Genomic DNA, 72,089 nt, shown 5'->3' with positions numbered 1-72,089 from the left:
AGGCTGCCCTTGTTGTTGTGGACTCTGTCCTTCAGGATCCAGGTGAGAAAAGGCTAGTTCCGCATGAAGTGTCTGCTTTCAGAAAGATCAGAGACGGTAATCTAGGAGAGAGGGGGAATCCATTCCATTGATATGCCAAGCAGCTTTCAAATAATGATAGGACATGGAGATGCTCTTTTGAGGAACACCTATATAGGTCTGTTCCTTGACCATCCCTCTTGTAAGAGAGAAGATTTTTAATCTAAATGAGGTAGTTGTTCTGCTGTCTTCTTTGTATGACACTTAGGTCTTGTCTTCTTCTGTTGCCCAGGGAATGTACTTGGCTCTAGTTTTGTCCTTGTCCCACAGAGAAACAAACAGACCCTGAGAGGTGGATGGCACTTGCTCTTCTCAAGATGGCCTGAGCTTTGCATCTCTACTCCCTGGGATGCTTTAGAAGATCTGATCCAGGCCTCCAGGATCCCACAAGAGAGAGGCACCTCAGGAACACAATGGAGAAAACTCACAGGACTTGCTGCGAGGGTTTGACCACAGTGTATTCGGCAAGAGTCCCAGCTAATCCTGGCTCTTGTCTCTGATTTGGGCTGGTAAAAGAGGTTTAGCAAAGTGATATGAAAACAGTGCATGTGTGAAGGGACACTTCCTGAGCCAGAGATAATACCAAGACTCCTTAGCAGCCTTGGATGGGCTTTCTCCCCACTAACTTATCTAATCATTTTCTGAATCAATCTGAACTTCAGGCAACCACATGATTGTGTGATGATTAATCTATGGATTAATAATTCACTTTACAACCCCCACCACCATCTCCTTTAAAGTTTATAATGTGCTACCTGAGAATTAATTGGTTGACCTTTACATATTTTGTTGTGAGAAATAAGGAATGCAAGGTCCTATTCCTACATGCTATTCATGACTGTGTACACATGAATGTACAGAGGCTCCTCTCTGAGCCTTTTCTTTCAAACATGAAAACATTTTGAGCTCTTTAACCTTTCCTCATATAAAAGTTATTCCATATCTTTGACTGCTCCTGCCTTTCTGTGTTTTCTCTTTCTGTCCTCTTGGAGGAAGAAAGAATCAGTACAACACATAACATTCACAATAAAATCATGCTTTACGTATGTACAGTGGCAGAGGATTATTATTAGGTTTGCTCTCTGTTCCTTTCTTCAGTATTCTTAATGTTTTATTTACCTTTTTGATGGATCTTGAGCATGACATTGAGATTTTAATGGAATTATCAACAGTAACTCAAAGATTCTTTTTTTCCTGTGTGCTGATAGCTAATTTAGAGCCCATCAGTGTTATGCATGCTTCAGAATGGTTTTATCTGTGTGCAGTTCTTTGTATTTATCAGCATCTCATCTGCCATTTTTTTGCCCAGTCACTTGGTATTGTCAGCCATCTGCAACTCTTCACAGTTGAATTCCACTTTATTGCCTTAAATAATAGAGTATCATCAGAAAATTTCATTACCTCATTTTTCCAGATGACAAATGAACACGTGGGCTAATGAGTTTCAGCACTGATCTTTTCAAAGAGTCACATAGCACAGAGGCTGTCTGTTAACTTAGTGATTTAAGGACATGCAATGAGAAAAAAGAAATTTCTTAATAGATGAGCAGGAGATGGTCTCTCTGCCTTTCCCTGTGATATTTTTCTTTGCCATTAGTTGTTCTCTGGGGACTCAGATAGGAAAACATCTACAGAGGATATCACTGAATGTTTCTAAAGATTCTACCTTTTACTTCTTTGACTATTGCATTGATGCTACTTATGCATAACAATCTGCTTTGTTTCAGGGTAAGATCTTGTTTACCACTCAATGGGTGCTACTGCTCCTTCATGCCATATTGTACTTATGTTTCTCATCATCTCAGAGATACATTTTTCATTTTCATCTGATACTTTCCACCTGCAATATCACAGAATAATAGGTCTCTAAGTCTTGCCTTCCCGTAGTATTTTCAAACAAGTGTTGCAAAATCTGTTCTATTTTCACGTTGTGTCTTTTGTTTGCTCTACCAGCTCCATAGCACAGATGAGAATTTCTCTATCCCCATCTCTGCCCTTTCTCCCAAATACAGTAAATGGCTGGATAACCAAGGACTTTTCAGAAAGGACCTGTTGATGGCCTCTTAAACAGCTAAATAATAGTCAGCAGCTTTTCCCCTTTCTTGAAGCCTGTTACATTGTATACAGCAGCTTTGTAATTAATCAGGGGGACTGGTGTACTGTTAACCATATCCCAGTTTTAGTGTCTGCTTTGAGACATATACACATATGCCGTTCCTTTCTCTTCATCAGCATTTTAGGCCAGGCTTCAGTAATTACATTTTTTCCCAGGCAAGTTGCATGGTAGTATACAGTCCCAGTTGCAGCATCAAGAAGTGACAGGCTTCATTAGGCCTCTGAGACCCTTCCAGCACAGTGGGAGTACCTAGCCACAAGAGCATTAATTTCTCACTCTCCTTGGGGCAGCTGGAGGAAGATGATATTCATGGTTTTATTCCTCCTCTCTCTTCTTACTGGTCTGTGGTATTTACAGATCAGGAGTGACTGTACCTTTATGAAGATGCTTGCCTGCAGAAACTTCACCCACCCCATTAGATGGTTCAGGAAAAAGAGGTCACATTGGAGCCAGGAATCAGGGTACCAGAAACCACACAGTTCTGTACCCTGTCCCCATCACTGCTCTCCAGCTATTGCTGGTGCCTTGGCACACACAGGGGCGACCAGGATGCAACAGGGGGTTGCTTCCTTGTGTCAGGTGCACTCGTTTCCCCCCACCACCCACAGCCAAACCAGCAGCAGTTTGGTCCAGGCTCTAGAGGAGGGAAAGGCCTGAGCCACAGCCAGACCAAGAACTCCTTCCAGGAGACCCACAGGAAAGCAGAATGACACACTGAACGCCAGTGACTTGGGGGCGCATGGAGTCTTGTGCAGACTTTTCCTACTATATGCAAATTGACTATGAGTCAACCACTTCATTCTATAAATACAACAGCCTGGATGAGCCCACTTTTAGCTGTCCCTGCTAAATAAGTGAGCTGTATGGCAATGGCTTTACTACTCACAGGTTAGTGGATGAGCCCAACTCAAGTTCAATATTGATCATTTAGCTTAAGTAGATGCACACTAAATGTAATGGATTGTTTAGAGATACAAGGTTGTATGATTTTTAGTGTACTCTCTGATTCATGCTACTTGGTAGACTAGATTTGCTAAAATTTTAAACTGTAAGGTCCTACTTGTATTTACCAAAAGTAACTGCAGACTACCCTAAACACCTGCAAGAGAAAGTCTAGATTGCATTTTGCTGGGAAAAGTGGGACTGACTGGGAAAACAACGATCCAAGGCTAACACAGAGACATCACAAACATCTGGAAAGCAGGCCATATTTTTGCACTCCACTGAGAAGAAAGGATTTATCCAGACAAAATGGCACCTTCAAGGATATGGACCAAAACCAATGTCTACAACTGAACAGAACAGAGGCCCACGTGGAGTCAGGGAAAAGGGGACCTCTGCGCAGGTACCCAACTTGAGCCAACCCTTCTGCTATTCTACTTCATATTTTTTTTTATTTTCTGAGAATCTTGTCTCCTGAAAGTCTGCTCTGCATATGGTCATAAGGCCTTGCCTGAAAGTTTGCCTTTGGAGCTCTAAGTACAGACTCTGGAGCAAATGGTTATCAGGGAAAGAGGAATCCTGACAGTTTGCACCGTGATGGATACAGCCTCACCTGAAAGTTTGTCTCAGGAGCTCCAAGACACAGCCCCTGGAGTGAACGGTTATCAGGGAGGGAAGACGCCTGAAAGTTTGCTTGGTGAATGGGTACAGGCACCTGGAAAAAGATAAGCAGCATTTGGCTTGGCATATTTCCCCCGTGCAGTAAGTGACAGAGTGAACCTGCCATCGAACTCTTTTAAGTCGTGCTTCTCTTTAAGAAATCTAAACGTTGTTCTGCAGCAAGCAGAACCCTAAATTTCTCCCCTGTGACATCCCTCCTGGGGATAAAAAGGGAATGGCAGCCACTGGAGACAATGAGAATCACTGGGTGATCTCCAAGGTCTGCCTGCTACTGATGGAGCTCTGCCACAGACACTGCTCTGTGTTGAGCCTGTGCTGCTTCTAACTCTCTCTGTGAAACTTTGAGAATTCACTTTATCTGTCAATTGCCTTTATTTAGTCACCAAAATCTTCATATTGATCATGTGCATTGCTCAGGGAAGATGGAATAGGCATCTCTTTCCACAGAGCAGATGTACTTGGGCTCATGTCAGAAGCAAGGTATTAAACTAAGTGACAGCTGGGATGGAAAAGAAAGAGGAAGGCAACTAAGTTAATGTTTGGTGTTTCCTTAGGATAAAAAAAATCTGCTGAAGACACTCATAGTGGATGGATCTCTCTTCCTTGACAAACCAGAGCCAACATGAGGCTGCCAAAGGGATTTAGGGAGTGGACTGGTGTTCCTCATGTTTGGTGCAGTGAGATAAGCCCTGTCTCTCAGCACACAGACATCTGCCTCTTTTCCAGTAGAGGAGTGGAATGGTGTTGTAAAGTGAAGTGGGATGAAGTGTGGATCAAACACAAACCCTTCGCTGAGTGAAGCTATCCAAGGAGTAAATCACAATGAGAGATTTACTGCTGGATACAGAAAGGAACAGTTCAGAAAGGGGTCTGGCAAAATTGCTGTATTTAGCCACCCAAGGCAGCACTGGCATTCACTTCATATCTGTCATAATTTAATTGGTTCAGACATCATCTATAAACAGCTGGAGTAATCAGATAACCAAAGTGCTACATAGCAGCTTTATATATCTTTAATGTACACGAGACAACTGAGTAATATGCATATTTACAGTAAACTATGTACAACTATTGTATAAGTTGGATACAGATCACCAGATACTTAATACACACACGCAATATTATTTCCTTGAAACCCTGACTGAAGAAGAAGAGAAAAAGAACAAATTCCCAGGGCAGCAAGAAGGAACAGCAGGTACATGCTGATGGTGCCTGTGGTCATGGCAGTCTGACACATTCTGCTCCTTTTGAGGATTCGACTCTGGGAGCTCTGCCCATGTTTCCCAGGTGCAGCATTCATGTCCCTCCCTGGTAATGGAGATGTCAGAACAATTCAAGTCCCTTCTCAGCCAGCTCAGTGCAGTGGGAACTGCAGGGAAGAAGCCCTTTTCATTTACTGCCCATTCACCTCTCCTTCTGTCACAGCTCTCTAAGCATCTCGTTTCCTAAGTCGTTTGACCTGGTGAACCAGAGTAATGGAATTTTCGTGAAAGGTTCACTTAGCTCTGAGAACACTGCTTGCTGCACATCACTGTGTGAGGTAGCAAAATTTATTACTAGACTTTCAAACAATCAGGGCATGAACTACAGGTCACCAAGACACAGGAGTATTTTTTCATTAGCTGCAAAAGCCTTTGGATTCAATTGTCACAGCCCTTTGAAGGGGGAGCAGCACGAATGGGGTGTACACAGCTACAGAAACTGATGTCACACATTGCAATCTGGGTGTTTTTTTTCTGGGAACAAGAGAGAGGTAATATTAGATGTTTGATAGGCTGTCCAAAAGGATATAATCCAAAATATATTATAAAAAGTAAACTAAAGAACATTTTTTTATTCTTGCTTCTGGCTTCTACTGAAGAGGGGGAAGTTATACCTCTGGAGTTAAGAGAGCACTAGAGACCATTTTACATTATCTGTTCTATCTGGCCCAGCTAAAAAAACAATGATTTATTTAGCTCCACTTCACCCCCTCTTATTCCACAAACACAAGCATCCACTAGGGGGACAAATGCAATATATATATATTTTTGTCTTGGTAATGTGTCACAAGAGTGGGAAGTTGAATGTAGTCTTCCATCTGTTGCAGATCACTTTGATTGACAGGAAGATCTGGCAGACAAAACTATAGCACAACAGATTTTTCTCTCACTTCTTCCTAGCACCTCCAGAGATATCAATATAGCAAATAATCAAGATAACAAGCAATAAACAACCCAAATATTTATCTTACAGTTCTACAAAGGATTCTAGCTCACTGCTGTTTTTCATGTCCTAGTTTCCTGCATATTATACTGGATAATACCCTAATTTCCTGGTGATAATAATAATTCACCATTAAAGTGCAGACTAAAAATTATATTTAAATAAGATTTCTGCTATCTACAACACTAAAATAATCCTTCAGGAATGCAGAGAGGGTTGCATAGTTACTGAAAAATCCAAAAGATTAACAAGTTTCAAAAGGCAATTTAGAAGTAGTAATAGAATTTGTGCCTAGAGAGATTCAAGAAAAGATTCTACAAAGACAGGAAGGACAGATGTAGAATATCTAATAAGCATTTTACTCAAGGCCCATGAGTCATAAGATACCCTGAAAGACTGGGGCATTTTGGAAGGTGGTACCAGAGCAGGTGTCATGATGAAATTTATTTCTCATCTTGGGCTCTCACAAAGTGTCTTAGAAGCATGCCTTCAAAGCATTAATTAATTGATGTAACGGGAATTTCAGGCTTTGTGATCTACTTCAAGAGATATAATAAGGCATCTCCTAACAAGGTTTAAAGAAGATTAGTTTATCATGGGAATCGAAATTTCCATGGCATAAGCAATAAATCATTATTTTATGCATGGTGCTATAAATCTTAAATACAAGCATGTCCCCACTGGAAAATGTCCTTGAATCCCTCAGCACGACTGTTGTTTAGTGTTTTCTGTACAAAAACTGCCATACAAGCAGGTTAGTAGAAGGAAATGTGGAGTGTGAGTTTGCAATGATCTCATACAGTAGAGCATTCACCTACTGTGTCTCCACGGTTAGGTGTGATTTTGCTGATCCCAGGGTGAGCAGAGCAGGTACCTTGGACAGAGGGCTTGCACAAGGGCTGGTGTCATGATGTCCACACTTGACTGCTGCTACTTTTGCAGCTCCCCATGCATCAGCTGTAGGAAGACTAGAGGCATTGTAAGACAAAACAAATTACCACGGCTATATGAAAGTGTTCTAAAAATCCCAGCTTTCTGCAAAATACAATATTGGCATGAGATACCAGAAAAGGCTAGGGACATAGAGCTGTAAGAAACTGGTGACAGCTGATAGACATGTATCCCATCAAGTGTGAATGCTGTTCACCTTTCCTTTAATCATTATCAGAGATATGTATTTGCCAAAGTATTGTTGAAAAGAAGTTTGGATCTACGATCCAAGTCTTCAGCCTTGATGACATCAACACCAAAGATTAAATTGGACTTCAGTGATACAAATGGGAGCTGCCACAGGGTGCCTCAAGATGGTCTGTTACCAATATTTGTGTCTAGAATATATGCTTTAAGTTGAGAACTTACTGTTAACAAACACTCATCACAGGATTGACTCATAATATAGGTACATGGCTCAAATAACACTTAAAACTGCAGTCTGAGAACCATTTGTTTGTTCGGTTGTTTTCACTTTTCTACATCCACACCACCATGACCAGCTTCCACTTCGGCCTTTTACCTTTTGTGGAAAAGTGTCCTGACAAGACCCTGTACAGCCAACTTAGAAAGTAAAAGGATTTGAGAGTGTCAAACACCAACAGACCTGCTGATGTGCAGTACTGGATCTCTGCCCTTCAAACACTGTCAGAGAAACACAAGAGCAACGATCGGTAGACAAGGACCATTCAGGGACATCAGGGGAAGGCCCCCACTCACACGCCTCTCTTCAGTATTTAAGATAGAGTCATGTTTCTTGACTTTGAAAGGTGTTGAAGGCTATATTCAATCCAAAACAACACCCAAGTCCCTGTGTCTGTGTGTAAGAAGAGTCTAACAGGTTCTTATGGTCCTTGAAGCTGACAGACCATCCATCCCCAAAATGAGTTAGGGGTGGTGCTGTGCTCTGCCATGCGTCCAGCTCATAATCATTGCAGCACCCAGGGAGAAGATGAACTGTGTTTGTCATTGGGACTATGGTTTAAACTGATTAACATGACTGTTAAGTGCTTAATCAAAAAGAATACTTTACAAAGAGATTGTCAAGGTTTTCTACAACTTATCATTTAGAAGAATTAAAATTAACATTAGCTTTTTAATTTTTTTCTTCATGTTGATATAAAGCCAAATCCTTCCCTGATATCTGTGGAGATGCATCTCTTGTGATAATGGCAGTTTTGAAAGCATAGAACCAGTATTTTTCTGGTATTTTAATTTTATTTATACTGCACCAATTTTAATCACAAAATTCACTTCAGTGAGAAGCAAAATCTAAAACAAAAGAATAATGTTTTTTTGTTTAGCTATGTGCCTTTTTCTTTTTTTGGAGATTTTGTTTAGAACCACCTTAACGACCTCCATATGCTGCCAACAGCTATGTCCAGATGAGAAACTGATCCTGCGCACACAGAAGAAGTCAGCATAACAATTATGCCCATTCAAATAATGTAATGAAAAAGATTCATTAAATGTTTAGCAGAATTGAAATTGGTTTGACTCCCTCTTTTCACTGAACAAGGTTCAGCCAAGGCTGGGTAAGGCACAACTCTAGCTCACTGCAGTGCCCATGATGGAGGTCATGGCAGGGGCTGGGATGTTCTCAGAAGTGTCTTGATATTTTGACTCTGAAAAGGACAGTAGGGTAACCCTGTTTTTCTCACTAAAGGAAATGCTGGCGTGTGTGACCTGTCACTTTTGCAAACTTCAGACTTTGTCTTGGATTTCTCCATCCCCCCCCTTTTTTTTTTTTTTTTTTTTCAGCTATCTCCCTGCCCATTTCCTCAGGCATAGCAACTTTATCTGCTTTTTCAGGGAACTACAGACTTGTCAGTCTAACCTCAGTGCTGGGCAAGGTCATGGAGCAGATGATTTTGAGTAACATCACATGGCACTTACAAGAGAACCATAGGATCAGGCCCTGTCAACATGGGTTTATGAAAGGCAGGTCCTGTTTGACCAACCTGATCTCCTTCTATGACAAGGTGACCCACCTAGTCGATGAGGGAAAGGCTGTGGATATTGTGTACTTAGACTTCAGTAAGACCTTTGATACCATGTTCCACAGCATTCTCCCGGAGAAACTGGCAGCTCATGACCTGGATGGATGTACTCTGTGATGGATAAAGAACTGGCTGAAGGATCGGGCCCAGAGACTTGTGATGAATGGAATCAAATCCAGTTGGCGGCCGGTCACAAGTGGTGTTCCCCAGGGCTCAATATTGGGGCCAGTTCTGTTTAATCTCTTTATCAATTATCTGGATGAGGGGATTGAGTGCACCCTTAGTAAGTTTGCAGATGACAACAAATTGAGTGGGAGTGTTGATCTGCTGAAGAGTAGGAAGGCCATACAGAGGGATCTGGACCAGCTGTATCGTTGGGCTGAGGCCGTTTGTATGAGGTTTAACAAGGCCAAGTCCTGGTTCCTGCACTTGGGTCACAACAACCCCAGGCAGGGCTACAGGCTTGAGGAAGAGTGTCCGGAAAGCTGCCTGGCAGAGAGGGATCTGGGGGTGTTGATTGACAGCAGGCTGCCCAGGTGGCTGAAAAGGCCAACAGCATCCTGTCTTGTATCAGGAATACTGTGGCCAGCAAGACTAGAGAAGTGATTGTGCCACTGTACTTGGCATTGGTGAGGCCGTACCTTGAATCCTGTGTTCAGTTTTGGGCCCCTCACTACAGGAAAGACACTGAGGTGCTGGAGAGAGTTCAGAGAAGGGCAACGAAGCTGGTGAGGGGCCTGGAGCACAAGTCTGATGAGGAGCAGCTGAGGGAACTGGGGCTGTTCAGCCTGGAGAAAAGGAGGCTGAGGGGAGACCTTATTGGTCTCTACAACTACCTGAAAGGAGGTTGTAGCATGGAGGGTGTTGGTCTTTTCTCCCAAGTAGCAAGTGATAGGACAAGAGGAAATGGCTTCAAGTTGTGCCAGGGGAGGTTTAGATTGGATACTAGGAAAAATTTATTCATGGAAAGGATGGTCAGGCATTGGAACAGGCTGCTCAGGGAAATGGTGGAGTCACCATCCTTGGAGGCATTTAAAAGGCCTTTAGATGAGGTTCTTAGGGACATGGTTTAGTGCTAGAGTTAGGTTAGGTTATAGTTGTACTCAGTGATCCTGAGGGTCTCTTCCAACCAAAGTGATTTCTTTTCTGTTCTATTCTATTCTATTCTATTCTATTCTATTCTATTCTATTCTATTCTATTCTATTCTATTCTATTCCTAAAAACCACCTTGCCTTGCTTGAGAAGACTCTACTCATCCTTCTCAACAGTTTTTTTTTAAGCCTTGTTTGACATGGCATCTAGAAGACATCTGCTTACATGTCAGTGCTGCCAGAAAGAGATGACTGGGCCTGTTTTACAGGGACTTTCTGTCACCTCTGTACTTGCACACTCCATGATCTTTCTTCCCAATCATTGATTGGTGGCTCTCCGGTTTTTATGCTCATGATCCATACCTGCTTATATGCATAGACATACAAGCATCAAGGTCCTGCTACAGAAAGCAAAGAGAAGATAACACAATTAATAAGGGCAGAGTATAGGGTCTACAACAGTAGAGAGCTGGTTCACCTCCTGTTGTTTGCAGTAAAGAAATCTTGCTGTGTGAGCAGCAGTGGCACAGGTTTATGCAGGTGGACATATGATTTTATAGACCTGCTCTTGTGCTCTCTCACACAGACCTGAAAAAGACTTAGGTGCTTTGGAAGGGTTCAGGATATTCTTTAAGACTGATCTACCTCTACAGCCTTGGACTCAGAGTCTTGTTAACCAGCTACTTTAAATGAGATTTTATTGAATGAATAGAAAGCTTTTCCTTTCCATAGGGAACATTTTATCTCCGACATTGGAAATGTTTCAGCTCAAACTTCTCAGTTGCTGACACAGCACAACTGTTTGTAGCAATGTTTCTGTTGGTCCTTCCTGCATAAATTAGTGTTCCTGGAAAAGTTTTGTGTGTCAGGCAGATTTTGGAGAACATCATTGCAGAAAGTTATCCTGGGCTGACAAGACAGCAGGACAAGCATATTTTTCTGTCAGCAAACATTTGCTTGTTACCCCCAACACCATATGCTATATTTCCTTTTTAAGTGCAAGATAATTTGCTGCTTTAATTTGAATTTTATAGTACTTTCTAAGATCTGTTTACATTTGTATGACTGCATAGTGATCTCTTATCAGATCTGTTCCCTTCTTACATGAAATCTGCAGTCCCAAGTTTACTGGAGTCTCTCATGTAGTTAAAAAAAAATCAGGAACAGTTACTACTAACAAATTCAAACTGATAATAATGAAAATAATAATCTATCTCTCTCAAATGCCAATATTCTCTGCTCCAGAAGGGCTAGCAGGCAATTGAGTTTATACAATACTTTGCAGGACTGTGCCTTTCATTAAAAGGGGGTGGGGAAAGCATAAGGATCAGTTCTAAAACATTTAATTAGACAGAATTGATTAAGTGGCCTGAAGGACTCTAGAGTAACTCCCAGTGAAAATATCCTTAGCCACATTTGACCAGATCTGAATGAGAGTGCAGCTAATCCTCCTAATACCAATATAATATGGGAAAAGAACCTTCATTAGCTCAATTGCCTGATAAGGGTCTTCTTTAAATCTGTGTTAGAAAACTTAATAAAGCCCAATAATCTGAGGAGTTACTAGGCAAAGATTCGAAGTATTTTCTTAATGAATATCTTAATAAACCCCTATTTCTGTGACAGGAAACGTCGCAGAAGCATATTTTCCCAGAAGAGAGTCTGCAAGATCTCCCATGCAAATGGAAATACGTGTGAAGTGGTAATAAATGTTAACATCCAACACTGTGCAGCAGAAATTAAGATAAGCACAGAAAAGTGGGCAGAGATATAAGTTCTACTCTGTAACATTTCTACTAGCTGCAAGTAATTTAAGGCAGCAGACACAATTTCTGTGATGTATTTTATGACAAAGCTGTTAAAGAATTGCTAATGCATGCTACCATACAAAGGTACAAAACTTTCCTAGGTTTATTAATAGCTGCTTTAGTATCTTTTTAGAGAATACAACCTGGCATTAATATCAAATTCCCCATTTAAATTTTAAAGCTATTCAGATAATTTCTCATACTCCAGATTTTTTTTTTTTTTTATTTCAATAGGCATTCGGATTTAATCAAAAATTCCAGTCTTAAAAGCTATATAAACATACTAAATTATTTCTTTATTCTTTCATGTGCATAATTCATGAGATTGCTGATGTGCCAGCACAACTCGTACTAGCCTTGTTCGCCTGAGCAGAGAGAAACCAGAATGCAGACGTAGAATTCTCAGTCTCCAGGGACTTCAACACGTGCAGCGCTATAAGAAATCTTGCAACACTTTCTCCATGCTTCAAGTTTTCCAAGGAGTACCAGAGACTTTCCAATTTGTGCACAATGTGCTACACTGAAAACAACAAAAAAATTGAATGGGAGAGTATTGGACTCCATACCTTTTCACGTCAAATTCACAGTGAAAGGTCTGAGTTTTGATACCCGTATGGTGTGAAAATACCTACTCAAATGCAGTATTTTGCTTATTTCATGGTGTTTATTATTGTAATACACTGATCACTTGCACAAAAATGCAATATCAGAAACGGTGTTATGTAATAATATATAGCAGAACTGTAACCAACAGGATGAAAAAAGAAATTCAAGCTTTAAATGGTGGATAGAGCAAATGTGTTAAGAGAATTCCCTCAATAAACAGTCTTTTGTCAGTTACCTATACTGTTTAAGCTTTAAATAACATTATTAATAGTAAGTCAAACATGAAGCAAATTGTGAGCAGCAATATAAATCTGAATTAAACAATACCAAGCAGAAGAAACCGAGGTATGAAAGACTCAGAAAAACTCCATCTGTTAGTTTGACTTTCTGCCCCCTGCAGCACTCTTACCCATGGTGTTGTTTGTAATGGGGATGGAAAATATGTTTAAAAGCTTGGTGGAATGGATTGATGACCTCAAGTGCAATAACGTTCAACAAAAGCACTGTCTCCTTCAAGCTGCAATTGGTTCTTGGAGAGACAAAACTGTTATGTCACAGATGTTCAAAGTAATGTGGATGTTAAAGCAAAGGCCACTCACAGTTTCTTTCTGGTGAGATGCAAACCTCACTGATGCCAATGTAGCACAGGAGAGCTTCCATAGCATGCCATTGTATTTTTCCTTTAATTAATCAAACTAATGCAGCTGAGTTTCACAGCCAGTAATTGTTAGGCACATTCAATTATTCTAACACAATTGCTCTGAGACTTTTGTTTTTATGGGAGACACCGACTGCAGCTTTTCATGGCTGTTTATTGCTGTGGCCTCCTCTGTCCTCTGCTCCATCTCCAGCCCCCTCATGCTGCATCTGCATCTCTGTTGCTGCTGGTGGCAGAAATGGGAGTACCAAAAATTTATAAAAACCTCTGTCAAGTCCTTAGGGTCTGTAAATCTGTTGTCAGTCCAATGTTGATCATGAGAGCAAAATGAATCTGGGATAAGGATACTCACCAGGAAAAGAGAAATCCTGGTTTTTTTTGTGTGTAGTGGTTTATGTTTTGTTTTGTTTTGTGGGGTTTTTTTGTTTGTTTTGTTTTATGTGTTGGTGGTTTTTTGTTTTGTTTGTTTGTTTGTTTGTTTGTTTTGTCTAATGCTTGAAAATTGACAAAAAAGCAAGTGAATAAAAACGCTTATGAAATTAGATTTTTTTTCTAACTGGAAAGCAACAAAAGCCTTCTTATTTTGTCTATCATGCTTTATTAGCTGTCAGCTTTGTGTATTTCAGCATTTAACTTTTGACAGACTGCTCAGTTTGAGTCCATGTTTCTATAGAGGCGATTTATGAGCATTTTTAAAAGCATGGTATATAAAATTAGAAAATATATCCAAAGGCAAAGAAAAAACATCAAATTAGAATGCATTCTTTCACTTTTTGACTTTTTTTTTTTTTTTTTTTCTCCTATATTTCCTTCTAAATGTTATTTCAAGGAAGTGGAAACATTTATGCAGATTTTCATTTGATGAGGGAATTAGTTTTCAGTGCTTTTCATACCAGACTACACAGCCTCTGGAAAAGAAGAAGAACTGCATGTTTCAAGTAAAATAAACTGCCTTGCCTTTGTACACAGCATTCGAAGGCATTTGCATTCTATACAGATGGCTGAATGCATACATACATTACTTTACAAAGCAATAAATAATATTCATAGAAGATACTAAATTTACACACATTATATGAAATATGTACAGCCTTGTAGTTCATAACAAAGCTTTTTGCACACATGCACTTGGAAACTGATATGAAGCAGATCGTGTCTTCAGCTGTCTTCAGAGTGCACTGCTGGTAAAACCAGTCTATGACATGTAACTAACTGCTTTTCCCTGTCATAATTTTTATAAAAAACAAATACTGTGTGGTCTTGTCAAGATATTTCTAAAGTGCACGTCATAGTAATGGATTGCTAAGCTTCCTGAATCAAGTCCTGGCTGTTCTAGATGGCCAGCAACTGGGCCTGAGTGCACATTCAGAACAATCAGAAATGTACAATGATTTTTCTTCCAGGAGCAACCAACAGAACTGGAAATGCCCATCTGGAGTTCAGTGCTCACCTGCCATTCATAGGGCTCTGCTTCTTGGAAGCGAATGGGTTCCTCTTGAAGACTCGTAACCACTGAGTGAGGGAAGTGTTTTTAAAGTTTTTTTCAACCTAGACTCAGTCCCTCAGATTGTAGAGCACAGCTTACCTATTCCCTGAAATGCAACACAACACTTACAGTAAGAAATGCACCTATCCTGCCCAAAGACCACCACTTCTGGACATCAGTCAGAGTAATCTCAAGGGATGACTGTGGTCATTGGGAGTGTATTCACAGCAAGTTCCCTCTGTCATGCCAGTAGGGAGATATACAGCCCAGGGAGTCAGCCAAGTCCTGAACCACCATCTGAAGAGGTCTCCTATGTGCCTCATTTAGATGACTTGGGAATAAAAGTCCCTTTCTCCTTGTTAAACCACCTTAACAGCCTGCCCAATGTGTCCTCAGATGGTGGTGACAGGGCTTTAGGCAGCAATTAATGTGAAAAGGAGAATGGGGCATCATGTGTGACCTTCTGCTGGCCAGCATGGAGGCATGACAGGACAGTGAGGGGCCCTGGGATGAGACTTAGGAGAGGTGTGGTGGGACTTGGATGGACAGACATTAGCCATTTAAAAGTTAGACATCTCTCCTACACTTGTCATCTAGAGTTGGTCTGAGTGCTGAGAGAAGGGGTACTGTGTTTTGTGCAAAGGGAGGTGTCCAAAACAGGAGGTATGATGTGCACTGGATGTGCCTGTCCGTCTCCATGGACAGTGGAGAAAAGATGGCAACTCATTGAGGTTGGGTGTCTGATTTTTCAGGGCAACAGGTAGGAGAGAGGCACCTAACTCCTGGGGACTGTGGTTAACTTTGTTGCTGACTTCTGGGGACAGTAGGCTGTCCACTTATACATGCTTTGGCTTGGTATTAGGTGAGTCATAAAACACGGATGGAAACATCCCTATTTTTTCAAAAAATTCATTGAACTCTTTGGATGAGAAGACTTGTTCGAGAGGCAGGTGTTACAATCATTCTCTACCTCATGGTGCAGAGATTAGTGTCAAGCCCAGCTCCCACTAAGAAATAACTGCAGGGCCATAGGGAGATGGTGGTGTGAACAGCTGTAATACACTGTCTGACTCCAGAGCTGGAAGTGCTGACACAAATGCAACGTCCATCTACTACAAAGCAACATACTGAATGCACCTGAGGGACTGGCTTGCCTTGAAAACACACTTACAAAGAGATGTTCAGCGTAAGTCAGGCTTTTTACCATTCAGTATAATTAATTTTCATTAAGATAGATTAGATCCTTTATTTCAAAAGAATTCTATGTTCAATTCTCTTTAATTCATATCCACTTATGGTAAAATAATCAAACTAGTCACAGAAATAGTTTCAAGTAGCTATTTCGATAAACAGGCAATGAGGCACTTTTAAAATGAGTTTTGGATGTGATTTTAATATAAAATTAGATATAGCCTTCTTTGATAATCTTAGCATTAAGCAGAGTGCTATTCAGTCTCTGTTCTTAAAAGATTTTACAATTGCAGTGATCAATTATTATGAAGTGCAAGGTAGTCACATAAATACCCATCCATTCACCTAGCAATTATAGATTTTCCCATGGGGAATTCTTTCCAAAGAGGACTTTTTCATCCCTTTTGTGGCATGACCTGCATGGACACCGTATCTGGGTTAGGACTCATGGGTTAAGTGTGGATCAACATCCAGCTCCACCAGTTTCAAGGTGTTGAGCCCTGCAAGGTGGCCTTTGCAGTTAAACTTTGAGATTCCCAGGGAAACTGTTACAGAGGACAAATAAGTTACAGGAGATCTGTAACATGGACCCAAGTTAACCGCACAGCGGGTACCTGGAGTGTGGTTTGGAGATGAGTAGCACCTCTCCATTCAGCTGAAGTCAGGATGAGTAGGGACAAAACCCTGCTTGTGGAGGGGTTTTGATAGATAAAGATCTGTTGCTGAATTAGTCAAGCTCAAAGGAATCTCAAGGCCGCTTCGAGAAGCTGAGAACAGAATCTACTGTGAGAAAGAGGGGCGTTCCACAATCACCGGGGTCCTGGCGTGGCGTGAATCATTGGACATATCATCAGTGAGACTCCAGCGCATGGACAGCCCATGAGACTCATTTAGCGAATCCATGCTTGGAGCGTGGACGTGTGATTAGAATATAGTTACATATATAAGGAGACCTGTTTCTGTAATAAATGGCTTAGCGTGATTCACATTGAATCGACTTGTTTTGCTGAGTCCTTATTTCGCTCCAACACCTGCTGGGTCTTTTGGGAAGAGAGAGAGGCTGGGGACAAGGTGATCTTCTCAGAAGAGGTGTGTGGGCAGGCAGCTGGCGCAGGGCTGCTGGCTTTGGGGGAGCAGCCTGGCTGCGGCCTGTGCGTGTGAGTTGTATAGCCCATGGGCACGAGACATCGTGTGCAAGGGAAGGCTGCAGCAAGAGCAGCTCGTCCACCTCACCATCCACCACAGAGACCCAGTTGCAGGCTGGCTGGACTCTCTTGTGGGGGGTGTCTGTAGCTACCCAAGATGGAATTAATTTTATAGCCCAATGACAACTTTTCTGTTCCTAAAATTTCAACTTACAGAAGATCCAAATCAACTATCTCTTTACATGCACCTTTTCTCAGGTTTAAAATTTAGTATATCATGTGTAAAGACGGTGTCATAAAAATAAAACAAAAAAAAATGGAGTAAGAATAGCACAAATATTTAAGTAAAGACAGAGAAAACTTTCAGTTTTAAATAATGCCATCTAAATATTTCCTCATCTCCTTGTACTGCTGCTCTATTCCTCTTGGAAAGGGCAATATAATAAATCTCTAATGATTTATTGTGAATGATACAGGTCTATCACCTGCTGTGATTTCCCAGGACAGAGAGGATGAACTACCCTGTTATCATCATGGTGCCTAGCACTAATGATGAGCCATGCAGTTAACATTCAGGGGATTGCTTACTGCTCAGATAAGCAGCACTGAGCTTCCCTTTAAAGAAGGCTGAAAGACAGGTTTTTTTCCCAACTGAATACACACAGATGGTTTTCTGCGGTAAAAAAAATTGTATTTTGTCAGAATAATGAGGAAGCAGGTATATTATTTCAGCCAAACCATGCATAAAACTGTAATCTTTCAGTTTTTTAACATTCATTCCATATAAATCAAGCTAATTGGGGAATCAGGATTACATGTATCAATAGCAAATTTCCTGGTGTTTTTTGTTAGGTAAACAGAAGCTCTTCGATATTTTTTTTTTTTTTTTGTTAAAACAAAGAAAAATTAATTTTCTTATATTTTTTTTCCCAATAAAATAAATGTTTGTGTTCAACAAATATTTCCATAAATAAATATTTGTGTTCAACAATACAACCCTTCCTGTCCACCAGGAGGCTTTTTTTTCTTGGTTACAACTATTGTTGCCATGCAGCAGAATCATGCATCTTTGATTTTTCATACTTAAACACTTCCTACAAGGCAATATTTGGAAACACTGCTACACAAATGTTCCTTGTAGGCAGCACTGAGGAACTTCTAATCCTTTACCTCGTGTCAGTATTCAGAAATTTCTATGCTTTTTGATACTTTGTAGTAATTTTCCAAACTTATAAGAAATCATTTTAGAGCCGAACTGGGCTGAATAATTCTAAACTAAAGCAAGAACAGCTGAAAGCTGTGGTTTACTCAGCATCATCTCCTAGTACATTCAACGAGAGCAAAGGGAAATCAGGAGTCTCAGGAAATTCAAATACATAATGAAGAACACTGTTTCATCTTATTTAGATTCTCCTGAGAAATCATGGACATAATTCAGTATGTCCCTGTTAAATATTAGTTTCATATTTCACACCGATTCATATAATGACAGCTACATATTTTTAATAACCCTCTGACCTGTAGTAGTTCTGACCAGGGGTGAGAGCATGGCTGCGCTGCAGTAAAAAGCAATACTCCCCTGGTGTGAAACATACAGCATCCTGACCCAGAGACCATTTTTCCCCCACCCACACCCTGCAGCTGGTTGAACATGACACAACTGCCACGTGTCAGATGGAAGGACAGAGAGAGCAAACCCAAAAGGCTATTTGGCTCCAGGAGAATTTCACATATTTCCAGTTTTGGGGGTGTCTGGATCACAACCAGAGAATTCCTCAGCCTCTCAGGAGCCAGGGATGCAGCGTGCAGCTCTGTAGCTGCCTGCCCAAGCAGAGGTTTTATCTTGGGCACTTTGAAAATATGTCAAACACACAAAATGCTTCAGACTATGCTCCAGGTTGAAAGAATCAGTGTGGCAGGTGTGCCAGCAAACACTGAGACAGATCTAGATAAGGGATTAGGCTCTTGCAGCAGTGTGAAGTACATGATGTTTTTGAAACCAAGGTAATGAGACAAGGAGTGGGAACAAAAAAACAAAACAAAACAAAAACCCAACAAACCGAAACCGACAAAAACAACAAAACCAATTACAGCTACAAGTATTTCAATTGTGTGCTGGGAAATTTCAGAAAACTTTCTTGAATCATCCTTTCATGACCTCAACTGCTGTATTGACATTTTTCATTATTTTAATACAAGGATGAAATAGAAATCATTCCAACCTCAGATTTGCAATTTCTATGGTATTAAAAAATTACTGTAGTTTTGTGAAATACATGCCAAAATATTTTTTTTTCAAGGAACCATTTTCAATGGATTTTTTTTTTTCACAGAACCACCTAATTTTCTTAGAGATATTAGATGGGGGAACAGGAGTCTAAATAAAATGAAGAGCATTACTGAAAATTTACATCTCATCTGAAAAGGCTTGGTTTAAATTGCTAAAAATTAAAATAAGTTGTAAGTATCTTAGATTCTGATGAAGGGATTACATTTTGCATGGAACTCTCCTAAATTTTTGCCTGTCACCTCTGAAGAGAAAACAATACTAAGCAAATTAAGCAATGGTGAAGCTGTGACACATGTGAACATCTGCAGCTGCAGTTCTGGAAAGCACTTTCCAGATCAGAGCCAAACCCATCTTTTCTTTTCCTCCAAGGAGTCACTAGCTCTGTTAGGAAGAAAAGGGTAACATCAACAGCAGTTACTTAATTCCATGGTGCTGAATTTTCATAACTTTCTTGTGTTCAAAACAACATGTTTATCAGCGAGGCGGGGTGTGTATTCAGCTTAACCCTGAGGAAGCTATAGCAATGCTCTTTTCCCCATAGTTGTGATCTTCTCACATTGCAGCTGTGCTCTCTATTTCAGAAACAAAAATTCAGAAACTATCGGAGCCTCTTGTTCGTTACCAAACAGGAGGACACATCATGTAGCACAGATGGTGTGGCTGCTGTTGAAGTATGTCATTCCTGCTTGCCTTTGATTAAAATCTTTCAAGGCTGAAGAAAATATTCAGTAAAAATTGCTCAGGCCAGATAAAATTTTCTCATTTTGGAATGAGAAAGTAGCTCAAAACTCGACAAAACTTTACGAAATGGCTGCAGACTGGGCTTCTGGTACTGTATGTAGCTTCATGTTAAAGCTCAGGGGAAGGGCCATCCTGCTGAAACTTTCGGGAAATGAGGAACTCACATAGCCCAGTAAATTTAAATTTACATCATAGCTACCCAGACAGCTCAGCAAGGGAATTGCATCAGCTGTGAAATAAGCCCATCACATCAGTGTTTAGGCAGATTGGGGTATGGGGGCACTCATGCCTGCAGGAGGGGGTGACACGGGTGGTGGTGCCCACAGATGGTGGGGGGATAGGGCAAGACAGCCCTTATCATCCCATCAGCATGGTGGTGTGGTCACAAGCTGAGCTCATGTACCTGCGTGTTGAACCTCATACAGAGGTACCTCTCCCAAAGGCAAAATCAGAGTTTTCAGAGCTCTGCCTTTGGCATCACAGCCCTTTTGTGGACCCCGGAGACATTAGCTCCCACCAGCATCCCTGGACAGCTGCAGATGCAGGGCTGAGTTTTTCTACACTGCACACAAGACTTCATCTATGTTCACAGAGCAAGTGCAACACGAAGTTTTACTAGTTTTCATTTTTCTTTTGCTGTGGTAAGGAAAAGGATTATCATCAGAGAGGCTGAGGGCCATTAAAAACTCAATATTCTGCTACATTGATTGCTTTATGGCCTCATTTTGCAGCAGCTTCCTTTATCAGGTGTGCAGCTTCATTGCCTGTCCTATAGCCCATGCACTTCAAGAGTTTTTATCTGTGGGACACTGTGCTATTGTTCCTGAATAGCTGATACCTGGCACAGGAACCGCTCTGGAGTGAACATTACAGAAGACCTGCTTCTCCAGTCTGTTGTCCCATTTTAGCACTCTGTCTCCACAGATTTCTGTGAAGATAGAAGGGAAAAAACTGTGGGTTGTAAATCCAGGGTGTTTTACAAAGCACTACTGCATAAAAATAGCTGTGCTTAATTTTCTGTTAATTACCTGCCATTAACCAAAACGATCTGAAGTTCTGTGCTGCACTGTAGGTGTTAAACTTTTGCTATATCACACCTTGAAGACAGGAAGGGCAAACCAGTAAGGAAAATGCTCTGCTGTCTCCTCTACAACATGGCAAAAGCTCACACATTTGAAAACTGTAAACACATTCCAACTCACATTTATTCATGTTACTGCTTTCACATTGATGTGGCACAAGATACTGCTCATTTCAAATGGGGCTACTGACTTACCCCAGTAAACTCTTGATATCTTTTATACCATTAATTAATACTGTACTCAGAACAATAATAAATACTTTTAAAGTCCATAAATGACCTACACTGAACTCTTTTGTAAAAGTATTTACCTTATTTAAATGTATTTATTTTGGTGTCAAAATATATTACACCACAAACTGCTGGATGCAACTGTTCTGACAAATTTTGTGCACCCGGTATGGAATTTGTCACTGCTGTAAGTCTGCCCAAGTTCAGATTTGAGCAGAAAGTGACAAAAAATCTGCAGAGCCAAGCTAGATTTGATCTTAAGATGCTCAGTGTGCTCTCAATAAAAGCAGCAGGTTTTGAAGCAACACAGCGCTTCCCGGGGAGTTCTTGTGGGCTGGTGCTCAATGATTCGCTGCTTTGGCAATGTCTTGGTCCAGGATGAGATGTTGGATGCTTCAGCTTCAGCCCAGGATGAAATGTTGGATGCTTTAAGCTCCTCTGAGTTCTCTGAGCGCATCAGACTTCCTTGCACACATGTGTGCATGTGTGTGTGTGTGTGTGTGTTTGCTACTCACCATCCCCATGGAGCAAAACCAAGCAGCCACACTAGGTACGTGATGTGGTTGTTGCTGACTGTGCCCTTTAGACATAGCCTTCGTGGCAGACATGGTTGCCATTGATAAGACTGAAGGTGGCCAGGGAATGGTTGGTGCTCTTGAGGGAGGTCATTCGTGTGGTGCTCCTGGCCATGCTCTGGGACCGGATGAGGAGACGAGCTCTGCAGCAGAACAGCTGGTTGTTGAACTGTTTCCGAAAGCTCTTGCTGAGCAAGTAGAGGGCAAATGGGTTGACACACGAGTTAGTGAATGCCAGGATCCGAGCGCAGATGCTGGCAATGAAATGCAGCACTGAGGTGTCCACCTCTGAATAGTGGTAGGATCGGTATAAATAGATGATGTGAGTGGGGAGCCAGCAGAAGGCAAAGAGGCACACAAAGACCAGTACTGTCCTGGCCAGACGCTTACGTGATTCAATCTGTGAGAAGAAAGAGAAATGCAGATTAGCAGCTATTCCTAGTTCACATCAGTAGCTGTTTTTCCCAGTACTGCAGCTTTGGGGCAAGTGCATGGCAGGCGTACAGACAGAGCAGGGCAGCCTGAACCACAGGTTAACATAAACAGGGTCAAGAACCCTCCTTGTCTTTTCTCAGTCCCCTTCCCCTAAAAACAAGTAATTCTGAAAATTTATTACACAAGGAAGTAGTCGTTCCTTTCCTGTTTAGATATAAAGCTCCAATGGTTTGTCACTTTGTAAAATCCAAGCTCAGGCAAAAAAAGTGCAGATATCTACATTAGTTATCCCCATATAATACACACGTTCTTATGTTATTTATATATATTAACTTATTACTCTTCCTGTTGTTATTATTATTAATTATGGAGTAGAGGCCTGGCATATTTCACAGAACCTAGAGGCAGGACTTTCTGCCTTGGGGCCATATGGTATATGTACACACAAGTGCTACCAACAGCTCACGGCCCTTAGAGACCAACTGCACTCAGAGGCCAAAAGAGCTGAAGAAACCAAGAGAGGAAAATCTGTACTTGGAGAAAGATGGAGGCAGAGGCAAGCTGGACCCTTCAGCTGAAAGAACTGGGGACACGAGGAGAAGGCAGATATAGGTGGATGACAACCTCAGCATAATTTGAGCTCTGTCAGGGAAAGGTGCTTTTACAGTGTCAGCTACCACACAGCATAACCTTCATGCAGACTAGCCACACTTTTGTTTTACTTAAGTATACAAGCTTGGAGTCAATCCAAAAGTATTGCTCAACTGAGGGGAGCTGAGGTAAACTGTACCTTGTCTTTTGTCCACCAGCTCTGCACACTAAGATAACAATGACACTGAAAAACACATCTTTCTTCCTAATGAAGACAAGAATCCTGACAAAGGTCACTTGAAAGGAGAGGACAGACAGAGTTGCCCAGAAAGATGTGCTGAAATACACTGGTCCCTGGAAGAGGTTGCGCAGATAGATGTTTGTAGGCACAGAAAGTGTAACCACTAAATTTTCAGAGTTTCATAATATTCTCTTCTCTGGTAGTCCCTGCACATTTTCGCAGTCACTCCTAGGGAATTTGTTGCAGTTTGCTGCCTATATTTGAGGAAGACCTGAATCGCCTGAAACTGCCCTTAGCCCCAGCCCTCTGCCCTTGTTCCTGCCCTGGTGCAGCTGTGGTGCCCCTCCTGGGACACTTCCCCACCCTCACTCCCCTTCCAAGCTGCACAGGCACATCAGAAACTCAACAGCTCACACAGGCTGATCTTTCCTCAGGGCAGCTGCAAGCAGAAAGTAGGCAGAAGAGACCTCACAAGACCGTTTTGACTTTATTTTGTGCCCCGTTAATGGCACCGACCAAAAATCAGCCATTGAGCTTGGGAAGGATTGATATGTACCAGATGATAATGCCTCCAGAGAGCAGGCTAAAAATTAAATCCTTTGAGGAAGGGTTCTCCTTGGCTAAACCATATATTCTTTTTAAATGTATCCTTAATTCGATATAGGGCTGTTGAGGCCACATCTGCACTATGAAGAAAGGAAGCAACGCAATAAAGAAATCGATACCAGTTATCTCAGATGGAGACCTATAGCTCCTGAATGCACTGCAGGACAGGAATGATGGACCGACGGTGCTAGACTGCAGCCTGGCCTTTTGCTTTCTTTAGAGTCTCCCCAAAACCAAAGTGGAAAATGGCTTCTTTTACTACTTACTTTGTTGTTACTAATCTAAACAGTCACCAAATCAGCAGAAAAATGGCCTGCAGGGGGGAAAGATTTACACACATTCAGAAGTGGAAAAGGATAAGGATTTCATGGATCACACATCGTTTAACAGGCAGAAAACACAGCTTTCCAGGCCTGCTGTTTCACTTTAGCAGCTGAAGGCTACATGAGATGATTACATTAGGTCAGCCCAAGGTGGAGATGTCAGTTGGGTGCAATTATGTGGACCTTTGTTCAGCTGAAGAATGCCTTGTGTCAGTTTAGCTTAGGTTGAAGCACAGCTCAGTTGAAAGAAAGAGGTAAGGTAAATAAAGTAAATAAGTCAAGGTAAATAAGTTTTTTTAAGAAATTAGTTACTTTGCTGTTACTTTCTTGCTTGGACAACCTAAGTCTCAGATGTACTCAAACTTGAGCACTCACCTGAAACACCCAGTTGCTCATGCAGGATTTGGATTTCCCCCCTGAAGAGGACTCTTTCTTTCTTTTCTGCAAAGATCACACCAACCACAAGGGACACAACTTCAGTGCGTCTGTGAGGACCCCACACTGTCTTGCTCCTTCCTCCCTCTTGGGTACTCTGCACCTGCTACTGTCCTCCTCTGGTCTCCAGTCCTCGGGTCTCTGTCTAGATTGTACTGGTTTCTCAACATGGCACAGCACCAGTAGGTGAAAGCTGGAGTCGTGGTGAGCACAGGAGGCATTGTCACTCTCCAGGCATGGCTGTGTACCTCCCTGACTGACTAGTTCTCCTGGCCCTGAGGTTCCCTTGCAGAAGGAACTTCCTCCACCTCCAGTCTTCTGCTACTGGGTCCCATTTAGAATCATAGAATCATTTTGGCTGGAATCAGGATCATTGAGTACAACCATCAACCCAGCACTGTCACTAAAACATATCTCTAAGAACATAATCTACATGTCTTTTAAACACCTCCAGGGAGGGTGACTCAATCTCTTTCCCAGGCAGCCTGTTCCAACACCTGACAACCCTTTCTATGAAGAAATGTTTCCTAATATCCAATCTGAACCTCCTCTAGCACAACCTGAGACCATTTCCTCTTGTCCAATTGCTTGTTACCTGAGAGAAGAGACCAACCCCTCCCAGAGAGGGATAAGGTCTCCCCTTGACCTCCTTTTCTTTGTTTTTCAGTCCAGAGGAGTGAATTACAGAGCCAGAATTTCCGACTGTGTGAAGAGGGACTGCTTCATGGAGCAAGATTTCATCCAAGGTCCTCTCTCTGACAAAGTAACTTTGATGAATTTTGCTTTCCTACTGTGTGAGCCCTCAGCTTCAGTCTCCAAACACCATCCCCAGCTCTGCCTCTTTCCCTGCATACCAGTCAATACCTTCTCAGGCTTTGGCATGGGTCTCCTGCTGTGTTTGCCATGGTAAACACCCTGCCAAACCCTTTGAACTTAGAAACTGGATAAGATGCTTTGCCCGTTAAGAGTTGTGACATGGCTTGTGACAACCATTCTTTTAGCCCACCTGATCTATTAACATTAGCACAACAGATGCAGTCTGTCCCAGTGCAAATTTCCCTGTATGCACATTCTTTACTCCCAGATTCATGGGGAATGTAGATCTTTGAAGAAAGTTAAATCTCTACCTGTTTCCTCACATGCACGTTTCCTTCCACAGGGATGTTGTATGCACTCCGGATCAAATTCTTAGCAATGAAATAATAATATACTGAAATGACAGATAGAGGAATGATATAAAAGATCAAAAATGATGCCATTGAGTGAATTTTAGGATGCAGCCCATCAGAATGTGGGTAAGGAGCACAGCTGACAAAGGTTCTGTTAGTCCCTTTTTCATGGAAAGGGTGCAGATCTGAAAACACTGCTTCAGGTATAGCAAGCAACATGGATACAATCCATATTATAGCAGCTCTCACACAAATCTTCATCAGTGCATGGGATGCTTGGATCTCCATTGGCCTTACTATAGCTTTATACCTAAAAAAAAAAAAAAAAGAAAAAAAAATTATTTATTGACCTCAAATCTCAGGCATTCCATTCTTCCTTGTCCGTTCCATTTATAAAACAAACAAAGAAACAAATAAAATCCTTCTTTATTCAAGAACCTGAATTTTTTTCTGGCATTTTAAATTTCAATGTTTTCAATAGATTTCTCATTTTAAGCCAGAGACACCTGTCATGGGTCAATTCAGTTTCATGTGTATCGATTCTGAGTTCGTCAAATTTGTAATCAACCCAACAACGCACGGTGCTGCTTGACATTAATATGTATGTACAAATAACATTGAAAGGAAGTGCAATCATAAACTTCTCTTCAAAAACATACAGCAGTTTACACCCATTCAAAGAACAGTGTTCAAAGAAATTGGTCAGAGGTTTTGCCACACATTTTATTTTGAGCTGTGAGTATGCTGGCATCCTGCAAACTGAATGCTATATTTTCTTAAGCTGCAAAGAGTATGTTGCCCATTTTAGTTGCTGTTTGGTGGTGTAGCTGGCAATTAAGAGTTGTTCATAACTCAATCGACCCAGGCTAAGTAGCCAGAGCTGCTAAGTGACCTTCCTGAAGAAAAAAAATATTCTTACTTACTATGCTAGATATGTAGATGACGTTTTTGGTTTTTTTATTTGCAATTTCATTTTTCACTCTTTCAGCCTTTCAGAAAATCAAACTTTAGAATCCAAGAAAATGAAAGAAGCAAACTTATTTGAACCTGATGTGTGTCATGAAAGGACCTGAAAACAGAAGAGCTTCTTGTTTGCTGGAGCCCTGCTCTGGCAGGAATATACACTCCAACTAAATCATTATTCACCTACATATTAAAGGAACATGGCAGAAGGAAAAATATATAATTAGAAAGAAATATCTACAGGTCTCACAAGTTATTATTTGGGGTCATTATTATAACAATTTTGATCTGTTGGTTGTTTTTTCCAGGATCTACCTCACACTGCCTACAGTCCATTTGGTACCTGTCAGCTCTCTGGGAACTGATGGGTGCCTCAATCCTAGGCTGTCCCAGCTCACTTTTGGCATGGCAGGGTACGTCCCCCATTCCCATGGGGCTGCTCCAGAGTCCCTTTCTAATCTCCTACCAGGATCCTTCAGACAGACAAACTGGACACTGGGGTGGGAGCAGAGGTAACAAGAATACTGAACTGCCAGAAACCAGGGGGTGTGAAGCAGGGTCCATCTGCCTGGCAGCCCAAACCAGGGACACTTTGTGTACCTGATTGATTCCCTACATACTGTAGACCACAGCATTCTAAAGCTCAGCATTTCAGAGAATACTTTGTCAGTCCTGCACTGTTTTAACCAGGTAATTGCCTTATTTGCAGGATAATCACGTATTAGACTTCTAGTTGTAAGCAATACTCTGTTCACCATACCTACCCTTTCCTTCCATGCATATGTATACACATATACACATGTGTATGTGTGTATATTTGTGTGTGTCTTTTATATACATACACATTTATGTACATATATTTTATACATATGCATGTATATACAGGTATAAATACGTACATACATACTTACATTTGCATATATTTGTATTTATCTGGACACCTCATTCATGTATTTATGTATCTGGACATCTCATAATTTGCAGGTGTTTTTACAATCCCACAGGTGGTTTTTTTGTGGGTGATCTTTCCTTTAATGAACTGCAAACCCCTTGCTCATTAGTCTTCTGTTTAACCAGTTATACTCTGAGCTCTCCAGCTCCCTTTTATTCCAGCTATACAGCTGCAGCAGCCAGACACAGGATTTTTCTGGCTTGCCTAACACCTCCTTAACTTGCACTCTGAAGCTGGGGATTAAGTGGCGTCACACTGCAATGCACAGTCTTCCAGTGCAAGATCATCATCTCAGGTGAAGAAAATCATAGTATGTAAACAATGATGATGTTATGACTATTGCAGTAATAAAAGGGAAGAGCTAAGCAGATTACTGAAACAATGTAGCTGAAATAGCTCAATGTATAGTCTGATTCACCAGTTATAGATTATTGACAGAGATACTAGCTAACTGAGCATCTTCAGTAAGCCCTAATGAAGATAAATGCAAAAGGAAATTAATTGCATATCACTTAGTTAATTCAAATGTATTTCTGCAGGGGTTTATTATATGCTTATCAACATGATATGTTAGCATAATATTTTCTGATATAATATAGCCAGCTAAGAGAATATTTATTTTCCAATATTAATTTCCAGTAATATGAATGATTTGAAGAATACAGAGAGAGATTCTGTTTTGTTTTTATTAACAGAGTAGGGAGAGTCAGAAAATGAATCCACTTCAAGTTATTAGTACATTTTAATTAGATGTGGCATTTCTAAACAATATAATTTTGAAACAAGATAATTAGAAATTGCTAGGAATGCTGGCATTGATTGATAGACATTTAGTTTATTTTTAAAGCCTCCTACAGCAGACATAAAAGAAGATCTGAGACTTGTTTTGCTTGTAAGAGGCTCAGTGTAGGCTCAAAACATAAGGCTGAAAGCACCAAAAGAGATAACAGAAAAAAAAAAACCAAACCCAAAGTGAGAAAATAGGTTTTGAAAATACAAATTCTCATGCTCTGCATGCCAGATCAGTTGCAATCAGCTTCACAGCAGCTAACCCAGTCTTGAACACTTCCAGTTTTCTAAGGTAGGCCACCCCTTTGGGATATGAGTGACATTCAGTCCATGTCATTTGCTTCTCCAGTAAACATCTTTAAACTCTTTCAACATCTGTTTATGTTATAGCACCTCATTTTGTATCCTGTGAAAAGCACAGTCTGAGGGTAAATAGCTGAGGTGGGAAAAGCCACCTGAAAGCCAGCTGAAGCTGGATGAATTGAATCCAATTCTCCGTGTCTACATTAGGCCATGGAGGTGCCATGCACCTCATCTACTACAGCCTCCCAAGCACAGGACACCAGCCTAGGCAGCTGCTGTGGTCAGTGGAGAGAAACAGGCAACACTGGGGATGATTTCTTCAGGCCAGAAATAGGTGCCTGAGAGGAGTGAGGAGGTAAGTCCTCTGGAGCTGCTCCTCTGTCTGCTTTCTGTAGACAGACCCTGGGCAATGAGGCGACTTGTTTCATAGCTAATTTTAGATGGCTAAACTTAGGCATGAGCCCGAGGTACATAACTTTCCCATACTTAATATCCAGCACTTGAAAAATCTGTTCCACTTTGAAGAGGACATTGATGAATATGCATATAGAGCTCAGTGGAGGCATGGACCTACCTAGGTGGCCAGCTGAGTGAGTCCTCATGCAAAAGTCTTACAACACTGTTATTTCCCACTCATGCAGTACCATGGGCTTTGAGAGTATATGTCACATCACACCCACAGCATGTCTGCAGTAGATCCAGACATGGCCCTAGACCTCTGCTTGCTCTCACATTCAGTCTTTCTAATTATTGTTTTATGTCGCGCTTTTTTTTCCAGCTAAATTCCTTTCCCAACCTGCTTTTAAAGAAATTTTTGAAAAAGATTCAAAGCCAGAGGTATGATTCATGCCCTACAACAAAAGCCAAAACTTAAAAAGAAAACTCTGCCTTTTGAAGATCCTGTTGAATGAAAAATGATACAGTTGAGAACTACTTTCAGCTCTAGTTGCTCTCCAGTTGTCAAACGGCAGCGATGAAAATGACTGGGTTGCTGATCTGATAGGAAAGATGAAAGAGACGCTGACCTTTACTACTGCTCAGTCTTTGAACTTCTCTGTTCCCACTGTGCTTGGAAAGCACCAAACTGCCTTGTGCACAGCAGTTGCCAATGACCTTCTGGCCAGGATGGATGCCACTGATCTCTGCGTCCCGCAGTCTCATTCAAAGAAGCACACAGAAAGAAATTATACATGGAGCAGTATCTTAAATGCAATTAATATAATCATAATTCATGAGTCACTGTGAAGATTCACCCCACAGGACAATTCTCCCCTCCACCAGCCACGGTGACTCCAGTGCTGTCCTTCTTCTCCAGGCCAGTCTCCAGGCCTCCAAGAGGAGTCTGGTGAGAGGGTGGCTTCAACCCAGAATGCCAGAATTCAATAACATAGAATATGTGATCACTTCTTAACCTAATTCCCAAAATTAATTTGGGATGGGTAGGAGCCCACAGAATGCACGTCTTCATTGAATTCTGTAATATGTCTAACAAATGTCTCTTAAGGTCTCCATTGTGCTTGTGCAATAATGGTTTCTCACAACTGAAACTACTGAAATGACCATAAACTGCTAAAATGTGACATGCATATGGTAAAAGCTGCGGAAAATGTTTTTCCCACTGTGTTTAATATGCCAGGGAAACTGGAAAATTGTGTCATTATCCTTGTGTTAAGAACAAACTAATGACACCACCACCTAATGTACTCTACAACTTTGACTATACAAACACTAGTTAATATTGTACACATAGCTCCAAAGCCACAACTTCGACTATAAACACAGAAGTAGCTTTATCATGAAAAAGACAGTTACAGATATACTCTCCAAAGACACAGATCAAAATAAAGCCCCAAATAGATGTCAGAGTTTCCTACATGCAGTTTCTCTCCTGGTGCGAAGTATTTTAGCGATCTTTGTGCTCCCCAGCTGAGCCACGAAAATACACACCAGCTGAAGTATAAACAGGCTTTGCCTTCAAAGCCATATTGCCTATACGTTCCTAAGCATAGAGATATGAAGGGTTGCAATTTTATTGTCATACTGGGGGAGAAAGGACCTTATCCCTAAGACAGCAGCTTCAGTGCATCTCTCATATGTTTTTCCTGTCACTTTCATCCACTTACTTGTGCCTGCTACAACAGTCACAAAAATTAAATTTAAACAAATAAGGAGGTCTTTTCCAGCCCAATTGATTCTGTGATTCTGTGGTTCTGTAAAGCATGTGAGGAAAATAAAATGTTTCCCTTGGATTTTAAATTAATTTATCTGCATATGTCTCACTGTCTGTTTTTTTTGTTTGGTTTGGTTGGTTGTGGTGGTTGTTGTTGTTGTTGTTTTAGGGAGGTAACTTTACGCAGTGTGGAGAAGTTGATGTTGTAAACAGTCTGAGCTTGCTTTCCTTTTTTATGTTTGCTTTGTATTAATGCCTTTCCCCCATCCCCCATATCAGCAGTTAAAGATAGTATACGTTGCCAATACATCAGCCATCATTGTATATATTGTAGGTTTGGGCTGCAAAAAAAGAGACAGGCTTTTTTAAGCTTGGAGATACCACCTTCTGTAATATCTTTACAAGAGGCACGACAATAGATCTTAATTTCAGCCAAAATCATTAGTGTCCTCTGTAAGAGTAGCACCTTGTGGCCAGTAGCTGAGGGTCTTATAGTACAATGTACCAGTGTGTGGCTGCAGGTGCTGCCAGTGGCAATGGGACAGAAACATCCATCCCCCATGGCAGTGAAGGTGACTGATCACAAAGGTAGGTGCCTGCCCGAGATGATCCTGGTGACTGAATATGACATCAGGAATTGTACATCAGCTATGTTCCAGCCACTACATCCCTCTCATCTATTGAATCTGACTTAAAAAGAGGCACTAAGTTGCTTTCATAACCCTTTCTTCCTTACTTTTTCAGCAGTAGGTGTGTAGCAAGAGAAAATGGCTGAAGGAGGCTCTGCCACAGAGTGCTGCCCTGTTTTGTCACAACCCTTCCAAGCATGCCTATCTTTCTGCAGCTGAATCTCATGCTTGCAAGAAGTATAAGAGGAGAAAATAATCCTCCCCATCCTTCCTACAGGGAAATGGGACACTGCCCCTCCAAAATGAATTTACAGAAGTACTTAAGTTTCAAGGAAAGTTTCCTCCAAATAGTATCGCCCATTAATATGTCGTACACTGTTTACATAAAGAGATCCCAGGCCTCAATCCTGAATTTGTATAATAGTTTAAAAAAACATGTACTAAAACCTGTTCAAACAAAATTTCAGAAGCCTTGTCTACCCCTTCTTCATTACCAGCTCCACTGTTTAGATTGCATCAGGCTGGTGGAAAGATTTATCATATTACCTCTTTCTGCTTTTTTATCTGAAGTTAGAAATCCATTTACAAACTTTCAAATCTGTTTAAACTGAGCTCTATTTTGAGATGTTGAGCTAATGTGAACCTGAAATTTCAATAAAAATCAGGGATTAGTTGGAATGGACTGATGTTTTACAAAAATAGTAATGTAAATTGCTGTGAAGTGAAGAAGCTGACTTCTTTCCGGCTCTAGAAAATGAACTCCTGAAATTGCCACCCCTTCCTATTGTCATGGTGAAAGAACTGCTTCTCAGTCACCACGTTCCCATATTTCTTCTGTTCCCACCTGCAACCAAAAAATGGAGAAAAGATGTGCAATTTACAGCTTCTCTGATCCCCATTTGTCTGTTCCAGTTTGTAAGCTTGATGCACGCACATTGATCTGGACTTGGCCCATGAACAGTCTGAACAAAAAAATCTTCTCATTAAGATTTTGTAATTATGTTCTACTGGTATCACATTATTGTTTTGCTCCCATAACATGAAGGATGTGCTCAATTACCATGCAAAAAAGCCTCAAGGAACAGAGAAAAAGTTGATGTGACACAAAGACTGCATAAATGAAGTATGTGGAGACTTGTTGAGTGTGAAGCCCCGCTTGGAAAGCAAAGAAAAATTCTTACTAAATATCTGAGGAAATACAATGCCTCAAACTTTCTTTGTTGTTTCCACTACACATTATGAATATTTATAGCTCTCAAGACAAAAAATTCAATAAATCCCCAAAATTGCTAGACTGTCTAACACATCAACACACTCCAACAATCTATTCTGGGTCTATCTGCTTTCTGCATACTTAGTTAAGATTATCATTATTATGCATGATTCTTCGATGAACATCTGTTATTAAAATCTTTACTTTAATAAATTGCATATGGGCACAAAGACTTCTCTAATGGCCTAGTTTTAAACACATTGTCAGGTACTGCCTACTTTCTTTTTTCAATTAATTAACATTTAAATGGAAAGAAAAAGCATGCATTGATGGAAGTGACACAGTTCTGATTTTTTGAAGTGTGTGTTCAAATTTCAGTCTGTATACCTGCATACTACTACATCATCCTGTAATTTGGATGAACAGGAATTTCAGCCCAGAAGTGACTAAGGTCAAAACTGAGACAAAATGTTTTAGAGGTGGTTGAACTGCACTACACATTGGGGAAGGAGAGCTTAAACAGTAACCATTTGACAGTGACTATGCTGCTCCAAATCATGACCAGTCAGAGTATAAACTATTTCAGAAATTAACTATGCATGTGGAAAACAATGGATGTAGAGGCTACTGCAGGAAATACTGTGCTTCTCATGGGCAATGCTTTCCTTAAAAGAAAGACCCACTTTGCACCCAGGGTATTTACTTCCTGTAGAGGAACTTCAGCCAAGTCTCTGAATGAAATAAGAAAGATGGGGACAGATTCTTTAGTAGGGCCTATTGTGATAGGACAAGGGGCAATGGTCTTAAAGTAAAAAGGGAAGATTCAGGCCAGACATGAGGAAGAAATTTTTTACAATGAAGGTGGTGATACACTGGCCCAGGCTGCCCAGAGGGGTGGTAGATGCCCCATACCTGGAGACATTCCAGGCCAGGCTGGACAGCATTCTATGATTTCAATGAGGCCAGCCTCACAGCTTGTCACAGTCCTTGCAATTGGATGTGACACCTGCTCTCTGCAGGAGGGGTGGGACCCATTCGTTTAAAAATATCCTTCGACTTCAAAGCCAACGAGTTCCCCCCGCCAGCCAATGTCCCAGTTCCTCAGCACCAACTAACCTCTGTGCATGTTTCTACATCCCTAGTGCCCAGAACAGACAGAGGCAGATGCCCCTGCTCACACTCATATCTTGGTGGAGTAGCTTGTTGGTGCCAGGTTTGCAATGCAGTGTACATCCAGAGCTGAGTTGGGAGGGATGATGTTGGCACCTGTACTACCAGGCATGGGAAAGAGCAAGTCCTGGTGATGCTTTCCATCCAAGGCTTTGCTGTCTCAGGTCAGATCCCCAGGACTGTCAACTGGCATGGGACTGTGGGCTCAGTGTGCCTGCAGATTGAATTCTTACCACGCCAACTAAAGCTGGGGCCTCAGACATGGACCCTTCATCTCACTAGAGAATCAGCCTTATTTCTCCTGAAAGCACCACCTTCAGTGCATAAAACCAGCATCAATGGGTAACCTAAATCCATGGTGTGATTGTTCGATATGTCACAGAACCTGCTATGGAAATTTATTGGAGTTTCTAAAAATGGCAGTTTCTCAACCCCAAAAGTGTTGCCTGTGATATGCAAGAAATCAACATTGTACCACGTTCTGACAGGGAAAGAAAAGTTCACTACTGACCTAAAAATTAGCAGTTCCTTAAGCAATAGCAGCTGTGGTGTGTTTATCTTAGTTTTGTGGAAAGCGAATTAAAATATTTATATATATATATATAAAAATATAAATACATATATATATATATGGAACTTTAGAGAAACGTTTTCTAAACACAGCTATCAGATAACTGACTGGGAACAGAAATCTAAAGGGGACAATGCTAACAAAACATTAGGAGCTGACCTCTGGCCTTCTCCTTTGTCTCCCCCACCTTGACCTGAAACAACTATGCAGGGCAAAAAGCTGCCCTGAATAAAAGAAAATGAGGAGTCATGCTAAAATCTCAAAGAAGTAATTACAAAAAAAAAAAAAAAAATCAATGTACAACAGATGGGAAAAAAAGCAAAAGTAAATGACAGCAAATATCGGAGTCTAAAAATGTCGGTGACTGATAAGGAAAGGTGGAGGAGCCAAGAAAATATCAAAGGTCACTGTGTAACAGACAAACATGAATTTTTAAACACATCAGGAACAAAAAAAATCAGTACGCCAGGCATACACGTAAATGGTGGAGACATGAACAATGATGAGACAAGGCAAAAAGCAATGATCAGATATTTGCCTTTAAGACCAAATATGGAGGAAGTATCCATATCATGTGTGCAGTGCTATAGACGTAGGAGAAAACACATCAGCCATATTAGAGAAGATGTGAGCTAACACCTGCTAACACAAAACACTTTCACAGCAGCAGACCTGAGTAATTTACACCTAAAAATGTTAAAGGAACCAGCTGGGGAACAATGGTGGTTTTTTTACAAATCTCGAAAAACTCTTAAGTGGCTCCAAAGTTGTGAAGTTCAGAAAGGTGGAAGCTGTGACTGAGAAAACTGCAATTACTTGGATTGCCCAGGGCCAGCTGTAGATAGAACAATTGAGAGGTTTATCCTACTCACAGATGATAATTAGTATAAGTCTGTCTTGTTTAATGCATGGCAGATTTAGGGTTTTTTTGTGTGTGTTTTTTTGTTTGTTTGTTTGGGTTTTTTGGGTTTTTTTGTTTGTTTGAGGTTGTGTTTTGTTGGTTTTTTTTTTTTTTTTGTCACAACAGTGTAGGTGAAGTAAAAAGGGTGTGGGCCATGCTGGTGTGCAAGGGAGGTGCAACCTGCATGGGCACATTGGCATGGGTGACCATGCATGTAGATGTGCGTGTGACAGGGCACACACGGTCCTTCCTCTCCTATCCATGCTCGTGCAATCCCAGCTTCTCTCCCATGGGACAGGGGTTAAAATTAGCAGTCCTGACAGAGCAGGTGGGGACCTCAAGCCCCATGGCCTCCCCAGCAGGTTCTCAAACACGCTGGTAAAAAGGTAGCAATGTGTGAAGCCATTTCCAGCCTAGGTTCTGGGAATCTGCTCTAGTTGCAAAGCTATTTATTGTGTATATCAGCTGCCTTGAGCAGGCTATAAAACCTTTGCTGGGAAAGTTTGCAGATGACACAGGGGCCGACCAGACTGTAAAAATGTTGTAGAGTCATTGAGATAAATGACCACAGTCTAACAGAAGCCATTTTAACTCAGCCGGGTGTAAAATAGTTTATCTAGCACTCAAGTGAGCAGATTATGCCAAAATATTGTGGATCTTTCAAGGAAAGAGGAGACAAAGAGAAGGCATTGGAGCATCTCTTTGGCATCTGACAAAATGAAATATCCTGTGCCGTTCTCAACATGCCGTGGTTTTAGTGTAATCAGTACCTGAGCTAGATTGTATAAAACTAAATCAGTTATACGATGCTTAAGTCCCTTTTGTGGCTTCAAAAAATGTGAGAGACCATCACCTCCATATGAACTTGCATCTGCATGTTGAGGCTGAATGATGTAATGTCATCCCTGACTGCTCTATCATAGAATCACAGTGTGGTTTGGTTTGGACAGAATCTTTAAAGATCACCTAGTCCAACCTCCCTGCTGCGGACAGGGACATCTTTCACTAGATCAGGCTGCTCAGAGCCCTGTCCAGCCTTGCCATGAACATTCCAAGGATGGAGCATCCACAGCATCTCTGGGCAATCTCTTCCAGTGTCTCACTACCCTCATCATAAAAGGTTTAGGTCCAGCCTAAACCTACCTTCTTTCAGCCTAAAACTGTTGTGCTTTGTTGTGTCGTTACAGGCCTTCATAAAAAGTCCCTTTCTTAAAAGCACACTTTATATACTGAAAGTCTGCAATAAGGTCTCCCTGCAGCCTTCTCTTCTCCAGGCTGAAAAACTTCAATTCTCTCAGACTTTCTGTTGTGCTATTAGTTAGATAATTATGCAGTGGTTAGAGGTCAGAAAATTTTCAATTTGAAATATGACATAATTTCTAAGCAGTGAGGATAACAGGATGCCAGAGACACATCAGGGAAACAGAGTAATATGTGCACCCTTGGTCTGAATACTCACAAAATTGCCTAGTGTCACTGAAAAGATCTGTTTTAATCCAAATTATAAGATATTCATCAATCTTTGTAGACAAATGTGGGCAAGAAATGCTGCTGGAATGGATGGCTAGTGCAGTTTGTGCTAGTCCAGCATCTGCATCTTTGTTTCTCCCAGGTAATTCAACCATCCATGTCTAAATATCATGTTTCAGGGCTCTCTGCAGGTATGAAGAAACATTTTTTTCCTCTCAGGCTGTTGTGGTAGTTTTCTCTCCCACCTTCCCATGATGCTGCAGAGACTAGCCGTCTCTGCTGGAAGGTAGACAAGGGCAGGATGGCCAGAGCTCTGACAACATCTCTCTCCTTGATGTTTCACAGTCTTCTGCACTCTGGTCAAACTAGTCACTAGCCTGGCATCAGGAGGGGAGTTTCCTGCAAGGAACTCCAGCTTTCTGCCTTTCTCTACAGTTTAGCAATTGGCTTGCCACCTTTTGGTGCCTCAGCAACATGAGGTGTCCAGGCACCCTCCTTAGTTTCTACCCGAGGGTACAGGGTGGTCTTCTGGATGCTGAAATCCTCTGCTCCACCTGAGGTCATATGCAGTAAGTGTGTGTGTGTGGGGAACACACACATCAAAGAGCCCCTAGCAAGTAGGATCTCAGACAGGGTCTCACAGCTCCTGGTGTCTTACCTGGTATGGGGTGAGGTGGGCACGTGGGTGCAGAACTGGTGAGAAACAAGGCAAGGGGACTTGGCAGGGCTAGCACTGGAGTCTTTTTTCAAAATAAAAGGAAAATAACTTATTGCAAAGGCTATCTGTGAGCAAAGCAACTACTGGATGTTTCACTATGTATACAAGGCAGACTAGGTCTGCTTCTGCTTTTTCAGCTCAAGTCCCATCTACTCTTTTCGGCTAGGCTCTTGTCTGTATCTGGGCACCAAGTACTAACACCTGAGGCGATGTGACCACTGTAGGCTTGCTGCAGTGATGCTGATGTCCCAACCCACCACATTCAGTCTGACACACAGCTGGCAAATTCTTCGTGGCCAGTCCTTCTCCTTATTAACGGTGCATACACCTCCTTGTACCATGAGACCATGACAACTGATTGGGGTTTTTAGGTTTTACTGAAATGTAAACAATAGGTAATCCGACTTCTCTTCCTTTTGATTGCTTAAATATTGACAGTTTCCAGCACATTAGCACTAACTCTAACCTCGGATTTGCGCAGCACTCCCACTGATATAGATGGGAGCTCTAATGTTCCTGGTTATAGAAATGCATCTATTGTGTTTTGGCCATCTGCTCTGGTTAATCAAGATACTCAGAAAGTTTGCGCTGTTTGATCTGTTTCTCTTGGTGCAGACGGACGCAGAGCTGAGGAAATGGGAGCAAAAACCAAGGGTGTTAAGAGTGTTGACATTGTATTGACATGGTGGCCAGCAACGCAGGATCCGAGACTGTACTGAGATATGTGTATCTCTCGCTGTACCTACCCCATGCCGTCAGCACAGGAACAGCAGGAGCACAGACACCCTGCCAGCGTCAAGGGTCAAGGAGGGGCCACCTGGTGCTTCAGCAGGAAGGACAGCTTTGAGCTGGGGTCAGAAACCCCTCTGTTTTTCCTCCCTGGACTGATGTTCTGGCTGAGATGGCATTAGCGGATCCAAAATGTACTTGTGGGAGTACCATTCTGCTGACTTGCATCATTTAGATTAGGGAATGTTATGCTAGTTCAGAGTTGCTTTCTCTGCCATGCTCTCAAAAACCTTCCTGGGGCTGCACAATGAATTACAGGACAAGTAAGTTACCCCAAAATAGTGCATTAGTGGGCTAAAAGGATTTAATGAATGAAGACATTATACTACCCAGAATAAATTCGTAACTGTGGACCTGCCACTTTATAACTGATGGTATTAAAAAAAAAGGTATCACTCTGTAAATCATCTCAGTGGAAACCTAGTTTGACTCTCCATAGCTTTATTTTAGGGTAGTACACTTCCCTTAATCATCTAGTGAAGACATAATCCAGTGACTGTAAAATAAAAGAACTGATATGCAAATATTGCTCCTCCTTTGGTATTTTGCATTATGATATCAGAGGCCAGAGACATCCAAATCACAGAAAAGATGAGTCTACTAAAAAATGATTTTTGCATATTTAAAAACTTCTTTCTAAAATTTCTAGATATGTTTCTTTCCACTACTGTTCCTTTGGGAGAGAGAGTTGTCTGAAATTTTTTTATTTCTTAGAAAAATAAACTTTCACATGAGTTCAGAGGAACACTGAAAGTTGGGGGTGTGACCTGCCCCAAGGTACCAAATGCAGCTGGAAGCTCTGCAGCATCCCTGCATCCAGTCACTGAGGTCAATGTTTCCAATACTCTCATTTCAGGTCTCAGATCTCCCACACAACTGCAGTTCCTGATGTCTGCAGCTGGTCTTACCAAGGTAAGCCACCTAACCTCACCTGTAATGTCACCCCATGTGTCTCACTATGCCATCACTCCCACCACAGGACAGCAGGCAGCTCTGGCTGGCAGCAATTGCTGCAGTTTTCCAGCACTAAAATCCAGATAATCCAAGGTGCTTAAAGTAAAGATGCTGCCTGCAAACTCAAACCACGCTTTACACTTGTTCTGCTTTGTGCTTGTAAAAACAGCATTGTTTCAGGAAGGTTTCACTTCATGAGCACCAGGACATTTCGATTTTTTCCTCTCTCAGCAAAACAGCGGGGAAGTATGATCGGTGCTTGACAGTTTGGGTAATTCAGATGCAAATGTATAAACCTTGTCACTCATGGGAGAAACAGTCAATTAAATAAAGACATCTCCCATGACAAGGGCAATTAAATGGGTTGCTTTTTGTCTTACTGTGCAAAGATGTTGCTTAATTTCCTGGCATTTGCTGAGCCAGCCTTGGCTTTTCTGCCTGGGCTGGCGGCCCAGGTGTGACCACTCTCACAGGCGCCTCTATACCCCGTCCCCTTGCCCTGAGGAGGAGGGCAAGCAGACAAACTCTCTTTTTATGGGGACAAAAGGGGTAGCTGAAGATATCTGCTGCCTCAGCAGAGCAGCGGGACAGACAGATGTCTTTCCACTGCCAACCTCATTTACAGCCCTTCTAAAACACACAAACATGCATGCACACGCATTGGCTGCATGTTTTCTTGCTCTTGTATACTCAGCCCTGGCACCTTATCACTCATGGAGGGTGGCTGTAAGCACACCATAGTCCTTAACCCTCTCCTGGCTGCTCTGCAAATTTGCCAGGCTTGCGGGGAAAAAAGGTCTCGCTGACAGCTCCCACTGCTCCTGCGAACGCAGCAAGATAGATCATAGAATCATAGAACAGTTTGAGTTGGAAAGGACCTGCAAAGGCCATCTAGTCCAACCCCCTGCAATGGGCAGGGACGTCTTCTACTAGATCAGGTTGCTCAGAGCCCTGTCCAGCCTGGCCTGGAATGTCTCCAGGGATGGGGCATCTACCACCTCTCTGGGCAACCTGGGCCAGTGTCTCACCACCCTCACTGTAAAAATTTTAATCCTTGTGTCTAGCCTAAATCTTCCCTGCTTTAGTTTAAAACTATTACCCCTTGTCTTATCACAACAGGCCCTGCTAAAAAGTCTGTCCCCATCTTTCTTATGGGCCCCTTTGAAGTATTAAATGTTCCCTGCAGCCAGCGGGGTAGTCCTACAGAAAATCCATTTCAAATATTGTTAATGCTTTTTAGCCCTTTCCTCACTCTCTCTCTCAAATAATTTAACTTTATCCTGATGATTCCTCAAGATTGTACACAGAGGGACCTTTTGGTGATACCTTGCCTAACCAAACTTATGTCTGTGCCCCTATAGATGCAAAGCACTTTGCGGACTGGGAGGCTCCCACTGCAGGAAAAGCTGAGATCAGCAGTTTGTCCCAAAGTTTCTACTTGAGAAAAGTTTACACATGAGCGGTCAGTCCCCTGGATGCCCACCATTTTCCTGGTGGGTCAAATCACCAAGCAGCTTTGGGTGTTCTGTGGTGGAGTTTTGTGCCTAGTTGAGCATTCCATTCCCCAGCAGGTGATAGATCCAGTATTATTAACCCCGCCTAACACCTGGGAAAGTCGAAATTGGAGGTATAAAAATGTACCCTAGTAAGGTACACTCTTAAACTCATTATGTGGGCTGTGCAAAAATCTATTAAAACTGTGCCACTCCTTTTCAGAAGCTGATCCAAAGCAACTGAAACGATTTGTACAATTATTGTAACATGTAGCATATGTATCTCATTGCTCTCTCACGTATTATATCTACCTATCACACCTACCCACTGCATCTCACCCTGTGTTTTGATGGTCACCTCTTTAGAAATGAGCCTGTAGCGTCACATTGTAAATGCTTTTCTTTACACAGCAGATTTCTGATCCCAGAGATGCCAGGTACCTCTAAGCATCACCACAATATCTTCAGTAATGTTGTCAGTCATCCACACTTGCTTTTGTTAATGCAAGAAAACTGGAACTGAGGTTTTTGTACTATTGTTTTTTGTAGAAGATGAATTGTAGACAAAAAATCTGTGGTGCCCTGACAAGTCTCCCTTTCCTTGAAGACAGGGGCATAGGATGTTGTTCACAGCACATGGTTTATGGTTTTCCTCTCCCATGGTCCATGGCTTTGATTCACGAGAACAGGGACATTTACATTCCTCATGTGAGCATCTCAGGCAAGGTTCATGCTGCTGAACATTAGCCATTCACAAATATCGGTGTCTAATCCATGCTAAACAGCAAAGCTTCCTCTATAGCCCAAGAGGGAGATAGGTATCCTGACAAGATTTATGCTGTCTCCTCCGGAGGCATCTCTTTCCATGGACTAGGGGACCCCTTGCTGACTGTCCTGGAATGGCTCCTCACCTCAGAGAGCAAAAGCCAAGTGAGATGAGCCATGCCCGAGCAGCCTTACCTGCTAGATTCTTGAGTCCTTGTGTTACCCTGCTCTCACCACCATGCCCCTGTCTTCTGCAGGTGTTTCCCTGCAGGGTTGAGCTGCTGCTCATCCTTCATGCAATACCACATTTGACCTCAGAAATTCTTGTCTGTGAAACCACCCGTGGTGCTAGGCTCAGTATCTTCTGTCTTGGCCAGTCACTTCAGGCAAAAAACACTATTGATGCACTGCTCAGTAAAAGCATTTGTAATGTTTGCTTTATGTGGCACATGATTAGTTAGCATCAAATCTCTCTAACAGGATCTTCTTTATGATGCATTTTTCTTTTCCTGATACTCCTTAAAACAACTTACATTATAGCTTTGGAAAGATGAATTTCCTGGACAAATACTTACTATTTTCCTAACATTTTCCTCAGATCAGGCAGGAATGGTCCAGTCATCACATGAAACTCAGGAGTGAAAGTATAGGTGGTCCTCTACTAGAGGATTTATGCACTTTCCTATTTTTCCAAGTCCTTTAGAGCGAATTGCTTGAATAACTTTGTCTGCATGTAGGCCTATTTGTCATCTGCTATTGGGGCAGACAGGGCTATTTTTATACATACACCAACATGGAGGAGTTAATAAACATTAACCATTCTGTCTCTGAAACACTGTTGGAGTCACCTGCTTTCATTGAGACAAGAGACTGTATATGTATATGAACTACCTTGAAAACTGAATAAAAATAGTCTGATGTTTTAAAGTAGGAGGTTAGGAGAGACACAGTGGCATGCAAGAGACTACCTAAAGCAAACCTGGTTTCACTTCTTTGAGACCGAGATAGAAAATCCCCATGTCTTTTCTGAGCAAAGCAAAACTGAAATAATTTTTCTCATTGGAGATCTTGGTACTTATGATATTTTACAGCTTTAGGGTGGTGACAATGTATTCCTTAATCTCTTTCTGAAGCATCCAAATTAGAAACAAAATGTCCTGGCTTCTCTGATGTACATAGGGATTTCTATAAAAGCCAATCAAATAAATACTTAAAACTTTTCTGGAAAGGTAGGCTTCACCCTTCCAAATGACATTAAAATTAAAATGCCTTTTGAATTTAGATCTGAATGCTCTGAGACAGGTTTCCAAAGCCTTCCAGGAATCTAAAATAGAGCTGGCTTATTAGAAGCATATAATTTGTTAAAGTCAAACTTGTTTTCATGTATTCTAAAATATCATAGCTTTTACTTTTTTTTTTTTTTTCCACCTAACATTATTGGAAGACAAAGTTTCTGAACCAACAGTAAAGATTAGTTTTGATTGGATAAAGGGCAAATGTTTTAATCAAGGGAAATATACTGGCTATACCAAACTGAGATGCCTGGCTTCAAACATCCTCATTTGAATATTTGGAACATATTTAATGAATTATTGCCTCACATGTAATTAGCCTTTAGGAAGCAAGCCACTAGAAAGAACTGACTCTAGCTGCACTTTAAAGTGCTGTTCCGGTGCCTTCAAACTTCATGAAATATGGGTCAATTGTCTTTTGGCAAATATGAGCATACTATCTTTTAATAGTCTCATTAATATTATTTTTTATCTCTGGTCTTTAGCGTGATCTGCTCTTGTTTTTCTTTTAATTAAACTAGACTATTAGCTAAACTGCACAAACATTTAGTTTAGCCTAGAAAAAGTATCCTGTGTTCAGTCTGCATCCTCCTCGTGTGCTCATAACCACTAGAAATTAACTGAAGTTGTTATTTTTCCCTCATTAGGTTAAAAACATACTTGTTACCTAAAAATATGCATTCATGGTCATGCATTTTTATGGAGCTGTAATTATGCAGACTTCTTTTCGAGGCTACAGCAGTCAGCTTACCTGTCAGCTGAGAGAGCAGTGAGAGTAAAGACTGATACCCCTACAGAAGTGAGCTGTATGAAGGGGATAAGTTTGCATCCAGTTCTGCCGAACAGCCACTCGTCAGCAAGGTACCTGCTGGCATCCACAGGCACGCAAGTCACGAGAAGCAGCAGGTCTCCCAGAGCCAAACTGGAGATGAACAAATTAGGGACATTTCTCATGGATTTCACAGTACAGAAGATCTTAATCAAAGTGATGTTGCCAATAAGGCCTATCAAAATGATGATCCCGTAGATGGTGGGGATGGCATAGAGGAACGCTGGGTAGAACCACTCGTCACCAAGGAGGGAGAAGTTTGCACTTTGGTTGACAGAGAAGTTGTAGAGAATGAAGTTATCTGTTTCTAGGTCTAGCAGAAAGCACTCTCCAGATGCCATTGTCCTATTTTGCTCTTATCAGAAGACAACTTTCTGCTTTGAAAATCCTCAAATAAGATTTCTTGCTTTAATTTTGCTGCTACTTTCTGGCTTTAAACAGTCAGAAGAGTTTAAAAGTCATATCACTTTATGACACATCTTGACAATAAACAAACCAAAAAGCAACTGCAGCTTGTTTAACAGTACTGTTTCCATAAGGTAAAAGGAGAACATATTTTAGCATAGTTTGAATACTAAAACTTGCCTTTTCCTCATTGACTTGTCTTGCTGTTAGGCATTCCTGAGGTCTGGAAGGCCATTTATCAAATTCAACGATGAGTAAGTGGGAAGCATTTTCAAAATCGAGGCTTGTTAAATTCCCAGCTTCAGGTTTGCTGAGCAGAACCAAGCCCAAAACAAAGATATTACAAAAAGCAAGTACTTTTGGTAGTTGCTGTCAGGCTGCATTGCCGATCTCTCCCGGCTTTCAGCACCTGCACTCGTCAGCTGGATTTAAAGTGAGGAAAAACCAGGACTCCGCTGACGGCTTAGATCCTATAGGCAGGCTCTTCTGAACGTCAATTCTTCCCCTGCTTCCCATGATGAGAGCAGCCTCGCTGAAATGACGGCGGTAATTCCGGCGGAGCCGCCAGCGAACGCCGGCGAATGCCAGCCACCTGCTGGCCGCTCTCATCACTGTCGGGGTGGAAGCGGGGAAAACCTACCAAAATCAACGTTAACTCTTTAGATTTTAAACAAATAAATAATAATTAAAAAAAAATCTGCTTATTTATAGATCGTGAGATCAGGTTCACCACCTCGCAAAAAAAAAAAAAAAGAAAAAGAAAAAAAGTAGTTTATTTCACACTGCAAATAATGTGAGTAGAAAAGCAATCACACCTTCTTAAATAAGGGCACCCATGCTTTGTTTGCACTCCCGTATTCAGTTGTCCCAATGAAAGAGAATAATGATGTGACACTAAATTCATCTCCCAGGGCAAATGAACTGGATAAAGCCAATTAAGATAAAATCAACATTATAGTTAGGGTAGGCAAATGAGTTTTGACGCTATGCACCTGCAGATAATCAGGGAAGCCTGAACTCTGTTAATTTTTTTGTAATGCTTTAATTTGAAGATAACAATAACAGGGGACAAAGTTTACCATTCAATTTCTATTTATGAATTACACATCATACTAGCATCTACAGGTAATGTATGTCTAGATACAACAGAGAGAATCTTGCTTGACTTATAACAGTCTGAAAATAGTCTTTCTTAGACCATAATTATGATATAACTACTACTGATGCCTTACTTTTTATAACAGATTTGCTACATATAATTATATATAAGGACTTTCTGGATTGTGGATAAATATAGTTAATTTGGAAACCAGCCTGCAGAATTAAATGCAGCTGTAATTTTTATTTCCCATTGCAACTGCTCATTTTTGCAGGAAAAAGAATGTTTTACTGGCTGTTAGAATTACTTGGAAGTAAGGAGGGAGGCAATTCAAACCAGACATTAAAGTGTGATCGCTTGTCTCTAGATAGAGGAAACATTTCAGAACATGATCTGGAAAATCCCCAGGCACTTAGCTGTTGTGTACCAGGGTGGGAGTCTAAGTGGGAGACTTCAGTAACTGTTTTTCTGCCTCATTCTTGTGACCTGGGTTAGTGTTTTCAGCTGCTTTGCTGCTGTTCACTCTAAGTCAACAAAGGACTTACGTGTACCTTTAACTTTAAGTAGGGCTCTTTACCTTTTTTTTTCCTTTTTTTCTTTCTTTTTTTTTTCAAGCCAAACACACGAGAGAGTGTTGTGCTGAGAGCTCGAGGGAACAGAGGAAAAGCCAAATTTTCTGGTATGCTTTTCAGACAAAAGCCTACTTTTAAGAATAGACCTGTGTTTGCCACTGTTAAAAGCAGAGGAAGCAGAGAGCTCCTGAGCACACCCTGATCGGGACTCGCAGGTGAAAGCACTTTGGTGGGTCAAGGCCAACTCTGGGCAAGGCTGCCAGGTTGGGTAGGGGCCAGCTGGAGGCAGCACTATGTTCAGCACAGCAGGACATGCCAAAGGCATGGAGAGGCACTGTGGAGCTACTGCAGCAGCCCAGATGCACCTCGTGGTGGGACACCTCTCCCAGAACTTCCCCCAGGATGTTTGGGAGTCCGGTCATAGGGCTGCATGACAAAGGGACACACACTTCCCACTCTTTGCTTTCCAGGCTTTGCAGTAAAGCAGAAAGGACATTGCTGGAAGTGAAAGGAAGAATTGGGAGCAGCCACTCAGTATAATCCTGATGGACCCCTGTGCCCAGCAGCTTGGTCTGCAGGCCAGAGTGAACCACTCTGAGCAGGGTGGACCTGAGACCTCCCTAGTCCCTTCCCATTCAAATGACTTAGTGACTCTGTAATATGTAAACCCACCAGTCAGAGGCATAACAGCTCTAGCTCTCATCATCTCATCATTCTTTCAGATGGACAGCAAAATGGTCTGTTTGCCAAAACCCTTCTAATAGAACCACTAAATCATTATTTGTTGTGGTATAAACTGTTCTACACTGAAGTCTCTCATACTGTTACATAGCAAACTATGTGAGGTGAGCAAAGAGAGGCAAGGGAAGTAACGATGGAACCACTTATGTTCCAGCTGATGGTGGTTCTCATCTTTTGAGGGGAAAGATCATCCAGTCCAATTCCCCTGTCAGAGCAGGAAGGCCTAGATGAGGTTACACAGGAAGGCATCCAGGCAGGTCTTGAATACCTCCAGAATAGGTCACCATGTCCCAGGTGTCTCCATCAGTGACAGAAGGGGTTCTCATGACCTCTGGAATGATTCACTTCACCTTCATCTTTGCAATACTCATATTTTGTTCCAGGAAGCACTTCAAGTCTACAGCTATGGCTTTCTAATTTTTGGTTTTGACAAACCCAGGCTTCAGGTTGTAGGACAACTTCTTTTGGCCACAGGCAAGGAGAAACTGAAAAGGCAAATGAAAGAAAGGAAAGCCAACCCAAACCAAAAGCAAAGAAAAAAAAAACCAACAACCAGACAAACAAAAAAAACCCCACAAAACCAAACAGAACCTGTGAAGCTAGAAATTTAGTTTAGATTTTAAAAACATCCATTTTTTTTATGTCAGACATAGTGGACTGTTTCAGGGCACATGACTACTTTCAACATGAGGGACACAGGTTTTGTTCACAATTGCCAAACCTGCAGATGTTCCCCTGAAATAACTTAGAAATGTTGAGGATGTTTCCCAGAGATGTTTTTGTCTCATCATAAATTACATATAAGAAGTTTTGTTTATTATAAATGGTGCACCTTTTTCATCATGTCACTTACCTTCCTGGATCAGGCAAAAAGTCTGGGTATTTGTATGAGCATAGACACCTCTGCTGTAATGTTCATTTCAAGCTCTCAAACCTCTCTCCAAAGGAAGGTAAGCATCAATATCCATATTTTACCAGTGGAGTAACTTTCATGCACACACACATACGCACACACACGCACACACACACACACACACACAAAGAAGTGACTGGCACAGTTGCTCAACAGGCTGTTGGCAGAGTTGTGAATAGAATAATGCAGGTCTCCTGAGCCTGGTCCTGCATTATAATGATTTTGTGTTGGACAGTGAGAGATTCCACAAATACTTTCAATGGATGCTTTTTTTTCAGCCCTCAACCTTTATCCAACCTCTAAATGACAGCTACAAAGGGACAATCTTCTTACTCCCTCATTGTGCTCAATGAAGGAGATTTGTAAAAGAGCTTGATGGGTAAAATTTTCAAAAGCAGTTAAACCTATTTGAAAGGTAATGAAATTTAGGCTTCTACATTGCCCATGAGCTCACCACCCAGAAATGGAGCCAGACTACTGAACAAATGCAATCTGCATTGAGGAAAGTACATGAAGACCTGTTTTTCAAAGGCGCTTGGAGAGCTGCAGCTGCCAGGGTGACAGCTACGGGCAGATTTTCAAAGAGCCCAGACACCCAGTGTACTGAGAGCTTTTGAAAGACACTGATCATTTATTCTTCATGCCTAAACGGACTTCTTTTAAAAAATCTAGTGTAACGGGGGTTTTCTGAGCCCGTGTGAAGTCCCACAAGAGATGATCTGGTGATGGGAGCCAGAGGATGCTGCTGTGGCCACCTGCAGACCCTGAGGCTGGCCAAGGCTGGCACGGCCATTGCCTCAGAGGGTGGGAACATGCCAGATGCCACAAGGTGGGCAGCCCACATGCTGCCCTCCACAGCAAGCACCTCTGGCACCCAGGGGACAGAGGGGTAATGGAGATCATACCCTGGAGAACATGGCTCTTTGCCAAAGGTATCACATTTGTTATCTTGCCACAATATGACTTTTCTTTGTAGTGGCCTCTCACACATCTCCTCGGAGAGGAGGTGGATGAACTCGCATCCGCAGTCAAGTGTCAGGAAAGAAGTCTCCATGCTCAGGGCTCTGCTGTTTCCTAATAACTGGAATAACAGGGCTAGGAGCCAGTGAACCAGGGATTACTCGCTGCTGAGCCTATGGAGTGCAACATCCACTAATTTACCAAATATTCTCCTTCTGCAAACTGTTCATATCCCAGAGGGAACAAAATAGTGGAAAGCATCCTGCCTATGACCTCTTCAAGCAAATTTTTCAGTTTTATTGCTGTCATCCCTACGTAACCACACCATTCTCTGTGTCTCAGTTCAGTAATCTGCTTCAGTCACCAAAATTAACAATAACTATTCACAAAAGAGTAATTTTCTAACTCAGTCCATTCCAGAGACCTGATTTACAGCAGAACTTTACAGACAGTTAATTACATTAATTTTATTTTTTTTTTCCCGAACAGTGATCTGGGCTCATACCTGCATGACTGGAGGTCAGAGAGGCTGCGGAGGGAACTGAATATAATTCATAGTCTAAAAGTCCCCTAAGTGGATGCTATGTCTTGGTTTCTTTGATGTGTAAAAATGGAAATGAAGCATTGTCAAGTTTTGTCCTTCATCGCACAGCCTTGCTGATGCACAGCCTGTACTGCAAATGAAGATGCAGGCCATACAATGTGAAGCACTCCCACTGTGCCTTTGAAAATAGCTTATTCACCCCAAATTAGACAACTCCTTCAGTTTGTTATTGAACTTCACAAATCCCCTACTCACTCCCAGCATCTCATCATGACACACAGTCATCAAAAACTGACACAGCTGGAAGGCATGTCTGAACTACATAACACCTAGGATGTGTGCGCACAGAGAAGGAATTATTTGAAGGAAAGACCATGCAGATATTTATTTACAGGAATTTCCTGCCAGGCTTGAGGAGTAACACAGCCAAAAGCAAAACGGCATCTGAAAGCACAGCAAGAGACTAAAGTTGCATGATGGGCCAGTAGGAGCGAGGAACCAGCCTGTGCCTGGTAAATGAGGGATGAGAAGGAGCTTGAGAATGAAAAAAGCTTCCTGTATGAGATGCTCTTAAGAAGGGGGCAGCTGGAAAAAGTGCACAGAGTGCTGGTGTGAGCCAATTGCAAGGAAAAGGACCTTGGCAGCAGCCCTCTGCACAGACTGGAGGAGTAACACTGCATTGGTTTGAGAGCAGAGAATGCTATAGCAGGCAAGACATGAGATAGTGGGCATTTGGGCAAGAAATCTTAGCTAGAAAAGGGATGGGAAAAGCTGCATCCCACATATTTTATACAGAACCCCTTCCCTTTCGAGACAGATAGACCTGAGGATGCGGAAAGAACAAGTAGAAAGTGGGCTTGAGTGATAAGCAAACAAGAAAAGTGCTGCCACCTTCGTGCAGGGAAAACATTAACATCTCTTTTAACCATGCTGAACTCTTGCTGGTAACTGATAATTCCCAAGGAAACATTGCAGGACAAGATTCCCATCCTGACAGATGGAGACAGAGTCACAGAGATTTGAAAGTCATCTGCATGAACAGAAGACACAAGTTCATGGTTGGAGACAGCACAGAGGAGCAAAAAATAATACAAAAGAAAGCGCAACCCGATATCCCACAAACAGATGAGAGGAGATGAAAATAAGTCACTAAAGATCTTCAAAAGGCAAAAAAGTGGGCAGAAGAACAGAGGTCAGATGAGGAAAGCAGGGGAAGCCAAGATTTTTGGGTTGATTTTATAATCAAATACATCATCCTAATTAACTACATTGCCAAGGAAGGTGAGGCTAATGGCACAGTTTAGGCTAGATTAGGCTAAAAAGAAAGAATTATAGACCTTTGTGCATGAAATTTCAGTGCAGTGGAAGGGGAGAAAACCAGATTAAATATCTGAGCTGGAGCTGAAAAGAAAGATACTCTTCTTCCGTGCAAGTCTGTTTTCCAGGGTGAGAGAAAAACAACAACAATAAACCAACAAAAAACAACAATCCCAACAAAAAGCAACAAAACCAATCCACAAAAAACCAAACACCCCCCCCCCCCAAAAAAAAAAAAACCAAAAACAAACCACCACCAACAACAAAAAAAAAAACAAAAAACAAGAAACCAAAACACCTTGGTGCAAGGAGGTTGGGGACAGCAGCATTAGAAAGGGTGGTGGAAGTGCACATATCCCATACTTATCCTCAGTACCACAGTTCTTCACAGAGAATGCTTCACAGCCAGGCACTTTGGTCCAAAGTTTCTGAACGGAGTACCTCTGGTCTTGGCTCTCAGCAGAGCTGGCACTTCCCTGCAGCTGCTAGTGCCTAGCAGGAATGTGGAAGTATTTACCTGGAGAGACAGCTGAAGAGAACACAGCATGGGATAGCATATGTGCTGCAAAATACCATGCCGTCTGTAACAGCAACCTCGACGCTACAAACCCATCCTACTAACACATTTTTTTCAGGACCTATTGCCAGAAAGCTGGGAACTCTGCTGGCACCATTCAGGATTACTTCAGTACGAATTTAAAAGACTTGGTAGGTGAAATCCTGGCAGAATCAGCCTGAGTGTTTAATCAAATATTAACTCTGGCAGGGCTGGACGGGAATGCCAAAGGCAATAACATCATGTTAAGACCTCAAATTGTGAGCCCCAGCCCCCAGCTGTATGACTTCACACACATCCATAGGTGCTGATTTAAGAAGACTAAATTTTCCCTCCTAGAGCCTGACATACAGAAGCAGCACTCAGGACCTGCCAGCCCTTGTAGCTCTTTCCCTGGGCTGAGCGGTGCTGATGGTTTCACCACTGGTTTTGCTCCCTTCCCCGCTACACCCCAGTGCCCTCCTGTGGGCTCCTGGGGTTGGAACATTGTCTTTTTTCTTCCAGTGCTGTCACTGACAAGCAGCTGGTGCAATAAATTATTGCTGAATGTATGCTATTCTTTCCCTTTTATAAGGAAAGATGTACCAAAGATGTATTTCTTTTTTCTTCAACTTAGTTGTCATGGGAGAGGACAATTCCCCATCTAACAGGAAAATAGACAAAACCAGCAATATTGTTATTGTTAATAATAACAGAAACTGTACTCTGGGAGACAGGAACAAATGAAACAACACAGCATTGAAGGTATATTTTAAGAAAAAATCCAGTAAAACTCGTTATCAACAAGGCTGTTTAAACTCTTATTCTAAACAAGTGATTCCAAAGATAACTGGCAAAAATCACCAAGAAATGTACTGGAAAAACATAGCAATGTAATATTATCATTTGCTATCTTTGTATTGTACTTGAGGGATGTTTCAGAAAGAAAATCAGGTACTATAGAGGCATTCAATAATGATAACTCTGAACAAATTGTTTTTCTCTACATCTAGTATCTGATTTGCTTTCTGTCATCTTCTCTCACATAAGAAAGAGAGCAGTTCTCAGATAAAAGCAATGACTTACCTCCTCAGTTAAAACTGAGGACGGCTGCAGTTGTGACAAGAGGGAGCAGACACGGCTGAGCCCCGATGATGCTCTGGATTAAGCTCCTGGTGAATCCCATCATCAGCCTTGCACCCCTCAGCCTAGACCTGCATCCTTGCAGTGTGTCACAGCAGTTTTCCATGGGGGAAAATACCCCACCCAAACCTTTACAGAAACATTGAGAGGAGGAATTTTGCTCGAGAAAGTCCTTTGTGATTTGTTCAGATTGATGAGATGGAAGCCAATGCAGAAGCTACTCAGTGGGGAGGAACGAAGTTCATCTCTCCCTGGGACTGGCAGGTGGGAGGTTGCCTTTCCCTGGCAGAGGCTGAGACACCCTGGCCATCCTTTCTTTCCTCTCCCTGGGTGACGTTGAGTGTGGTTGCCAGAGAACACGGCTGAGGTAGACTTCTGGCTGAGCCCAGCTCCATGGAGCAGGGCCAGGGCCAGCTGAGGCTGCTGGGGTCCCTCTCAGTACATCTGTGTGTAGGCTAGCACATACCCTTGCTAGAAGTGGAGGATGTGAAGGTGGCTCCCCCTGCTCCTTGGCTTGGCTCCTTGCAGGGTATGGATGTTCTCATCAAGGAAAAGGCCCTAGAGAACAGGCCCAGGTGTTAATCATGGGCAGTTCTCCCAATCAGGAGAGCAACCCTAAATATCACCTGATCACAGGTAGCAAGAGCTGGGGGAGACTGCAAGAGTGGGTACCTAGACACTGCCCCTGTTTTGCAGCAGTGTGTCATCAGGAGAGATAAGACAGCAAGGAACAGGTAGCAAACCATAAAAACCAAAACTAAAACCAAAACAAACCAACCACAAAAACTAACCACAAAAAAAAAGTAAAATCTTTAGTAATGTCACAAAACCATACAAGGAGGATGGAGAGCCAGCTGCAAAGGTGATTGGAAAGCATGCTGTATGAGCATTTAAAAACAAGTCCATTCTCTACGAATGAGACAAAGAATGGCTAAGAGGATGTCACTATGCCCTTGGGAGGATGAAATGGAAAAATGAGTTGCAAACACAACAAACCACTCTACCGCACTGAGTTGTGTTGATGCGTGATGGATGTGGACGATCCTCCTACAGCAGCTAGTGGAAGAGATTGAAGTTTGACAGAGCTTCCTCTTTTGTCTCAGTTTAATTTAATGTCAGATTAATTTGGTGGGCTGTGGTTCCTTATCCCCACCATACATTTGCAGGATTCATTTTAGTGTCTTTGCGTGTCAACAGAGTATCTGTTTGACTGGCTCCATCCTTATTCCTTAACTCCAGCTGAATTTAAGATATGAGCATGTCTGAGGAGCAAGAGAAGAATGGAGTTTTCTGGAAAGCAAAACCACCTACCAGTGTAGTCTATATGAACTTGGCAGTGCTGGGTTTTGTGCCAAGAAACGGGTTTGCTCTGTCGAAGCACAGCAGAAGGAAAGGTGTTGCAAATGTCACACGGACATCCAAAAAGTGTGGAGAGAGATCTAGGGTGCTGCAGGACAAACACCTTACTTCTGGTGTCTGAATAAGACAATATATTAAAAATAAAATCAGTAGCTATGTGGAAAAATACACTTTGTTGGGGGAAAATGAATACAGCATTCATAGAGGGAAGTCACAGTTCACAAACATAACACTGTTTAAGTTAGGTGTGAGTGAGGTTGTAAATAAGGGTAATCAGACAACACGTGAGTGCTTGGGCTCTCTGAAAACTTTCAGAAACTTATGATTTAATAACAGTTACTAAATAGGAAACAAAGAGTGGGAACGAGTCACTCTTTGCCAAGGAGAAAGGTAACCAGGGGCACTCTGTGCAGCCCGAAGTATTCAGAAGTGATCTGAAGAAGGGAGTGAGCTATGAGGCACCAAAGTCTGCTGGTGGTCCTGAGTTTCCCAAGGCAGTAATGAGGGAAACTGTTTGCTAAGATTGGCAGAAAATTTTTTGTTTGGTTTGAGGAGATGGACAATAAATGACAAGAAACATAATGTGATACCCATGGGAATAAATATCTAACTAATCATTCCCACATTGAATAGGATCTAAACACTGTTTCCATTTTCTCTGAAAATGTCAGCTCAGTGCACATAGACCTAAAGGTAAACAGAGAGGAAGGATCAATGAAGGAATAAGGAAGGAATGAGTAATTCATTTTAATGCCTGGGCTTCCTGTCCCTTACAAGCTGTAACAATAATTGCATTAAAGAAAGGGAACTGCTCTGCGTGGCATGAAATGCCTTAATCTGCATTTGCCAGCAGTTATCACATGGTAGTGTCTGAGGCTCCTGGGACATCCTTATTTGTGAAACAGCAGAAAACTGGACAATGTTGAAGCATAGGTTGGCAATCTTCAGTTTTTAGTGTTTTCAAGTGTAAGTACTTAGATCGTTTTATGATAAGGAACTAGTTATGTGCTACCAAAAACATGGACATTACCGTCCATACCTCCAGAAGTCATCCACAGGCTGAGCAGAAAGGCATATAACCACCATTGGCCCAGATCCACGAAAACATTTAGGAGTTTAAGTCAAAATGTGATCATTGGGAGTTAAATACCTAAGTGCTTTGTGAATCCAGTAATCTGCAGCTGAATTCTTATTCATTGTCTATAGATCAACAGAAGTGATACAACACAGATTAAATTTTAAATAATGAACTTTGGGTGTTCTTGACTTTCTTGTACTAATTAACATATTGACATATCCAGGGTTTACATGCTCTGATGGACACTCATATTTCACCTATAAAGACAAGATACAAACCCTGGGCTTTGCCAATCTGCTAACCAATACATCACTGTGAAGAATATCCCAATATCATCAGAATCCAAGCTGAGATGAAGTTGATGACCTATCAGTACTCATTCTTGGGCTCAGAGCAGGGAGTTGGTGTTTGATGTAATCACCATTTCAGTGACATCTGAAAGAGCTCCACAGTTCTACCGATCAGTGAAGTTCACATCTGGTACTAAAGGTGCCATAAACTTAAGTCAGAATATTAGAAAAAAAAATTACAAGTCAGTTTCTGCTATCATCATTATTAGATCATCTAATTAGCTAGACAGAAAGGCAATGAAATGGAACAACAGTTTCAGACACATATGGATTTCTGTGATAGCAACCATGCTTTTAGATTCATATTCAGTACCCCTGAGGAAATCCCAGATTCCCATCATAAACTGGGAGAGCTCAGTCTTTTTTCCAACCCAAATGAAGACAATTGACAAAGCACTCAAAACATTTCATTTCAGTGTTCTCTGGTAAATTTAAATTAATTGGTTTCAATGCAGCTGAATAAGCCATTGCATTTCCCATTTTGTGACATTACTGTGTGACAGTTTTATTTAGGGAGCCAACTGTCATAACTCTCTCTTTTAAGCCAAATCTTACTACACTCTCTATTACATGCCACATCACTGATTTCACAAGAAAAGACACCTTTGTACTCTGGAAAATACAACTGGATCCATAAAAGGGAATAGGGTCATAAATTACAGCCTTATGCAGAAGTGTACTGATATGGTATGTAATTTAACGATTTTTTAAAAAATTGATTCTGAATGAGACGTTTCTAATCTGTTCAGGAAAATGGAGGATTCCAGTTTGAGCCAACCTGAACCTAAAGACATAATTTGGAGTTTCCTGATGAGAAAATTGATTTTTTATTTTCAGTCAGAAAGTCATTTTTAGAAAAACTACAAGAGCCCCTGTAGTGTGCCATGTATATCATGCTGTCCTTGTCCCTGCTGTAGACCGCACAGCCATTGTTCTGATCTCGAAGGGGAAGAAGATTCAGATTCAAATAAATAAAGCTAAGACATTATTCCTCAAAAACAACAACAACAAAAATCTAAACTGACTAAAGCAAAAGGAATTAATAGACTGCTGGATTGCTTTGTTCTTATTTAAATGTAGTTTGCAGTAAACTACTGTTTTATCAGTTTATGAAGAATTGAAGGAAACTTATCAAAATTATATAGGTGAGTATATCTGACAGAAAAGCTGGGAAAGAAATTTGCAGCTAAACATCTGCTGGTTTCAGGGGGCTCCATTAATGAATGAAGATCTCAAGGTCACAAGAAATTACAGGGACTTGGGACTTCCTTCAATTTAAAACTCTGAGAAGTGGAGGGGTTGTAAAACACAACAAAGCAAAAACTTGGGGGTTACAATGACATCAACAATAATTCAAAGACTTAGATACCTCTACTGAACCAGGCTCTCAATCTAAGAAAGTGTTCAGCAGTCACAGCATGACCATGAGCTGCCGGCAGGCTGGTGGGTGAAATGATCTTACCTCAGCCATCTGTGCATGCTCTCTCTGATGTAAAACCCAATTCAGTAGCTCCCTGAGAGAGGGTTTTGAGGGCAGCAGAGGCTTGAATAACTCCCCTCTCCTCTTCACCAGCAAGAACATTTCCACCATGGAAAGGGTTGTCAGGCATTGGAACAGGCTGCCCACAGAAGTGGTTGAATCACCATCCCTGGATGTGTTTAACAGACACGTAGATGAGATTCTTAGGAACATGGTTTAGTGCTAGAGTTAAATTATGGTTGGATTCAATGATCTGGAGGTTCTCTTCCAATCAAAATGATTCTATGATTCTATTATTCCATCATCACACTGAGAAGGAAGAGAAAGGACAAGGAAAACACAGCAGGGCCATGAGGCATCACACACCGGTGTGGGGCTGGGAGCAAGCACCTGAGGACTGGGAGTGAGTGGGACCTCCTCACACCAGGACCCCTGCTAGAGCCATCCCCATGTGAAACTGCACCCTTGCTTTGGCTCAGTGGTTTTAACTGAAGGACAGACTCTGTTGGAGGGCAAGGTGAACCAGGCAAGGAGATGTTGTGTTCAGAGGAGCACTTCATATAAACAACTTCTGAAAATATGTGAGCTGGCAGGTACTCAGAATGGTCTTGTGATATCTCTGAGCACATAGTGTATGATGAGCTAATGAAAGAAAAAAGGGGAAAATCAATCATTTGCAACAAGTAATTAGAGTAGCTACAATGAAGACAGAAGTAAAGTGAAGGCTTTGAAATAGAATTACAAGGCTGAAATAACTGAGCTTTTATTCTCAGAATAGATATTGCATCAGGAGCAAACCTGAAAGTGTGAAATTGGCCATGTTTTGTCTTATTTGGAGCACAGCTTTGCTTGCAATGAGACACAGAGACAATTCTGATATCACACTGGTTTTCTAATGGCAAAAATTCCCAAAACTCAGTGGTTTACTGTCCTGATTTAACACAAAAATGCCCATAGCAATGTTCACCAAATCAATTTTGCATTTTTAGCAGCTACAGACAGAGGCGAGTTTGGGATGCAGAACTATGCACACGCTTGGAAAAGTCAGCCCTGAATCAGGATGAGAAAGCTCACCACCTTCATGAACAAGAAAGGCACAGTGTTCAACTCCCACGCTGTTTACAGAGATTTCATTCAAAAACATGTTCCTATACTTCACTGGGAAATCAGACTGCAAAATATTTGTACAGAATGTGCCAATGGATATGATTTACTAAGACCTCCATTCAGTTATGTCATTCCACTAAAATATAGCTCTTCTTTGGCCACAGCTTCCTGTACTGAATCTTATCCATATGAAATAAGAGAGATGGGAGATCCCTGGAGTTTACAGCCTTAACACTCACTGTGAGTGCTATTGCGAAAAAATATTTCTGAAAGATGTTTAGATCCCCAGCTAAAATGAAATCAAAGTCAGTGTAAGACACTACCTGTATTCATGTATGTATTGAGAGCTCTCAAGACTCCTTTCTGAGTTTTGTTGAGGCAGTGTCCCATCTTATTTAACTGGATAAACAAATTTTTAGTTTTATGGGCAGACAGACAAAAGAGTGGGAAATAAATGACTTTGAATCATTTCCTCAGCTTAGCACTGTGCTTCAGCTAACATCCTATTCATAGAAATCACAAATGAGTGGCTTCTAATAAAATACAAGAAGTATTGTTTTTCTGCATTTTATGGAAGTAATCCTATTATTTGTCAGACTGCAATAGTAGAAGATATAGGAATTAAAGTACAAAGTGAGTATATCACCCTGGAAGTTCAGTGAAATTTTGAATAAAGGAAAAAACAAAAGCATCTAATGAATGCTTTGAGGATCCACTACCAAAAAGTTATTTTATGCAATCATTCAACTGGAGCTGTAGTTGTGACATCTTTATCCTTTTGCTTTGATCCTTTTTCTTGGGACACATGCACGTAGGACATTTTCTTATTTTGGAGTGATTTTTGTCCACCATGCAATCTGTTTATTAGCCGACTTCTAGTTTGCCAAGGTTTTTAATTTGGATATGATATGCTGTGCTAGAAAATCCAAAAGAACTGTTAATAGCTGTCAATAAATTTAGTCTCACAGAGATTACTTCCAGATGAATTAAACAGGTTTGATCAGCATATGCTTCTTTATGCTCAGTAGATGTGTGTCACTTCTAGAAGAGCTTCACCTTTCAGCAGCCATAGGGTAGGAGCTACAACATTAATAATCACACAACACAGGGCTCCCAAGTGATATGGAATACGCACATTTTCACTTAAATTTCAAATATAAAGTAAACCTCTTAAGTAATTTATCATCATTGGTAGTTTCCCTGGTAGCTGAATTCCCTCTCAAACTATCCCTGACCCTTAGGTTGAAAGCTGGGATGGAAGAAAGGGCAAGAAAGTTCCCCATCATGAGCAGGTGCTGTACCATCACATACACAGTATTGTCCAAATAGTCACACGTGAGTAGATTGAACAATAAAGATAAAAAGTATGTTTATACAGCCAAAAGGCAGCTTTCCAGTTCATTCCTATATCTTGGGGTCACTGATTGTCCATACTGCATGAAACATAACCCCAAGGCTGAACCAATTATTTTCCTCCCAAACCACATCAAGAGTTAAAAAACCCTCAAAAGTCAGTGAGTGAGCAGGCTTCAACCAGTTTGCCTCCTTTAACCCAACAGGGTCATCCAACACTGTTTTTGTGGGTCTGATACCCTTATATATTCTACAAATGTTCTTACGCCACCACACCATTCAGGTGGACTGCAAACAGACCTTCATATGTTTCATACACCATGAAATGAGAAAACGCATGACAAAGTGTGTCACTGTTGGGCTGTGAAATGGAATCCAGAAGAAGCCTATATCAAGCACCTATATCAGCTGTGGGTGCACCAGCTGACCTGTTCAGGGCAGGCTTCAGCAGCAAGGGGGAGACCTTGTGAACCCTGGCAGACAGAAACCACTTGTCATAGGAGTATTTAACAGTACAGATAAACCTAGAAAAGCAAAAAAAAAAAAAATGATCTTGCACACTCATGAGCAGCACATTATCAACTGTAAATACGTGTCTCAAAATGTCTGCGTATGTCTTTCATTCAGATTAAATCAGCAGAAGTTCTTGACTGACACATACTCAAGTACCAGTATTGGGTCTAGCTGATATGCAGCTGGAGCTAAGTTATTCACATTTTTTTTCAGACAAAGAAATTAAAATCTTACACAATATGAACATTTTGTGGACTATGTGAAGAACATCTGGGTCCTCAGCTTCCACCTTGCAAATCTGACAGGAAAGACAAGAACTTCAGTAGGTATTGATTTTGCAAAGGTATTGTCAAGAAAAGTAAAGTAGAGCCACCCTCAGAAAAATGGCTGTTCTGGTGTGGTATTTGGCACACAGAAGGAAGCCATCAGAGGAGCTTGGATTATCAACACCTGTAACGCATCACTTATGCTGCCACACTGCAAATCCTATCTAGGAACCTGAGCAATGACTGAGAACAAGAGCATCCTTCACTCACCTTCTGTGAGGTTAAACTTTCAGTCTAATCCGGTAAGATATTCTGGGCCTGTGAAAAAAAGATAGATATCATACTAATGTAAAAAATGCTAGAGGAATCATAGAATCATCTCAGTTGGAACAGACCGTCAGGATCATCGAGTCCAACCATAACCTAACACTAAACCATTTCTCCCTAAGAACCTCATCTAAACACCTTTCAAACACCTCCAGGGATGGTGACTCCACCACTTCCATGGGCAGCCTGTTCCAATGCCTGACAACCTGTCCTGTGAAGAAGACCTTCACTGGTGCAACTTGAGACCATTTTCTCTTGTCCTATCATTTGCTACTTGGGAGAAGAGACCAACACCCTCCATGCTACAACCTCCTTTCAGGTAGTTGCAGAGAGCGATCAGGTCTCCCCTCAGCCTCCTTTTCTCCAGGCTGAACAGCCCCAGTTCCCTCAGCTGCTCCTCATCAGACTTGTGCTCCAGACCCCTCACCAGCTTCGTTGCTCTTCTCTGAGCTCTCTCCAGCACCTCAATGTATCTCCTGTAGTGAGTGGCCCAAAACCGAATACAGGATTCAAGGTGCAGATTCAAGGTGTGGCCACAGCAGGCTCGAGTACAGGTGGGTAATCAGTTCTCTAGTCCTGCTGGCCACACTATTCCTGATACAAGACAGGATGCTGTTGGCCTTTTTGGCTACCTGGGCACACTGCTGGTTCATGTTCAGAAGGCTGTCAATCAACATTCCCAGGTTCTTTTCCTCCAGGCAGCTTTCCAGACACTCTTCCCCAAGCCTGTAGCGCTGCCTGGGGTTGTTGTGACCCAAGTGCAGGACCTGGCACTTGGCTTTGTTAAACCTCATACAATTCGCCTCAGCCCAACAATCCAGCTGGTCCAGATCCTTCTGTATGGCCTTCCTACTCTCCAGCAGATCAACACTCCCACCCAATTTGTTGTCATCTGCAAGCTTACTAAGGGTGCACTCAATCCCTTCATCCAGATCATTGATAAAGAAATTAAACAGAACTGGCCCCAATACTGAGCCCTGGGGAACACCACTCATGACTGACCACCAACTGGATTTGGCTCCACTCACCACAACTCCATCAAAATACTAGAAATAATTAAATGCTTTGCCCTTCAAACCTAAAAATCATTCAGTCCCTTAGATGAAAAAAAAAAAATAAATAGTAGTACTGAGAAGACATTACAGCAGTAATAGTTCAGGCTGCTGTCTGTAATATAGAATGCAAATTGACCATTTCAAGCATGTTAAATGTGATGCAGGTAAAATGAGACCATTTCCACAGCAGTATCTAAAACAATTTTCTGACAGACCCAACACAACCCAGTTGTAAAGCTTCAGCCACATCTGAAAATTCAGTACAGACTTCATGGTTCTTTTTCAAACTCTCAGTAGTCAAATGCAAGTTTTTCCATTAATGCTAGTAGGCAGAACTGCGAACACTCTCTGTCATGAAAACCTTGCCTAAACTGGAGATTAAAAAGTATCAAGTTACTTGTACGCAGAAAGGTACCCTACATTTCCCATCTGAATAGCTCTAACTTGAGACTAAAGAACCAGAAAAGCTAGAAAATGTTATTGTGAAATCTCTGTAAGGGAGCTGATAGGCGAAAATACCTTTTTTTGACAGTATTCTCTGTGTGTAAAGGTAATTTGAAATGCTCTTTTTATCTGGGCTAACACAGCAAGTGAAGGCACTTTGCCTCACTGCCCAAGCTGTTCTTTCACTCAGAGTGGTTATTAACAGTGCTCATTCAGTGTTTCATGAGGATAAAGTAACCCACAATAAAAAGCTATGAGCAAAAGTCTTCCACTCTGAGAAATCACGTGTCAACTTGCCTGTGGAGTTCAAAGGCTTAGAATTGCAGGAAATGTACTTGGAGTTTCAGTATACATCTGTCAGTGTTTTCCAGCCTGTAAACTTTAGTCTTGAACATGTAATTTCAGCATGTTAGGTTAATAAACCTGCAGGATTCCTCACGGATGTGGTCCACCTGACCAACCCCTGAGAATAGATGTGGGTCCCAGGGATAGCTGTGGGACCCCTAAATGCCACCAAGCCCTACAGTGATGGAGGCACAGGACTTCCAGAGAGACTTTCTCATCTGTAACCTCTTCACCTTGGAAAAATCCAGCTCTCCACCTTCTTCTCCAGGAAATGATTAGCAGCTGTTGCTAAATTTTGGAAATAAGCATGGCTGGTGAGAACCTGGACCTACAGAAACCAACACTAAAATGCACACTGACTTCAGCACAGTCAGGATTTCACTCCAATGGCCTTGAGTGAAAAGCTCTGTGCAATGACAGAAAATAAAGATGCTTCTGTAACTTCTTTTGTTCATGCACAGCTCACTGATGAGTGAACCAGCAGGAAGATGTGGAAGGTAAGTACATGTCAGTAGGGCAGGGCTTCCACTTCACTCACCAGACCAGGGCACAGGGCACCCACACAGTGCCATGGGTGGCCATCCTTAGGTTTCTCACCATGGCTTTTCATCTTCTTCTCATTCTTGAACCTTGCACGCTTTTTGGCTCTGCACCTTCCCCAAATGCAGTGGCCATTGCTCCAACCAGCCCATCAATAATAATGTCCCTCTTCTTATCCTTTCTGTAGCTGGCTCAAAGAGTCATTAACATTTTCACTGGAGATGGCCCAAATGGCCCTAATCAAGAGGAACTGGCATGCTGGCAAACTCTCTCCAGATACCTGTCAAGGATGAAATACTACCACCTCTTCTGTAATATATATCAGGATTTGAAAAACTATCCCTCTCCTCTTCTTCCCCAAGTTTATTATTTATTAGAAACAGAGGAAAGGATTTCAGATTATTAGATTGATGCCACAGGCCCTGCTCCTGCAGCACGGGGACAGATGCAGGATATGAAGTGTGTAATTATTTTTATTGTTTTTATCTAAAATGGGTTGATGCTTCCTTTTAGGTTCAGGCATTCACAGTCTATAAATAAAGAGGTAAACATCTGTTTGCTAATGGGTTATGCCCTGAAAGTAACTTATCTTACAAATGCAATGCTTATCAGACAAAGGAGAATAAATGTTTAATTCTGGAATGGCTGATATTTACTAACGTTTTATAGAAATACCAGCCTCAGCCAGATAAGCAACACCTTATCAGTATAATCATCAAGCAATTTAATGGCCATTGAAGTAAAGCCCTGTGAAGTTTTTGGTGACTTCTCTTTCACCAAAGAAAGAAACATCCGGTGAAGATGGACTGAGACACAGCTGACAGCTAATCCATCTCCCTGCAAGACAATTATCAAGCTTAGGTGTGTTAGCTTTGGCAGAAATGCTTGCTCAGAGTAGTGATGCATACTGTTTGAGGAATTCAAAGAAAGAATTAGGAGTGCAGTAAGTGCAACTACATTAACACAATCCATGCTCTGTCAAGGCTCTTATGTTGTTGTACTGTATCATGAGCCTCTTTGCCAGGTTTTGTGCCTTGTGACGTCCTCTCTCTCTGTGTTTTAGTGACTCTATTTCAGCTCATTGGGCACTTCTGCTCCCATTTACAAGAGCAGTTGTAGTCTCTTTAGACAGGTTTTAAAGTGTATAGGTCTGAATGATGTGAGACAGCATTTGGGTTGACATGTGAAATGAGAACTATGCCTCTTAATAGCTATTTATTTCTCCTTGGAAATGCTGAATTGCCTTATGTCCATGCTGACAATGATTTGTGTTTATGAAGATTTATAACTGAGTCACAGATACTAAGAAATAATCTCAAGATCCCACAGCAAGTGTGTGACAGGAACATGTTCAGGAGTAAAGAGAATTGGACTGGGAACAATAAGACCTTTAATGCTGACATTATAATACCTTGACATTTTATTGCTCTTTGTGCTATGGCTGCCACTGCACCTGGGACCCTGCTACACCATCTGTACTGATGTTTGTCAATACCATATTCCACAGGTGAGATCAGTGAGTCAACTTGTGATATAGGATGCTGTTCCCTGTAAGTGGTGGTATTGTGGTCACAAATGCATTTAAACTATTTAAATAGCACTTAAGTGACAAGTGTGGAGACTATAGTACCATACAAGGACGATGAGTGAGATTGTATGTGTGAAGGCAAATGTTTTTCTGTGTTTATAAAGGTAAAACATTTATCAAGGGATCTCAAATAATGAATTGTGCAACTTCCATTTGTATCGGATGTGTAATTCCTCTTTCCTCACTTTTACAGAGCAGCATTTTTCACGGGACAATCTATAAAATGAACAAGCTGGGTGTTTTGGGGAGGAATCTTTCCTTTTACATTAACCAAACATGTTAAGCATCACAGCCAGCTCTATAGTACATTAGAAACGTGTGAATTGAGATTAGTCAAAAATTATCTGGTATTGATTTTACATGTACTATCAACTGACTAACTCTCAGTTAACAGAAACTCTTGACGCTGTGAAAGGTAGAGTCTTCAGCTTAATGTTGTTTTTTACAAAGGTAAACAGTAAAACATTATCTGTGGTTATTTTCACAAAAATATTCTCATTCATTTTTTACCACTCTCAAAAAAATACATTAATAGCTTTCTTCCATAGGTAGTTTGGCAGAAATTAGTCTGCATTCATCTGAGGAAACTTAATCCCCACATTTTCAGGAAAGTAAATAGAACATCAAGTTTGAAAATAGGAATGCTTAGATCTAGCTTTCACTCATTTCTTGGTGGCTGTTACCAGAACATGGTCAAGGCAATTCCCTTGTCATGTGGGAGATTATGATTTCTCATTTAGATCAGTGAGATTCAGGAGCACCCAGCATCTTGCAGAACAAAGCAAAAAGCCTCCCCTTTAAAAGCCTGTGCTGAATAGTATCCATGGGCAAATCAAAAGACGATCATCTTTTTTGATTCCCCCCCTCAAAAAAAAAAGCAGGCAACCAACTCCACCTCAGCTGTAAGGTGAGCAGCCCTGCAGACTGGCTCTGCTCAGAGGGAAGGACATCTTGCAGGCCATGCAGAACCCATGGGGACATCCACATGGAAGTCACAAAGAGTTAATAACATCTTGTTCTTGCAGCTGCAGTATGGTAACATGACAGAAGAGTCAGCACCAGGAGCAGTAACAAGACGGGTGTTGGGCCAACAGCTTTCAGAGAAAAGCAGCCACTTCGCAAGAGCAATGCACAGGCAAGAGGATCAGGTTGCCCAGAGAGGCGGTAGATGCCCTATCCCTGGAGACATTCCAGGCCAGGCTGGATGGGGCTCTGAGCAACCTGATCTAGTTGAAAATGTCCCTACTCATGGCAGGGGGTTGGACTACATGACCTTTGAATGTCCCTTCCAACCCAAACCGTTCTATGAGTCTAGAAAGCCTGGGAACAAAAGTGCCCTTGCTCCCAGAAACAAAGCCATGTTACAACTTTAGGTTCATCAGCATAAAGATGCCCAGCAGCAAGCACTCATTCCCGAGGGTCTGCTCTGAGTGCACAGGGGTGCAGGGAGCTGCCCATCTCACCCAGAGCTGGAAACTCGCCTGCAGGGAACTCTTTCTCAAAACTCTGCCAGATCTTCTGTACCAGGTTTCTTCTGACATGAACTCTGGGCAGCTGTGTTACACTGGTGTAACAGAGACTCTTCTGAGTTATCTACACGTTATATTCACTTCACTTGAGTGTAGTTTGATTTGGGTCACAAAGCTGTGTTATGGTTGGAGCCTGATACAATCTCAAGCCTTGTACCTCTCTTACTGATTTAGCTCTCCTCCCCACTGAGGCCTCTGTGGCATTGTACTACAACTCCTTTAAGCTGCAAAAAGTGGGGGACAGCTGTCAAAAGGGGGGTCCTGCCTACCCCTTCACTGGGCCATGCATTTTCCACATCCACTTTTGTGGTCCCATGAGCACTCACGCACCTGGGCAGCCTCAAGAAGCTGGTCCAGCTGACAAGAGGAGCAGCGAGAAATGAAGCAGCAGTTTTTAAATCCAGATTACCTCCCAGCAGTGGCCAGAGAAGGTCAACAGAGCAGAAGAGACTTCAGCAGGTAAGCTGCATGCTGTGGCGGGGTGGGTCAGACTTTCCTCACCTACCAGCTACTGCAGTGAGGTGAAGGTTCTGGCCCAGAGAGGTATAGCATGAGTTGCATTAGAATTGCCTCATGCTATGAAACAGAGGGCAGGATCTTTCAGCAACTCATGCCACTTCTCAGTGTGTGTTTGAGCTGCTAGGTACTCCGTAAGATACAACTTGTAATCCAGGACACAGCTGCCTCTGGTGATGTGTTCTGTGAGGGTTCATTGGGATGCCATGAGGAGGGCATCATGAGCTCTGAGGCTGGCAGTGCAGCTGGGCTCTGCCTCCTGCTGCCTGTGATAGAGGAGGAGCACCAGAAAGGTTAGAGAAGGAAAATATGCTCCCTCCTTCTGAGTTATAGGAAGTCCTCCAACATGTAACCAGCTGCATGATGGTGTCTTCTCTCTTCTCACTGCAGCATTGCCTTGTCTTCCCCATCCCATGACACTCAGACTGGGAGTAGAGGTTGCCAAGTGAGATACTACACAAGCTAGAGCATGAGCAGTCAATACAGCAGGAGGCAGCAGGGCAGGCAGCTGCTACTTTATGCTAAATATGGAGGGTGTGCCCCCACCCCTACACCACCCACCACAGCACCAGGGGAGGGTATAATATCTTCAGTGCCTCATGTGCTCTGACCCTGGCTACAAGGCACTTTCCTCCTGATGCCCATGACAGTATTAGGGAAAAGCTGTTGTTGCCGAACCCCGTCTAACAACACACGGCCACCTGCAGCTTCTTCCCAGTCTCTGAGCTCCCAATGATTCTTGAAGTCCCTTGTTCAACCTCTGATAAAAAGCACTTTTTTCTAATGACAGCTTTTTTCACTCTGCTGCCTTTGAAGCAGGGCCATAAATCATACTAAATGCCTCCATATTATGTAAATGGGATCTTTTACAGAACATTTTTCATTCAGTATAAACAGAGCAATTATACCCTTTGACATTTGCCCAAAATTGCTATTTCTTTTGCCCTTTCCAAAGGGGGACTTTTCATCTGTATCATCTTTTCTCTTGTGTTATGTATTAAGTGAGAATGTCTTGCAAATATTTCATGTCAAACTTCCTTTTTAAAAAAAGCAACTGTGTTTTACCTGCTATTGCTCTAGCTCTTCTTCTGATGTGTGTCCTTTCCACTGGTCCATTCCATCTCCTTCACTGTCTATTCGTTCGCTTTGTGTATTAAGTAATACTTTCCCTTCAATTTTCTTTCTCTCTTTTCAAAGCTTATTTTATGCTTTGATACAGGGCATTTAAAAAGTGTTCTCTTTCAGCATGTCACAGCCAAACTTCTTAAGCAGCTTATTTTATGTCAGTTCATTTATCATTTTGCAAAACCTTCTCTAGGTTTCTGTGCCATTCCCCTAGGGGATGACAGAAATAAACAGAGGCAGATATTCTCATTGAAGAATTTCCTTTATCTAGTTAATGGCTTAATTAATTATTGAGAATTATGATCACTTTTGTGTTCCATTTTTATCAACTGAAGATATAAGTTGAGGGATGTCTGTCTTTGAACATCCAAGATGATTGCTGAGTTGCTCGAAGTCTAAGCTACAGCACACTTAAGAAACTCCAACAATCTCTTCTGTTAAAAGATGAATTTTGGTGCAGATAAAATCAGATAAATCTTCTTTATTGCTGTAACTATTTCAGATAGAAAAATCCATGATGACAGGTTGCTTCTCTATATCATTTCTTTTCTTAATTGTTTTCCCGCAGTGCTTCTTTAGTAACAGAGACATATGGAGTCAGTCACCCTGATAAAGCGCTCTTGCAGTTAGCAGCATTTTTCAGACTGAAGTCCCTATAGGTACTGCTAGAAAATCACTGTTGGGTTAATCCCTACAAAACTCATCTTTTCTTGTCTTCTGTCAGTGTTTTTGAACAAAAAAGTCAAGTAATCCTTCTGCAGCCATAGTTTTTTAGTCAGATTTATCTGCAAAGCTGTAAATTCTTCAGCACTTTTGAAGCTAAAGCAATGAAGTGTGTCAGTTATTCCCTTGGCTGGCACCTACAGAACATCTTTAATTGATATAGACATTACTAGTGTTTTTTAAAGAATGCTCTTTATAGTCTTTGTAGGAAGCTTGCTGCTGCACAATTATTTGAATGTTCTCAGTCTCAGATGAATTGACCACACTGTCTGCAGAGTGAATTTTTACTGCTACAAGATTATTCTCTCTCTCTAATTTTTTTTGTTGTTGTTGTTTACTTTTCCAGATAATTAATGCTCCAATGGCTGGAGCATACATTCACTTTGTCAATCAGCATCACAGTTCTTGATAAAAATGTTTCTACCTCTCCAAAATCAGGGCTGTACTGAAGGAAATTTTGTCCACTTCAGTATTACTGGCTGTCAAAATCTCAGCTGACTTCCAAACCAACTGAACATTTCCAACAAAACCTATTTTTTCTTTCACTTCACCAGCTCCTCCCCCTACCAGCTGTACTATCTGGTTTTGAGGTAATGAGCTGCTTCTTCTTAATCTTCTACCAGCTAATTGTTTAACCAGTCCATCAAACATCCCATGACCTTGTTCTTGGAAAGAGCTGATGTTCATTCAGTAAAGCACTACCATGACCAGTTGTCCACAAACAGCCCCTGAAAGATACTGCATGCCTTTCATGTAGGGAGAAGGCAGACTGATGGCATGCTTAGAACACTTAGGAACAAGATCTTGTTTGCTTGTGGATTGTTCCATTTGTATATTGTTTCCTTTCTGTGACCTGGGACAATTTTGTTGGAAGCCGTCTTCCCACTTGAGCTCTCCACTTTCAAACAGTCTAATCCCATAAGAAGTGGAGATGAAAGGCAAGATTTTCCCTCAAGCCTCTGGCAGCTGCAGTCAAAGAGCGTGGCTGGAAATATTCTCAAAATCTTCAACTATTCTCCTTCAAAATGAAAAATTCCTTACCTACTTACAGTAAAGTTGGAGATACTTACAGCCACTGACCGTTTCCGTGTGTGTGACCCTCTCCATGCTTTACCTTTGTACTTAAGAGTTTTACAAGAGGTGCCTTCCCCAGCCTCAGAAGAAAAGTGAGAAGGGAAGAATCTCTGGATTTTAAACCTATCAAGAGCCTCAACTCACAAATTAAGAAATCATTGTCTGTGAGAGTCACTGTTTACTGTCTCCAGTCACAGAAAATTCCTCACGACCAAAATCTTAAATATTTATTTCAATGTTTAAACTAGTGACAGTTCTTTCATTCCCTGCTAGAGAAGTTTTAGTGTATCCTTTATTTTATTTGAACGCCCTGTAGGCAAATAATCCTTGTTTTCCTCCATGGCAACCACTTCTCGCTCACTTTTAGAGTACTCAGAGGGGGAAAACATCCTTTGTTTTGGGCATCCCAAGAGCTCCCTGCCAGCCCTGCATGCCTCTTCCACACAGCTCCTGATTCATTACAGCCCCAGGCAAGCGCTGTTACACACTGTTCCCACTGCCCATGGCCTTTGGATGCAGAAAAAGTTAGAAGTCCTGACTTATTTACAGCAACCCATTACCTGCCTTTGCCACACAGGGTCCCTCAGCAATGCCACAGGATGTTGGAGACGTGATCTGTCTTGCTAAAAGCAGCAATGTTAATTTTACAGTACTCTGTTTATGCAGCAAAAAAAGGGACAAGTTTCTGGTCATATAAGTTTGCTCTGTGAGACAACCTCCAACACAAATGCTGAGGACAGTCGGAAAATCTTCAGTCCAAGTTGGGCTTGACTGTGTTTTTGGCTGGATGATTTGAGAGGAAAGGGCAGATCATCCTTGTGGAGCAGGTGGAAACACAGAAAATCAAGTAATGAAAAGATTTCCCGTGGGCCTTGCTCTATGTGGATGCTGGGCAGGAAATCTGTGACCTGTCACAGAGCCAGCATCCCTGCTGGGACTAGAACTTTAGAGGCCAGCAGAGATGCCAACTTTATTCCCCATGCTTGCCTTATAAACCATACCTATTTCTAAAGTTTTGGCCACCAGCAATGATTCCTAGTGTCAATTCAAGCCAGATCTGCAAGGAGTAAATTTTTTTTTTCAGAAGAAGAATACTGCACCAAGTTCTCTCAAATGGAAATGACACCATTTTAGTCCAAGCTTCTTGTGAACACTACAGTACTGGGCAAGGACAATTTAGTGAGATCTGAAATCCCACCCTAATCAAAGCTGCTGGGAAGCATGAGTATTTCATGCCTAAAATTTAGACACTCCAGATCCACTAGACTGAAGAAATATTTAACCTTGACTCATTACTGTGAGTGATCTGTGAATATTTTCAGGAACAAAAGAAATAAAAGAGGTGACTTGGTTTTAATTTATTTTCATAACAGTATTTATCACTTCTAGCAACTAGGATAGCTTCCTGAAAATTCCGAAAACATTAATGAATTCTTACCTAATTTAATGAATCACCATGGAGCACATATTGCGTTTCAAACACTTAGAGCATGCTAGTCATTATTCACCTGCCTCCAACTTTCAATCAACATCTCTGGGAGGCAAAAAAATGAAAAAACCATCTGTTGAAATATACTCATAGAAAATGTTCGCTACTGCCTACAGAAATTAAATGTATTTGTAGAAAATGGAATTATTCCATAAATGCTTCACAGCAAGAGTATGCTTAGTACAAGTTTTATTTGTAATGATTCATCAGGAGATAATAGAAGTAAGCACTTGATGACAAAAAATTACCGTTATTGAGAAAGATGATTTTATTGATGCAAAGATAGTCTTGATAGAATGGCTTGACTACTTTGCATTTTAAGAGGGAAAAGATAATTGGAGACCAAGGTCTTGTGGATATATGACTTAGTGTTTGCATCACATGGTGAGAATGTGGAGCTTACTGCACTGGTTTGTGAAAAGGACCTTGCAAGCTGAAATTGCAGATCAAAGGCAGCAAACACACATTCTTCATAGGATAATATTACCTCAAAATCCCATATAAAGTTAATTATATCCTTCCAAAGTGCTCAAGACTACAAAGTCCCATTGATGCTATGTATAACAAAGATGTGTGTATTAACTAAATGCAATTTATTTTCTTCTTTTGTTTCTCCTTCACAGATGCAGGACAGTAAATATGGAAATAAAATCTCGGCACAAATAAGAGGAAGGCGCAGTTTCTTGTTTAATGTTCTAAATATTTCAATTTCTTTTTCTGAAGTGCTTCTTTCCAACGTCTTTCTATAAAACTTGAATGAACTCAATGAACTGCATGAGGAAAAAGGTGCAAGTAAAGTTTGGTGATGGATATATTGTGACAGTCTGAAAGAATATTGGACAGTTCAAAAAGTCATTAGTCTCCTCTGGGAAATCTTTTCAGCGCAGAATGAAACTGACTGTACTTACCTTTGTGAAAACTCTTGTCACATTAACTTATGGCAGGAGAATACATAGCTGGCTAATGGTTGTATGACATGTAAGAGCATATAGAAGAATGAACTTCAAAACACTTAGTAGATAGCAATTTTGTCTGTACAATTCCCCATCAAAACTATCAGTTGCAGACTTCTTTTCTGCCATTTTTTCCTACAGAAAATTCTCAGCAAGTTGTACTGACTGCCCCAGAAATACCCTTTGTCTTGACTCTCAATGATTAAACAGGTTTTAAAGTGTTAGCCACTTATTATGGTCACACCATTAGGTGAGGACATCCTGAATAGGTAAAGCAGAGCTTTATCTTCACTATGCCCTCACAAAAGAGGTTAGCTGGCTCGTGTTTTTGTGCTAAACTTCACTGCTTTAGCAAAACATTGCTTCGGGCTGTTTTATGACATATCTTTTTCCTTCAGCAAGGGTGTTATTATTTTAGTTACAAGGGAGTAATCTCTTTTTGCAATGTTTGTGTCTGCTGTAGCTTTGTTCCTCTAGGAGCGATCATCTTCAAGGGAGGGATAAGTTCTTATTGTTTTACAGTCATTCTAACATTGGTTAGTTCTTAACTGAATTTGCAACAAAGAAGATAATGCTTTTAGGTCTACAGGAGGATTATGCAGGTGCCTTGGGCCACCTTCCCCACTTGGGGAAAGCCCAGCCCCAGGCAGCTGAGGGAACATGGCTCAGGTCCCTAGGAAAAATGCCATGAGGGGTCTTTGAATGGGCAGGTGAGCCCAGGGGCTGGGAGGTGACAGGAGGGAGACAATGCGGCAACCACACCTCCCCTTGCTCGTCCCAAGGCTGTTGGCCTTCTTCCCCCCACACTCATCTTCAGCAAGACTCCATGGCCACAGCATTGAGCGCTTGCCCCCCTGTACCCAGACCTGGGCTGATATCCTCACCTGCTATGCTGTAGCTGCTCCTGCACATGTTAACATTTTAATGAGATTTCTAGCTGCTTATTGTTCTTGGCCTGT

At 41.6% G+C, this 72,089-nt stretch overlaps 1 protein-coding gene across 1 annotated transcript; it reads right to left on the bottom strand.

Moving 5' to 3' along the window:
* Nucleotides 1–21,923: 21,923 nt before the first annotated feature.
* On the bottom strand, nt 21,924–44,028 carry GRPR (gastrin releasing peptide receptor; the record flags this gene model as incomplete). The annotated part of the gene is made up of 3 exons (XM_080362209.1): nt 21,924–22,316; nt 25,675–26,026; nt 43,610–44,028. The coding sequence occupies 3 exons, from the start codon at nt 44,026–44,028 to the stop codon at nt 21,924–21,926; spliced, it is 1,164 nt and encodes a 387-aa protein (XP_080218335.1).
* Nucleotides 44,029–72,089: the final 28,061 nt, after the last annotated feature.

This window comes from Nesoenas mayeri, assembly GCF_963082525.1.
Source record: "Nesoenas mayeri genome assembly, chromosome: 1".
NCBI lineage: Eukaryota > Metazoa > Chordata > Aves > Columbiformes > Columbidae > Nesoenas > Nesoenas mayeri.
The sequence above is the reverse complement of the archived record's forward strand: the minus strand, read 5'-3'. Positions and strand labels throughout refer to the sequence as shown.